The following is a 72,089-nucleotide window of genomic DNA, read 5'->3' on the forward strand; positions in this document are numbered from 1 at the left end:
AGCAAGGGGGAAAGGCCGGCCGGCCCTGTAGGGCGCGCCAGGAGGAGGAGTCCTCCTCCTAGTAGGAGTAGGACTCCCCTCTTTCCTACTCCTACTAGGAGGGGGAAAGGAAGGGGAGAAGGAGAAGGAAAGGCCCCCCCTTCCTAGTCCAATTCGGACCAGAGGGGGAGGGGCGTGCGTCCTGCCATGGCCGGCCCCTCTCTCTCTCTACTAGGGCCAAACAAGGCCCATTAACCCCCGGGGGTTCCGGTAACCCCTCCGGCACTCCGGTAAAATCCCAATTTCACCCGGAACTCTTCCGATGTCCAGATGTAGGCTTCTAATATATCAATCTTTATGTCTCGACCATTTCGAGACTCCTCGTCATGTCAGTGATCATATCCGTGGCTCCGAACTACCTTAGGTACATCAAAAAACATAAACTCATAATATCGATCGTCACAGAACTTTAAGCGTGCGGACCCTACGAGTTCGAGAACTATGTAGACATGACTGAGACATGTCTTTGGTCAATAACCAATAGCAGAACCTGGATGCTCATATTGGTTCCTACATATTCTACGAAGATCTTTATCGATCAAACCGTATAACAACATATGGTGTTCCCTTTGTCATCGGTATGTTACTTGCCCGAGATTCGATCGTCGGTATCTCAATACCTAGTTCAGTCTCGTTACCGGCAAGTCTCTTTACTCGTTCTGTAATGCATCATCCCGCAACTAACACATTAGTCACATTGCTTGCAAGGCTTATAATGATGTGCATTACCGAGAGGGCCCAGAGATACCTCTCCGACAATCGGAGTGACAAATCCTATTCTCGATCTATGCCAACTCAATGATCACCATAGGAGACACCTTTAGAGCACCTTTATAATCACCCAGTTACGTTGTGACGTTTGGTAGCACACAAAGTGTTCTTCTGGTAATCGGGAGTTGCATAATCTCATAGTCGTAGGAACATGTATAAGTCATGAAGAAAGCAATAACAGTAAACTAAACGATCAAGTGCTAAGCTAACGGAATGGGTCATGTCAATCACATCATTCTACTAATGATGTGATCCCGTTGATCAAATGACAACTCGTGTCTATGGCTAGGAAACTCAACCATCTTTGATCAACGAGCTAGTCAAATAGAGGCATACTAGTGACACTATGTTTGTCTATGTATTCACACATGTATTATGTTTCCGGTTAATACAATTCTAGCATGAATAATAAACATTTATCATGATATGAGGAAATAAATAATAACTTTATTATTGCCTCTAGGGCATATTTCCTTCAGTCTCCCACTTGCACTAGAGTCAATAATCTATATTACACAGTAATGATTCTAACACCCATGGAGTCTTGGTGCTGATCATGTTTTGCTCGTGGAAGAGGCTTAGTCAACGGGTCTGCAACATTCAGATCCGTATGTATCTTTCAAATCTCTATATCTCACACCTGGACTTGATCCCAGATGGAATTGAAGCGTCTCTTCATGTGGTCGGTTCTTTTGTGAAATCTGGATTCCTTTGCCAAGGCAATTGCACCACTATTGTAACAAAAGATTTTCATTGGACCCGATGCACTAGGTATGACACCTAGATCAGATATGAACTCCTTCGTCCAGACTCCTTCATTTCATGCTTCCGAAGCAGCTATGTATTCCGCTTCACACGTAGATCCCGCCACGACGCTTTGTTTAGAACTGTTCCAACTTACAACTCCACCGTTCAATATAAACACGTATCCGTTTTGCGATTTAGAATCATCCGGATCAGTGTCAAAGCTTGCATCGACCTAACCATTTATGACGAGCTCTTTGTCACCTCCATAAACGAGAAACATATCCTTAGTCCTTTTCAGGTATTTCCGGATGTTCTTGACTGTTGTCCAGTGATCCACTCCTGGATTACTTTGGTAACTCCCTGCTAATTTAATAGCAAGGCACACATCAGGTCTGGTACACAGCATTGCATACATGATAGAGCTTATGGTTGAAGCATAGGGAACACTTTTCATTTTCTCTCTATCTTCTACAGCGGTCGGGCATTGAGTCTTACTCAACTTCACACCTTGTAACACAGGCACGAACCCTTTCTTTGCTTGATCCATTTTGAACTTCTTCAAAACTTTATCAAGGTATGTGCTTTGTGACAGTCCAATTAAGCGTCTTGATCTATCTCTATAGATCTTGATGCCCAATATATAAGCAGCTTCTCCGAGGTCTTTCATTGAAAAACTTTTATTGAAGTATCCTTTTATGCTATCCAGAAATTCTACATCATTTCCAATCAACAATATGTCATCCACATATAATATTAGAAATGCTACATAGCTCCCACTCACTTTCTTGTAAATACAGGCTTCTCCAAAAGTCTGTATAAAACCATATGCTTTGATCACACTATCAAAACGTTTATTCCAACTCTGAGAGGTTTCCACCAATCCATAAATGGATCGCTGGAGCTTGCACACTTAGTTAGCACCCTTTGGATTGACAAAACCTTCTGGTTGCATCATATACAACTCTTCTTCCAGAAATCTATTCAGGAATGCGGTTTTGACATCCATTTGCCAAATTTCATAATCATAAAATGCGGCAATTGCTAACATGATCCGGACAGACTTAAGCATCGCTGTGGGTGAGAAAGTCTCATCATAGTCAACTCCTTGAACTTGTCGAAAACCTTTCGCAACAAGTCGAGCTTTGTAGACAGTAACATTACTGTCAGCATTAGTCTTCTTCTTGAAGATTCATTTATTCTCGATGGCTTGCCGATCATCGGGCAAGTCAACCAAAGTCCACACTTTGTTCTCATACATGGATCCCATCTCAAATTTCATGGCCTCAAGCCATTTTGCGGAATCTGGGCTCACCATCGCTTCTTCATAGTTCGTAGGTTCGTCATGGTAAAGTAACATGACTTCCAGAACAGGATTACCGTACCACTCTGGTGCGGATCTTACTCTGTTGACCTACGAGGTTCGGTAGTAACTTGATCTGAAGTTTCATGATCTTCATCATTTGCTTCCTCACTAATTGGCGTAGGTGTCACAGGAACCGGTTTCTGTGATGAACTACTTTCCAATAAGGGAGCAGGTATAGTTACCTCATCAAGTTCTACTTTCCTCCCACTCACTTCTTTCAAGAGAAACTGCTTATCTAGAAAGGATCCATTTTTAGCAACAAATGTCTTGCCTTCGGATCTGTGATAGAAGGTGTGCCCAATAGTTTCCTTTGGGTATCCTATGAAGACACATTTCTCCGATATGGGTTCGAGCTTATCAGGTTGAAGCTTTTTCACATAAGCATCGCAGCCCCAAACTTTAAGAAATGACAACTTTGGTTTCTTGCCAAACCACAGTTCATAAGGCGTCGTCTCAATGGATTTTGATGGTGCCCTATTTAACGTGAATGCAGCCGTCTCTAAAGCATAACCCCAAAACGATAGCGGTAAATCTGTAAGAGACATCATAGATCGCACCATATCTAGTAAAGTACGATTATGACGTTCGGACACACCATTACGGTGTGGTGTTCCGGGTGGCGTGAGTTGCAAAACTATTCCGCATTGTTTCAAATGTAGACCAAACTCGTAACTCAAATATTCTCCTCCATGATCAGATCGTAGAAACTTTATTTTCTTGTTACGATGATTTTCCATTTCACTCTGAAATTCTTTGAACTTTTCAAATGTTTCAGACTTATGTTTCATTAAGTAGATATACCCATATCTGCTCAAATCATCTGTGAAGGTGAGAAAATAATGGTACCCGCCACGAGCCTCAATATTCATTGGACCATATACATCAGTATGTATGATTTCCAACAAATTTGTTGCTCGCTCCATAGTTCCAGAGAACGACGTTTTAGTCATCTTGCCCATGAGGCATGGTTCGCAAGTACCAAGTGATTCATAATCAAGTGATTCCAAAAGTCCATCAGAATGGAGTTTCTTCATGCGCTTTATACCAATATGACCTAAACGGCGGTGCCACAAATAAGTTGCACTATCATTATCAACTCTGCATCTTTTGGCTTCAACATTATGAATATGTGTATTACTACTATCGAGATTTAACACAAATAGACCACTCTTCAAGGGTGCATGACCATAAAAGATATTATTCATATAAATAAAACAACCATTATTCTCATATTTAAATGAATAACCGTCTCGCATCAAACAAAATCCAGATATAATGTTCATGTTTAACGCTGGCACCAAATAACAATTATTCAGGTCTAAAATTAATCCCGAATGTAGATGTAGAGGTAGCGTGCCGACGGCGATCACATCGACATTGGAACCATTTCCCACGCGCATCGTCACCTCGTCCTTAACCAATCTTCGCTCAATCTGTAGTCCCTGTTTCGAGTTGCAAATATTAGCAATAGAACCAGTATCAAATACTCAGGTGCTACTGTGAGCTCTAGTAAGGTATACATCAATAACATGTATATCACATATACCTTTGTTCACCTTTCCATCCTTCTTATCCGCCAAATACTTGGGGCAGTTCTGCTTCCAGTGACCAGTCTGTTTGCAGTAGAAGCACTCAGTCTTAGGCTTAGGTCCAGACTTGGGTTTCTTCTCCTAAGCAGCAACTTGTTTGCCGTTCTTTTTGAAGTTCCCCTTCTTCTTCTTCCCTTTACCCTTTTTCTTGAAACTGGTGGTCTTGTTGACCATCAACACTTGATGCTCCTTCTTGATTTCTACCTCTGCATCCTTTAGCATTGCGAAGAGCTCGGGAATTGTCTTATCCATCCCTTGCATATTATAGTTCATCACGAAGCTCTTATAGCTTGGTGGCAGTGATTGAAGAACTGTGTCAATGACACTATCAACGGGAAGATTAACTCCCAGTTGAGTCAAATGATTATTGTCCCCAGACATTCTGAGTATATGTTCACTTACAGAACTATTCTCCTCCATCTTGCAGCTGTAGAACTTATTAGAGACTTCATATCTCTCAATCCGGGCATTTGCTTGAAACATTAACTTCAACTCATGTAACATCTCATATGCCCCATGACGTTCAAAACATCGTTGAAGTCCCGGTTCTAACCCGTAAAGCATGGCACAGTGAACTATCGAGTAGTCATCAGCTTTGCTCTGCCAGATGTTCTTAACGTCATCAGCAGCATCTGCAGCAGGCCTGGCACCCTGCGGTGCTTCCAGGACGTAATTCTTCTGTGCAGCAATGAGGATAATCCTCAAATTACGGACCCAGTCCGTGTAATTGCTACCATCGTCTTTTAACTTTGCTTTCTCAAGGAACGCATTAAAATTTAATGGAACAACAACACGGGCCATCTATCTACAACAACATAGACAAGCAAAATACTGTTAGGTACTAAGTTCATGATAAATTTAAGTTCAATTAATTATATTACTTAAGAACTCCCACTTAGATAGATATCCCTCTAATCATCTAAGTGATCACGTGATCCAAATCAACTAAACCATAACCGATCATCACGTGAAATGGAGTAGTTTTCGATGGTGAACATCACTATGTTGATCATATCTGCTATATGATTCACGCTTGACCTTTCGGTCTCAGTGTTCCGAGGCCATATCTGCATATGCTAGGCTCGTCAAGTTTAACCCGAGTATTCTGTGTGTGCAAAACTGGCTTGCACCCATCATATAAGAACGTTGAGCTTATCACACCCGATCATCACGTGGTGTCTCGGCACGATGATCTTTTGCAGCAGTGCATACTCAGGAAGAACACTTGTACCTTGAAATTTTTAGTGAGAGATCATCTTATAATGCTACCGTCAATCAAAGCAGAATAAGATGCATAAAGGATAAACATAGCATGCAATCAATATACGTGATATGATATGGCCATCATCATCTTGTGCCTTTGATCTCCATCTCCAAAGCACCGTCATGATCACCATCATCACCGGCGCGACACCTTGATCTCCATCGTAGCATCGTTGTCGTCTCGCCAACTATTGCTTCTACGACTATTGCTACCGCTTAGTGATAAAGTAAAGCAATTACATGGCGATTGCATTTGATACAATAAAGCGACAACCATATGGCTCCTGCCAGTTGCCGATAACTCTGTTACAAAACATGATCATCTCATATAATAAAATATAGCATCATGCTTTGACCATATCACATCACAACATGCCCTGCAAAAACAAGTTAGACGTCCTCTACTTTGTTGTTGCAAGTGTTACGTGGCTGCTACGGGCTGAGCAAGAACCGTTCTTACCTATGCATCAAACCACAATGATAGTTCGTCAAGTTAGTGCTGTTTTAACCTTCAACAAGGACTGGGCGTAGTCACACTCGGTTCAACTAAAGTTGGAGAAACTGACACCCGCCAACCACCTGTGTGCAAATCACGTCGGTAGAACCAGTCTCGCGTAAGCGTACGCGTAATGTCAGTCCGGGCTGCTTCATCCAACAATACCACTGAACCAAAGTATGACATGCTGGTAAGCAATATGACTTGTACCGCCCACAACTCACTTGTGTTCTACTCGTGCATATAACATCTACGCATAAACCTGGCTCAGATGCCACTGTTGGGGAACATAGTAATTTCAAAATTTTCCTACGCACACGCAAGATCATGGTGATGCGTAGCAACGAGAGAGGAGAGTGTTGTCCACGTACCCTCGTAGACCGTTAAGCGGAAGCGTTATGACAACGCGGTTGATGTAGTCATACATCTTCACGATCGACCGATCCTCAGTACCGAACGTACGGCACCTCCGCGTTCAGCACACGTTCAGCTCGGTGACGTCCCGTGAACTCACGATCTAGTAGAGCTCATGGGAGAGTTTCATCAACACAACTGTGTGGTGACGATGTTGATGAAGCTACCGACGCAGGGCTTCGCCTAAGCACCGCTACGATATGACCGAGGTGGATTATGGTGGAGGGGGCACCGCACATGGCTAGGAGAGATCAATGATCAACTTGTGTGTTCTAGGGTGCCCCCCTACCCCCGTATATAAAGGAAGGTCGGCCGGCCCTGTAGGGCACGCCAGGAGGAGGAGTCCTCCTCCTCGTAGGAGTAGGACTCCCCTCTTTCCTACTCCTACTAGGAGGGGGAAAGGAAGGGGGAGAAGGAGAAGGAAAGGGGGGCACCCCCCCTTCCTAGTCCAATTCGGACTAGAGGGGGAGGGGGCGCGCGGCCGGTCCCTCTCTCTCTCTACTAGGGCCCAACAAGGCCCATTAACCCCCGGGGGGTTCCGGTAACCCCTCCGGCACTCCGGTAAAATTCCGATTTCACCCGAAACTCTTCCGATGTCCAAATGTAGGCTTCCAATATATCAATCTTTATGTCTCGACCATTTCGAGACTCCTCGTCATGTCCGTGATCATATTCGGGACCCCGAACTACCTTTGGTACATCAAAACATATAAACTCATAATACCGATCGTCACAGAACTTTAAGTGTGCAGACCCTACGGGTTCGAGAACTATGTAGACATGACCGAGACATGTCTTCGGTCAATAACCAATAGCGGAACCTGGATGCTCATATTGGTTCCTACATATTCTACGAAGATCTTTATCGGTCAAACCGCATAACAACATACGTTGTTCCCTTTGTCATCGGTATGTTACTTGCCCGAGATTCGATCGTCGGTATCTCAATACATAATTTAATCTCGTTACCGGCAAGTCTCTTTAATCATTCTGTAATGCATCATCCCCGCAACTAACTCATTAGTCACATTGCTTGCAAGGCTTATAATGATGTGCATTACCGAGAGGGCCCAGAGATACCTCTCCGGCAATCGGAGCGACAAATCCTATTCTCGATCTATGCCAACTCAACGATCACCATCGGAGAGACCTATAGAGCAACTTTATAATCACCAAGTTACATTGTGACGTTTGGTAGCATACAAAGTGTTCTTCCGGTAATCGGGAGTTGCATAATCTCATAGTCATAGGAACATGTATAAGTCATGAAGAAAGCAATAGTTGTAAACTAAACGATCAAGTGCTAAGCTAACTGAATGGGTCATGTCAATCACATCATTCTACTAATGATGTGATCCCGTTGATCAAATGACAACTCATGTCTATGGCTAGGAAACTTAATCATCTTTGATCAACGAGCTAGTCAAGTAGAGGCATACTAGTGACACTATGTTTGTCTATGTATTCACACATGTATTATGTTTCCGGTTAATACAATTCTAGCATGAATAATAAACATTTATCATGATATGAGGAAATAAATAATAACTTTATTATTGCCTCTAGGGCATATTTCCTTCACTCGCCTGGGCGTAGGGCGAGGCCGAAACCACGGCGAGGCGAGCCGGCGAAGGGGGGTGGCCGGTGGCCAGGTGCGGTGGTGGCTGGGGCGAAGGGGCGGAGCCGCAAGCTATGGCGGCGGGTGCCGAGCAGCGGCAGAAGGAGGAGCTGGTAGTATGCGAGGAGGGGGCAACGACTGCGACAGCGGGTGGACGGGGCTGGCGTGGGCAACAACAGCAATAGGCGAAGGGGGCAAGCGGAGCATGTACGGGCGCAGGCGGACGCTGCTGCAGGCGGTCGCCACGGCGGACAGCGGATACGGCCGGGCGAGCGCGTGCGCGCAAGGTGCGCGGGTACTGGTGCGATTGCGAGCCGAGGCGCACGCGGGGCATGGTTGTGGTGGTGCGGGGCAGTGCAAAGCCCGGCGACGACGAGTGCTGGGCTGGCGAGCAAGGCCGAGCGGGGCTATGCGGGCGACGCCGAAGCGCGAGTGGGATGATGGTCGGGCGCGCGAGCGCGCGGTGTGCGCACGGGGATGGGGGAAGAAGCAAGTGGCAGCGAGAGGGCTCACCCCCGTTTGTAGATGAACAGGGGGTCGGCGAGGCGCGAGGTAGCGACGCGGGGAGGAGGATGAGGATGATGTTCCGGCGACGGCGATCCGGGGAAGGGAACGGCTCGATCCGCGCGAGGCAGGGGTCCCTAGCTCCGATGCGTCCACATACTCAACGAACACGGCGGAGGCGGTGCTCCCGGCGCAGTCTAAGGCGGCGGGAAGGGCAATGGACACGAGGATGAGGTCGTCCATGGCGACGTGGTTCAGCTACGGGCGAGGTGGAAGAAGCGGCGCAAGGGAAGGGGAAATGGCGCTAGGGTTTCGCCTGGGACTCGGGGGACGATGCCCTTATCCCCTCTGCGACGCCTTGTAGCACCGCCGTGGTGAGCAAGGCGCGGTCGCAACGGCGATGATGGCGTGCGATGGTGACACACACGGGGAGAGAGAGGGGTTAAGGATGAGGGGGTTTAGGTGGGCTGGGCGCACTGTGTAACTTAGGCCCAGTTGCATAGTAGCTTGTAGGTATTTTCCATTTCTCCTTTTTTTTCTTTTATGTTTATTTAATTTTCCTATGTCTTGTCTTTAGTTTAGGTAGCAAATGAAATTTTGGTGAACATGTAACTTGGCACATAAGTCTTGGGTCATACAATTGAGTTGCACACAAAGCTTCAAGTTATTTTGAAAAGGATTGATATTTGTTTACTTTTAAAAGATGAATTTAAATGTTGTGTGTTCCTATTTTAATTATCTTAGAGGCATATAAACATTCCCAAAATGTTGTTTGATGTTTGTTAATTTGTTAGTGAATATTTACAACCTTTTGAACATTTTTAATTCACTGTTTTATGAAATTATAATTTGACTTGTTTTTTTAATTTGAACTTGATCTCAATTTGAAACAAGTGAGGTTTAGAAAAAGTTTAATGATGATGACATGGCATGATTAGCAAGGGTTTACTATAGCTTAACTATCGGGGTGTCAGAAATCTCCTTCACTACAAGAAATCTCGTCCCGAGATTTAAGAGGTGTGGTAAGGATGAATGTCTGGTTACGAAATTCTAACGGGTCTTTACGGTCTTGGTTGCTCTTCTCGAAGAGGTAGATCCACTATGTTGATGCCTTCATTCCTCTACTTAAGGTCATCAAGATGAAGTCGGCATCCTTTCTTTGGGAACTCCATCGTACTTACGAAAGAATAAAGGGTTGGTATTTCGAGAGAACATGCCTTTGCAAGGTTGACTATCTGGTCGATAACATCGGGGAAGGTGGCGGAAAGTAACTCCCGAATTGAAACATAATAAATTATCGAGAGCAAAGTAAGGAGGTATCATGGAAAGTTTCGAGCGGGTAGGCAAGCGTTCGATGCCTGAAGCAGAGTGTGAAAGGAGTCCAAAGCAATGTGAATAAGTATTGAGTCTGATACCATAATTGATGATCTCTCGGAAGGTGGTTCGTGAATTACATACGAGGCCATGTGCGAGGAATAGTTTTGGGAACAAGGGGGTGTACAAGAGAGTCGAGTCTTGAACCTGTGGAGCTGTGGGTTATGGGCCCACCATGTGGGTTAAAAGCAGGGAGGGCATTGTCATCTTGCACGATCATGAGAGCAAGGCATGTCAGAGAAGAGACTATCTGTTATGTCTGCAACAATATCAGTACCAAGGGCGGGGGATGAAGAGAACCATTTTCCTGCTCGTTGAACGAGGCAGACCAATAGGCAAAGTTCTCGTCCATCGGTGGTTACCAGAATGACATCAACAAAAGCAACAGGGTCTTACCGACACAGTTGTACACCAAGGTGTTTACATAAGCAGAAGAATATTACTGCTTAGATCATATAGATCACAAGAAAGGTTAAACAAAACAATGGGAAGGAAAATATGTTTAAACACATACTTCAGGGGGTATATCCTTCCCAAGGACAAGCAGTGTATTGCAATCCTACCACAAGATTCTTGATTTCTACCCTTCCCCAAGTTGTTTTTCACTCAAATCATCTTTCCACCAAATCCAAATCTGTGTAAGAGAGTTGAGTGTTGGGGAGACTATCATTTGAAGCACAAGAGCAAGGAGTTCATCATCAACACACCATCCATTACCTTTTAGAGAGTGGTGTCTCCTAAAGGTTAGGTGTCGCTTGGGAGCCTCCGACAAGATTGTGGAGTTGAACCAAGAAGTTTGTAAGGGCAAGGAGATCGCCTACTTCGTAAAGATCTACCCGAGTGAGGCAAGTCCTTCATGGGCGATGGCCATGGTGGGATAGCCAAGGTTGCTTCTTCGTGGACCCTTCGTGGGTGGAGCCCTCTGTGCACTCGCGCAACCGTTACCCTTCGTGGGTTGAATTCTCCATCAACGTGTATGTACGATAGCATCACCTATCGGAACCACACCAAAAATCTTCGTGTCTTCATTGCGTTTGCACACTCCAATCTTATCCATTTACTTTCTTGCAATTAGCATGCTTTACTCTTTCCGTTGTTCATACTCTTGTCATGCTTGCTTGAAATGTATTGTGAATGCTTAAACTTGTGCTAAAACTCCACCTCAATTTGAACTTAAAAACTGCCACATTTACTTGTTGAGGGTCTAACCACCCCCCCCCCCCCCTCCAGGTCCTTCTTCTCGATCCTTTCATTGCGATTGTACCCCAAACCCACAATTGGTCCCCGGTGAGAAGATTATTCTTAATGTGGAGGCGATGTCCTGCCCGATAGCGAGACATCATTGATGGCTTCATCAATTTTTGAAACTCCCACGGCAACTGTCTTCGTAAGTTGAGTGTGTGCGCATGTGCGTGTGCGTGCGCGTGCGTGTGACGTTTCGGTGAGTCATTTGGCCTACCAAAACGTCTTATATTTTGATATGGAGGAAGTATATACTCGGTGTTTCAAAAAGACATTAGTGAGCGGTTGTGGTTGTCATTTCATTAAAAAAACAACTAATTCACTTTTTTTATGTACTTCTTAAGTCATACTAAAAACAATGAGATGCATATGCCTTCACTCACATTAATGAGTTAGTATTACCGGTGTGCAAACCTTGGCCCAAATTAGGTTGACAAACAAATCATTGAGCCGCATACCATAAGTTTCTTTTTTGACATTCCATAGGCTCCTTCCATTTCTACGACAAGCTAAAAATGAAATAAGCCCCTTCCATTAAGTGCAAAACGTTCACACAAGCCTAAAGTACACATCTGCAGACAGGATTAACTTTGTGAATCCAAAGAATGTACGTAACCCAAGTCAAATACGAATACGTCTTGGCAACCAGTCATACGACTGCTAGATTTTGTGATCCGGGCGAGATGCACCGCCGAGGATCGAAGTGTATTCATCACCCCGAAAAAAATGGTCCATTCACCAGGTGTGTGTGTGTGTGTGTGCATACGAGCCCTTTTCGGCCGAAATCGTAGTGGATGGCGTGCTGGGCCCCGCATTCGGTCCCGGGCCACTAGGCTGTAATGTGGGATTTGATGTGGACCTGTCGGGCATATCCGGCGACAAGCCGGGCCCTCCAAAGCGCTCACAACCTCCTTGTTGGGCTTCCCTCCTGCGCAGCCGCCCTCTACTCCCCCCATAATTCATTTCCGGCAGGATTCTCCCTCCTAATCCTGCTCCTAAACAACTCATACTACCCTAACCCTCGATTGTTTAACGCCAGAAATGCAACGTGTCTCTTAGAGTCGGTATATTGTCACACGGACATGAGTCAAACAATCCCAAGTATAATAATGCTCCCTTTCCGGCCCTATGTACGATCACCTATACATACATGTATAGTACTCCAAATATGACATAGCACGACATGCAGCACCAATAATTCTTCCTGGTACTACCTTTTTTTTTCTTTTTTGCGAAATTGGTACCGTTGGTACAACAGGACCGTTGTGCCAACCAATAGAGCACGTCTATGCTGGATCCGACCGCATATTTTTTTTCAGTTTTTCACGTATCATAGCCGTCGCATTTGGCGTTTATTAAGGTCGACGCACCAATTAGCAGAACTGGGCCGCAGCAAAGCCATGGAGCCTGTCGTCTGCCGGCAGGAGGAGACATGTATAATGCCTGAATGCCGCACCAACGGACCGGCCTAATCATGCTCACGAATACTCCATCCATCCATCCATCCAAAAGAGAGAAGGGAAAGCACGCGGACGCAATGATTTATCATGAGAAGGGCAAAAGCTTAGCACTCGCAAAGTCGTCAGTGGCGAAAGCGCCCGCGGTGAGCAGAAAACGCCGTTTTTCTCCACGGAGATGTCAAAAGGTTTCGTTGATCGATCCGTGTAGTACGTAAAAAGGCTTCGGTTCGGCGCGGGCGACGCGACCTGCGAGATATATCTGCCTGCCTCTCCTTGCTCGCTAGCCGGGAATGTTTGGCAGTGTAGTGGTAGTATGTATGTCTTACAAAATTGAGTCGCTTATTTTGGGACGTAGGTAGTACCACGCACGCGGAGGGAGCGAGATTTGAGTCGAGGCGTGTAATTCAACAGATTGGTAGAGTAGTATACACAAAGAGACACTGACATTTTTCGGTCAGAGCCTCAGAGGTGAGATTGTGAACAGTAGCAGATCAAGCTGGCAACCCGTGTAACATGAAGTTGCTTGCTTGCACTTGCACAAGGACTATGGTGGTTAGCCAGCCCGGGCCGGTGCGGTGCGGGTTAAATTAAACAAACCCGGGTGGCTGCTTTGGACTTTGCAGCCAGCGCGCGGCATGCATCGCGATCGCGGTGCAGTGCGAGGGAGGGAGGGAAAGGCGAGGGGCGGGCATGATGGTGCGCCCGCGCGGAGGGACACGCCGAGATGGGCGCGCTCGCTCGCCCACGCCCATCATCACGGCCACGGGGAGCCCGAAAACCCAGCGCGCGCACGCAGCGAGAACCCGGAGCTCTTTCTTTCACCAGCGCGCGGTCCGTTTCCCTGCTCGCGATCGCGCGACGCACTCCACGTACGTTTGGGATGCGCTGCACGGCCTTGAGTCTTTCACTTGGCACCGGCTTTTGCCCCCTCGCTTTGCCCGGCGCGGTGGCTGCTCCTGCTCTGCCGGGGTGTCCCTGGCCGGCAGGAGGGAGGCGTGCGGTCGCGCGGCCCCGGATGGTTCCAAAGCCGGCGTACAGGCCGGGCGTGTCCCGTGTCGCGCCACCGTGCCAGGGTTCTGCTAGGAGCTCCGGAGATGTATGTGCTCATCATGCATGCACGGACGCACGGGCCTTTTTCTTTCCGGTCGGGTCGGTCGACGAATCCATCGATGGCGTCTCAGGACCAAAACCGCGCCGGCGTACGTGTACTCCACCGCGTAGTACGCGCACGTACCGGTCGCGCTCGCTCGTCGTACCTCGACAGCATGAGAGCACCTTTGATCGACCCGAGCCCGACACTTCCGTGTGGCCGCTGACGCATCGAAACTGGGCCTTTGTTGGATATGTATGTACACTCGCTAACTGGTTTATCTGTGGCCTGTAGCCTGTAGGACAGGACCACGGTTATAGGGAGGGACTAGCTTGGGTTGGAATGCATCGCCATCATGCGTCCTGCACCACCATCTGTTTCGTGTTGTAATTCTCAAAAAAAAAAAATGTTTCGTGTTGTAGCTAGACTGCTACTAGAGGATAGCTCGACACTCGACAGGGCCGATGGTGAAGTGAGAAGAGTTGCCAATGTCTTCGGAGGGTTGGGCGGCTCATTGCCAAGCAGATTCTAACAAAACCAGTGAGCCGAGAGGGAAGTGCCTGGTGGCGTCCTAATAGTACACGTTTTAGTCGCGTAACAATCGCCGCTTCTCGTAAGTTCAGAGGGTAGGAATGGCAATGGATGCTAAAGTGAAGATCCTTCCATGAAGCCGCGGGAGGCTCGATGATCCAAAGAGCGTGGTTGTTCCACACTCGAACACATTATACCCACAACGAACAGTAAATCTGAAGAAGCAAAATTGGCTTAGATTATGAACAGAAGTTGTAGGTGCTTGCAAAATTTAGTGGCCCTGGTGATGGTGGATGCCCTCTACGTGACACCCCGGAAGACTCGGACCATATATTCTTCACCTGTGTTACAACACAATTCCTTTGAAGCTGTTTTAGAGAAGTCTACGGCGGCACATGGTGCCACGCCAACTTCCTAGACCTGTTTGTAGAACTCCAAACCATGCCCGTGGGCTCTCGTCACATTAGGTGGCTTGGGATTGGAATTCTAGCATGGACACTTTGGACGATCCGTAACAAGTTGGTGATTGCACATACGCCTTTACGACGGTCCACTGATGCGTTGTACAAGCTTTGTGGTTTCCTGCAGCTCTGGAGCTGCTTAGTCGTCGACCGGAGCACGCCTGCATCGACTCCATCACCGCCAGCCTACGCTCCGTCGCACTTCGCCTGTCGCCGCCTCTCCCGCCGCCGCCGTCGCCCAAGCCTGATTAGTCGCCCCTCGCATGGGTGCGGCATGTATGATGCCTTTTTTCTCTCTGGGTTTGTTGAGCTGTGTCCTCAGCAAAACCTTACATGCTTTGTGCATACTCCTATGTCGTGTTGGGTGGTGTGTGTTGTGTCCTATTGTTGCACTAGACCTTGTTGTTGGCAGATTGCTTTATCTATAGAGCGGGACGAAAGCCTATTTTGGTAAAAAAAAATAGTGGCCAAATGACATCCCGTGAGCTCCATACCGAAAATAACAATATTGATGATCAATATATTTTGCACTGTTGAGCAGAATTTTTTGTTTCGTTTGCATGGAGCTCATTGGATGCTATTTGGCCACGAAATTTTGCAAGCACGTACAACATCATAACCGAAGCCAGAAAGTTTCAGATTTTCTTTTACTGTGGCGAAGTGTGCTGGAGGTGGAAGAAATGCTGCAAACCAATGGATTCCGATCCGACGGTCTGGCGCAAACAAGACTGATTCTGGATTTAGGCGGTCCCTTCTTCCCTCCTATGAGAATGCGCCTATGTTTTCAAGGCCGTTCTCGAGAGCATGAACAAGTTGGACGCAACGAGCCAGTCGCATCAATCAAACCAATGGCGACGACGCTACGTGCAGGATCTGCGCTTTCCACCACTTGGCAAAGGGGTTCCACTTTCCCACCACCACCGCCGCATCTCTTCCACGAACTCGTGCAGGCCACCAGCTAGCGGGCAATCGAGCACCTGGCGGACTCGCTGAATCTCCCCCCACTTTGCCCGGAACACGAGAATATACACACGCGACGCGAATCGAATCACAGTCGATCGCGCTTTATTCTCTCGTGTGTGGCCATGCCACCGGCACCGGGCAAAGCATGCCATTGCCATGGCCATGCACGCACGTACGGGGCCGAGAAAAGCCACCCGCCCGGCCGGCATGGCATGGCCGGCCGGCCGTCGATCGGAACGATTATTCCTCTGGGATTCCCTCCGGGCGCCGACCCGTCCATGTCGTACCGTAAAAACCTCTGAAACCTTGTCACCTGTCGGCTTTTCATGCCGTTTGGAGAGATTTGACGCTACGACGGCGGGCCTGGCTCCGGCCACCCTGGGAGATGCTGTTCTGCTGGGTGTGCCATGGCCGTTGGTTTGTCCACTCACCTAGACTTTCGGCGCTCCCTCGGATACGCAAGGCTTTGGTTTCCCGCCGTCGACATTATAGGAAGGCCGGCATTGCATTTTTACGTATCCATTCCATCCACGGGTGTGTGAGTTCCGTGGCATGGTTTGGATCTCTCTTTTTTCTTTGGGAATCTCATATCTGATATTCCTTGAGCAAAAAGTAGTCAGCATATATGCAACTAAAGCATTCGTGGTTGTCTTCTTCGTTCGACTGTCCAGTGTCCGCTGGAATTTGGCAAGGAGAAGAGACACCTATAGACGCTTTTGTCATGCTAGGCTTTGAATACCGTAATAGTCACACACCAGGAAATGAGATCTAGTTAACAACTGAAGGAATATTAGCGGAGGATTCATCCCAAAGCAATGCTGGTTTGCAATCCTTCACGATCAATTAAGAGAGCTGGAGAAACCGGAGTTTGCCGTGGAACGAACCAAAGGAAGGTATCCAAGTCGCCGCACCAAAAGCCATTCAAATGCTTTCCCTGATTGACATATCAATTGCCAAGATCTAAAGAGAGCCAATAGATCCAGCAGCGCCTATCCCTGCATGCCCTTCGTTGGCGCCTGATCAGACGTCGCCGAAGTGGGGGTAAACTTAAAAGACCTTTATTCAATGCGGGTGTGTCACCGTACCTCGCCAATACCATCAAAAACCAGAACGTAAGGGAAACAAGGACCTAGTAGAACTAAGATTAATGAAATGAGTGAGTACCCACTCCTCTAGCTACCAATGAGGCCACGGGATGGGAAGGAGGAGAAGTACAGAGGCAACGACCTAGAAGAGACCATGGGTGTCGGCTAGGGTTGATGAATGATGCGTCCTCGTTTCCTTGGTTTACCGTTTGTAACTTTGATAGTTTGGATCGTTAATAGAGGTGGTTCTACTCGGTTTCCACCTATAATCCAAATGTAAAAAACTCCATAATATAATGTAATGAAAAATATATATCAAAGAGACACTGAGTACAATGTACTATTCATGAGGATATAGGGGCACCCGAGAGCTGTTACTCCTTTCTATAGCCCCTCGAATATCAAATCTCAAATATAGCATCAACGATTTTGGAATTTAAGGGAAGCTACATTTATACGAGTTTGAATATTGTTCTAGTTCCACCAAGCCCCTCGAACATTATATATTTACCTCCCAATATAGACAGTCATGTAATACGGAAGGAAGTCATCTTTCACAGCTGAAAAACTCGCTCCGTACGTGATTGTAGTTGAGATGGGGAGAGTGATGACCAACTGCAACCATCAAATGCATATAAACTTTAGCTACTTTGACTAGACAAATAACAAGCGATGACAAATATTTTAGGCATGGATGGTCGAAAATATCCAATTAGAGAAATGGGAAGTTCACACTTTGTGCTCGTTCTTGACTAGAAAAAACACTAGGATAGAATTACCACCCGAGTGGTTATAATCAAGATGCCAAATGGATTGTGTATTGGATGTAATGATGCATAGGATATTAAAAGCTATGTACAATAACACATCTACTTTATGGTGGTGAATTGTGGTGTTATCATACTTGTTTGGAGACTTAGTCACGCCAACATACCTATATTCAAACCCCTTGATTCAAGTCTTCTAGGAGCATTAGAGCATGGTTAATAATGTAGCCAGCTGCTGGTTGTAAGATGTTGTCATGTCATTTATAGCCAGTATAATAGCCAACAAATATACTACTCCCTTCGTTCCGAATTACTTGTCGCGGGTATGGATGTATCTAGATGTATTTTAGTTCTAGATACATTCATTTCTGCGACGAGTAATTTGAAATGGAGGGAGTAGTAGTTAGCTATAAGGAAGTACCACTTTATTAACATATGGCCCATCTTACACTGTTATAAAGTTTCTAGGAGCATGCGTTGCAGCTAGCTGTTAATCTATAGTCCGCTTCTCTTCTCCCTCCTCTTCTCTTTCTTCCAGCTCAATAAAAATAAAGAAATGAAAACAAAATCATCTATGGAAAGCCAAAATTTATGGAAGGGAGAATTCGTTCATCAAGGCCGCTCGGAAATCTCAATGCTCCACCTTATACCGATGCTAGGCCACATTGCGTAGGCCAAAAGACTGATACAGTAGGGTAACTAAGAGGACCATAGATGATTAGAAAAACATATTGTGTAGTTTCGTCCCTCACGCACAAGCATTTGCTCTAGGCACCGTGCATCGAGAGGGGCCTGATGGTGACTCCGCACACAATCTCAAGAGATAGAGAATTAAAATATCACATGCATGCATGCAGCTGGATATCCATCGTCCATGCATGATCGCTCACTGATAACGTCCCGGGGCAATGCGCGCACGCTCCCATGTCGAGCAACTGCCGGTTTTCCCTTGTCAACGTCCACCCTGCCAGCGCCATCACACTGTAGCTGCAGTGAGAACACAGGCGGTCTGTCTGCCCATGGCGGCCTCACGGCCATGCATGAGCCGGGACGGAGCTGCGAGGCATGGACACGCGCTGGCATCTGACACCGGCGCTAGCAGGCAAGCAAGTACGCGCCCGATCGCCCATCTTGCCCATAAACCTGCCCGGCACAAAGAAACGAAGCACGAGCTATAGAGCTAGTGATCGGTCGTCCGGCTAGCCGGTCGCGCCACCCGAGTCGCTGTCCCCTCTACTTATAGGCGGGGTGTAGCGACCAGCGCCCATGCATGCATGCACAGATGCACGCACTGCACCGCGGCATCTCGATCGGAGAAGCTTCTCTTGGTTGGCTGGTGTTGGTTCCACGTGCCCACGGCCGGCCGTCGGCGGCGTGGAAAGCAGCGGGGATCGACCGGTCGCCATGCTGCGCGGCAGTGGCCTGACGCGATGCGCCGTCACGACGCGCTCGGCGTCTCGCGCCGGCGATCTCCCGTGACGCCGACGGGGGCTCTGGACGTAGACGTGCGGTGGCTGGTTGATGATGTGATCTCCTCCCGGCGGTGATCGCGCGGGGTCGTACGGGGTGGGCGTCCGTTGCGCGCGGCCGGATCGAGGGAGCCGGTGGCGGTTTCTTCCCGGACGACACGGCGGTACGGGCCGCCGGGAGCCCGACAGGCGCACGGCGACAACGTCGCGGTGGCGGGGAAACGACGCGGCCGGCCAGCTTGTGGGCAGGGCGGCGGGCCCGATTCGGCGGTATCATGCACTATCACTGCACGCATTGCGTCCTGCGTCCCCACGTCTCTTTTATCCATTTCTTCCATCAGTACGTACGATGCTAGCATCTTGCTATATGTCTTTCACGGAACAGCGGCGCCACCACGGACGAGAGGCAAGCGTCCGTGAGGCTGGTCACAGCCGATGCCGATGGATGCCGCTGTGCATGGCGATGGCGTCGACGTAGTACGTGACGATGGCAGGGCCGGGCAGCGCATGGGCGCCGGGCGCGACCTAAAGCTCGGGACCGAAGAGGGGCAGACGATCCAAGGGGTTACTGGTGCTAGGACTTACGAGAAAGGTGCAACAGCTTCCCTACACCATCATGAACAGTAAATTCATAAAAAAATTGAAAAAAAAACTTTCAGGGATCAAAGACGATTGGAGCCCTCACCAAAAAAGCAAAATCACTGCTCAAAAGTGCACATAAACTTTTGAACAGTGATTTTGTTATTTTTAGGTAAGGACTCCTCGAATGTTATTTGTAGTAGAAACTTTGCATGATCATCAAATGTTTGATCATGTTTGATGTCCCAAAGTTTCAGATTTCTTTGTTTTGTTTTCATTTCTTTATGAATTTACTATTTATGGAGGGTGTAGGGGCACCCGGGTGCTGAAAGTCCTGTCTCAAGACTTAGGCTTCGGCTCTTTCTCTTTGCCTTCTTATTGGACAGGGACTCTAGTTTGTTATTCTCATATGCAGGCCAAGTAGGCTGATAGCTGATTTAGGAAAGAGAAATGGAAAAGTTCTTTTGAAATTGTATGCAAATTAGTTCAAAGTAATAATAATTCCTGTAGCATCTAATGGACACATCTTCGATTCCAGGATTTCAAATCTTTCAGGAGATTTCAAGTTCACAAAATTTGCTTCAAGTTGTGTTTTTTCGAATAAGAAGCTACAAACGCAGAGAAAATAGGGTAGACCTACAACTTTCCACTAATAGGTTTTACATCAACAATATGGTGCAAGAGATAACCAAGTTCATTCTAATCTGAATCATGTACTACTCAAGGCGGAGAACATGAACTCCTTTCAAGGAATAATCATCAGGACCTGTTGGTGCTGCTCCCTCTGCCCGAAGTGCATGCACATTTTCGGAATAACAAAAGGTTCCTTGGCTCTTCTAGTCACCATACAAAGAACTATAAGGCTAAATACAAACTCAACGGAAATCTCAAGCCACATGCATCATACCGGCATTACAAAACCTAAGTTTGATAAACATTTTTCTTTCAAATGTAGATGCCATAGCATGCCAACAAGAGTGTCATACCCCCATGACATCTGGCCAATATGTGTCAACAATTTCCATTACTTAAGAGCAAAGATAAAATATCACCAAACTACCACCAAGACAAAATGGGAAGATTTTAACAATCATTGTGCACAATACACTAATTGTTGGTTCAGGATGGGTGCCATCCGTGTATTCCCTTTGTATCCCGGTTCAACTCGTACCCTACTCAACTATAGAGATACCATCAGAATGGTGTTCATATCAAAACCCATGATGCCAACTAAGAGAAGCATCTTCTCTTAGCAAACAAGGCAAGTAAATATTTAACGAAGTCCCCTTTTTATCGCCAGGATTGTACTACACATAACTCGTAGCACATGTTGCATATAATGTAAATTTCCATACTGTCGATTCATTCTAAACTTGGCCTGATCATCCTGGTCATCCCGGCATAGGGATGATGCGAAATATTATTAGCAATTTTGTTTCTCTGATTTAAAATGATGATAAGTTCCACAATTTTCGGATTTCACGTGCTCTGCGTATGCTACATGGAAAGCTTATTTTGAGGCCATTGTACCTTGAAATCCAAACAGAACCACTCCATTTCCTTGAACGCGTGCAAGGCAATATTTGTTGTCTGATCAAAATATTGACTAGACCTCTCTTATTCACACGTGAAACAATGCATTTGCCAAAATAATGAGAGAAATTAAGCTCGTTGCCGGGTGAGAATAAATACATTTGAAACGACAATGTCGTAGAAGGTGGCCTGTGGCTACCACTTGTAAGACGGTTCTGCTTCTTTCTTTCTTTTTTGCCGCAACCTGTTGCATTAGTAGTTTTTGCTTTTCGGAGACCTGGTTTTGACCACTTGAAGTGTATTTGAGTTTCGTTTTCAACATGAAAATGGAGCTGGGGGTGCCCCTTTTTATCAAAGAAAAACAATGCCGGAGAATTCACACCTCAGTTTGAATGATTATTGTATGGTTCTGAGGACTGATATTCGGCACTTCGTCTCGTATGTTCACACACAACATAGTTTGGTTTCATAGCCTGGCACCCAGAAAAGCATAGTAGCTTCTCACGAATGTGGATCACCTAGCTGTTTCAGAGCACTCCAGGAACATGCCAGCAAGGCGTCGAGCACCCATAGGGTGGCAAAGCAATGTGGAAATGTGTGTAATGATCCTTCATTCAGATTCGGCCATTTTTTTTTGAAACAAGGCAAAAGATTTGCCATTTCATTAAATAAGAGAGAATGTTTGTGACAGAGCCCAACAAAGGGCGAAAAAGAAAGAGGCCGTTACTCTCGCGGCATTACAGAACCCAGATGCTTAGCACCCGCTAACACCCACAATCTAATCTCTTCTCTGATGTCACGCACGATCACCGTGGAGGGGGTCGCGTCATTGCAGAAGACCCTCGCATTACGTTCCTTCCAGAGCCCCAAGAAATCAACATTAGCATGGATGTGATGGCCTTTCTCAAGTGGCCTCTAGCTTGGGTGACTCCAATCCACCACTCGCTGACCGAACCCGTCACGGTCCAAGCCCGGGGGGTGACATCCAGGAGGCCAAGCCAGGCAACGATGTCACACCAAACTCTGACCGAGAAGTTGAGTACGTTATGTATCAATGACATGGAACAGATAAAAGATGGTCACCTTTCCAAAGAGATGAAGTGATTAATGTGATTCCACATGATTATGCTCAAGAAAATTAATCCTAACCTTAACACGGTTCCACTTAGGTTAGCAATTCATTGTAGCCCCGGGGGGCTGGCGTTAAGAACCAGGATTTGTTTCAGATGTTGGGATTGCTGACTGTAACTCCTTCCATGAGTAATAAAAAATTCGCTTTTTTACCTTAAAAAAAGCCCTATGACATGTGTGGCATAGCATAGAAACAGTGTACTACTCCCTCCGTTCCAAAATAGATGACCCAACTTTGTATTAACTTTGTACAAAGTTAATACAAAGTTGGGTCATCTATTTTGTACAAAGTTAGTACAAAGTTGGGTCATCTATTTTGGAACGGAGGGAGTACTATGGATCACATTCCGTTCCAAGTCTCAAACGCTAGCCAGGACAAAATGAAAAGACACAGTATCTGAGCAACTCTTCAAACATTAACAGTGCATACATTTAAAGATCTTACATTTCTTTACAGAGGGAGTACAGTATAACGAGAGTAACAAAATCATTAGTCTTCCGCAGTGCTTGCACTAACGTATCGGTGCATTGCAACCCAGTACCATACATAGAATAGTTAGTAGCAAGATGCAGTCGTGAGGAGACAAAATAATGCGGAGACAGTTGGAACATTTTTTAAACACAGTGCAGTGTTACGGTGCCCTCCACAATGGGGGCATATCCACGTACATCCTTGAACAAGACATATATGACTTCAAAAAATTATAGCAAGACTAAAGTGATGTGTTGTGTGTATTCAACAAAGATATTGATATTAAATCATGGGATCCAACGAAAGAAGCATCCCAGTGTGGTTGAAACTGACCCAAGTTATGCTTCATGTTTCTCAGGACTGCAAAACGGCTAGTGGACACTATCTCAATGATGGCTGCCACTACCCTGTGCAGAACTGTGACAGCTGACGACTAATTCAGGCCTACGAGAAAGAACAAACTGACCAATCTTCTCGAGATTTTATCTTACCTACTATGAGTACTCCTTTTGTCGGTAGATTTGAAGGTTCGAGTTGAAAGAAAACCAAAGTGCTTACATGTAATCCATAACTGGTCCCTTCGATGTCAGTTCAGTGTAAATGTAAGGCATAAGAGATGTTAAATATCTCGCTTTTAGAAAAGGAAAAGTAAAATCAGATCACAGAGATTTGACAATCCATGGCAGCATGACCTTGTGCTGATGCACTTTCAGACTGGCGTATTATAAGACACGTTACCTACCACAGGCATAAGATAAGAGCGATTTGAACCGGATTTCCAAGTTAAGCATTAGTGCTTAGTGCAACTTCCTTCTCAATCAGTGGGTTTAGCGTCAAAGTGTGACAGGACACATGGGGAAAAAGAACAGTAACCAAAATGTGGCCTCAGGTTCATGCCAGAGTGATCGTTCATCAAAACCAAAGCTTGGATAGATATACTTGGAAGTTAATAACTTGAACCCGGCAGGAGTATCTCACAATTGTGGGACCTAGCTTAGGATAACGATGGATAAATTATTACATGATTGGTTCATACAATCACTGATTCTGCAACAAACTCAAATCACATGGAAGAATACTTACTATTTACAATTTACATTTTACAACAAAATGGACCAGCTAATCTGTTGATCTTTCATCAACTTCCCAAAAGCTTGGACCGTATCACAGCTTATATATTTTGGCGAGTAAGGTTTTAAATAAACAAGGCAACAATGGAGACAGCCATGTCTCTTTATTTATACATTTAACAAAACAAGGTTCCATGACAAATTATAATTCCATAACATTTATATTGACACTTTCCATTTGATACTGAGAGCAAAAGAAAAAAGATCTGACAGAATTACCTTCAAAGCTTTACACTGAAATTCTTCAGTAAATATCTGCAGGACTGCAGCTCATACACATAACTTGGAAACCTCCTCACCCTTTATCACCCGATAGCCTCATCTCTCCTATAACAAGAAAGAAATGTAGCACCACATGATAAGTCGTTAAGTATAAGCAATTTAGAACAGCGTGATTTTAAGCAAAGAGCTAAAGAGTGAAAGCACATATCTTAAATGCAAATAGTTTGAATGGAAGATTCGCACTCCCCTTACAAACATACACTATCAGCTAAAATGGGGTATCAACTGGTCAGGTCGGTTGAGGAATACACAGAAGATTGTACTGTGGCGGCAGGTGCAGAAAAAATATCAGCAATTGAGCTGCAGACATTTACTGAATATAGATCAAATCCTATCAATATATACTTGCATGTTTTAACCAGCACGTAATCACTTTAACAGCAAGTAGGTAGTGCATCTGTAAATCAAAGCAGCTAAGGATCATGTAGTCTGGCTGCACCATTGTTCCGAGTAAAATCCAACAAACTTCTATAAATATTATGTTTTATAGAACTATAGATTTACTGATCAACTGTATCACAAACTACAGATTAGTGTGCTGTGCACTGAAGTCTCCACCCAGATCACGTCATACTCACAAGATCCTCAAACGGTTTCACGGCAAGCCAAATCACCAGTTACGTAATGCATCAATTATCAACATGAAACATGTCTAGGATTTTGCAACCCAGGTCTACAGTCAAAGTGGAGATCCAGGTAACCCAAAAATCAATAGTTTTGGGACAGCTTGTCATCAAACCTATAGGCCTGCAAAATTTACTCGTAATACTGTTATGCGTTATTATCAAAGTAGCTCAATATCGTAACACTATTGTCTTGTATTTCCCTTTTAGATAGAACTCCTCCTAATGTTTTAAAAAAAAGGTACGGAGGTCTACTGGCTTCTGGACTTTGACAAACAATTTCACATAGCTTCCTGCCTACACATTCCAGACTTACCAAAGAGTAAAGCTGCACTTGGCAATGCAGTTGATTATCATAATCATGTTTGTCCCACCCAATTTTGCCAATTTTAGTGTTTGTTTGACCTGCTTGAGCCTATTTTTGTGGCTAATTTCCAACATCGGATTATAAAATAAGCACAGTTCAGCAACCGCAAACTGAGCCTAATCCAGTACAAACTCTCTAACACTCAAGTAGAGGAAAATAACTCTTAACACTATGTGCTAACTTCCCCTTCTATTATAACCAATCATCTTGGAACAATAATAGCTGAACGATTGATTCAGCAGTTGTCATTCTACAGTTTTACTTTTGAGCCCCACTCGCATCCAGTTTTATGCAACCAATCAGAATTTGGTGGTTTGTCTGTTATTTCAACGGAACATGAAATCTGCTGGTCATTCAGGATGCAAATGCCATAAGCTTTGTGGAAATACCAAAACCATCTGGAGATGGTTACAGGCAAGGCAGTGGTTTTGAGATTGTACAGATCATCGGTTCAGAACCTAGTTTCCATGCCTCCATCGCCAAAGCAGTTGTCTTCAAAGCAATAATACCTACTACCTCCGTTCATAAATGTAAGATGTCTTACATTTAGGAACAGAGGATGTATTTTACAGCAGAGGAATGTGTTATTCAGACTGCAATTGTGTTCATTTTCCTGAGATGTGATACTTGTTATGGAGGTAGGCAGAAACCAGAAGTCTTCACAAATAATTCTTTAGTGCTTCTTATGGGTAGGGGTGATATACAGAAACAGAACTTTCATGTGGATCATCAAATGCAGCAGGTAGAGAAAAAGATGATGTACTGACAGTAAAAGGTACACATTCAGTATCTGTTGGAATGGCACGTCAGGTCGCACGCCCCAAAGATCAGCTCGGCTTCCTGGAACGGGCCAGGTGCAGCCCACGCCCACGTCTGCCGCCTCTTATGCGTGATGACCGTGTCTGTCACAGCTGCACGCACAGCTCCCTGAATCCCCGCCTGAATATGATCTCATTTGGAAAAAGGAATGATCCAATTTATAAGGAAAACTGGGTCCCTAAGGGGCAATACATCTTGCCTAGGCAAGAAACACAACAAACACCAAGTGCATCGATACAAGTACAACATAGGGCAAAGATCAACTGCCTAACGATCCAATGAATCTAGGTGGTTGTTGTGGTGCAGCACAGGATGTGACATAAGCACATACAGGGTAGCATTAGAAGCAGAGAGGAGGCTATCAAGGCAGCACATCATGCCAGTCGACAGCAGAGGCAAACTTCAAAGAACACCCGTGAGAGCTCCACCAAGGCAACACCGTAGCTAACAAAAGGGGGAGACCGCCGGTAGTTACGTCAAGGAGTTGTGCCATTACCAACCCCGAGCCATCCAGCACTCAAAGGAAGGGTGGTCATTGCCACATGGCAGACTGAGAGTGAAGACAGGGAAGCTCTGGCTCGACGAGCATGCACAAGGGAGAAGCACCATTTTGCCGCCAGAAAGGGCGGGAGGTGGTGAGAAAAGCCGCTGATGAAAAAGTGATATGTTCGTAGAGAATGCCGCTAGTGAAAATGTCTCCGGGGGAGGGTGTTAGTTGCCCAGAGTGAAGTGTAAATGAAGAGCGCTGATAACAACGAGAGCGACAACAACAATGGTCATCCAATGGCGGCTTGGTGGAGAAAATTGGAGGGAGCTCGTGGAGAATGCACAGAAATTCACCGGCGTATGGGAAGAAGATGAAGACAGCACCACCTACTTGGGACACAGCATGGATGCGCCGCCACTGTCGTGTCGGGCGAGCTGGCAAGGGATTTCTCCTCATCCCCACACATGCCGCAAAGAGGGCGGATGAGGAGGCCTGACATGCCACCAGGGTGGGATGCAGCGCCCGCGGGCGTTGCCGTAGTCAACCGGCGGCCGCCGGGTAGATTTCTCTGGCCTCCTCGCACACTCCAACCACCTCCACACCCCAGGCCCAACAAAACCGGTGGGCAGGCAGCAGATGGACACAGACCCGGGCACTGAGGGGCAAAGCCAAATCGACAAAGGCGAATAGTTGTCACTAGCAAAGGTTCAAGCACCTTGTCAAGGCCTAGGTATGGACCATGTGTCACAGATGCGTGGCCGCCACCGGGGAACCAGCAGGCGCAGTCTAGCACGAGGCTGATGGATCCGGGCCAGAGGATGATTTAGTCCTCTGGGAGTTCAAGGCTCAATCGCTTTACAGGATTTCCAAATCAAAGGAATATGAAAAGTAAAGGATTGGGATGCCCTCCCCACTCCAATCCATCGGAATTTTCCATGAGGTCTCACCTAATGCTAATAATCCTCATGAATTAGGCCAATATGGACACAATCCTAAGGAATCTAGTATCTCCATTCCTATGAAACGAATAACATATACATGAAAAAAACGAGGGTCAAAATCCTATGGGAATCCCCCAAAAATCCTGCAAACCGAATGAGCCCTCAACATGCAGAATCATGTGGAGGAGGCCTTCGAACCCCTTCCCGAGAGAGCCAAATGAAGGAAGAACAACATCAACATTGCTCTGCAGATGTATTCCACGATCAATCGATCACCGACGAGCTTTACGACTTCGTGTGGTTGACGATCAACACCGCCTACACCTTGTGGACTTGGCTCTAGACCTTCTTCTGCGACAACCAGCTAGGTTGCACCATTAACATCAGTTTGAAGTTCTACGCCGCCATCCAAGGCAACCCAACAACTGCCGCTTACTACCGCAAGCTCAAGAGCCTGACATCGCTAGCCCGTCTCCAACAGATCGCTCACGCTCCATATGATTTGCGGTCTCAGCCGCCGCTTCTAGATCATGGCCACTAGTTTGCCCATGTAGGTCCCATTCCCTACGTTTGTCCAGCCACGATTCCGGTCCTTCTCTAAGAGGTTGCCCTGGCCGAGAGTGAGCGCGCCTTTCGCAATGGATCTTCTTCAAACACTGATCATGCCAACAAGTGTCAGCCACCGTTCGAAGGTGGCTGCAGAGGTGGCCATCACAACACCGGACACATACAACAAGCATCAGCATCTAGATGGGGTACTTTGCACCATGGGGGACAACTCTCCCACAGCAAGTGCAGGCACCATGGGTACCACCCAATGTCGCGGGCATTCTCAGCCCACGCCCAACACCAGACCTACCCCATCGTCTCGCCTAGCAGTCTCCGCAAGCATGGGACCAATACTCCATGTTGAGTTTCGCCCTCAATGACATCGCGTTGCAAACTCCGGCACGGACTGGTTCATGGACACCGGCGCTTCCTCCCACGTCATAGGCAGTATGGCTAAGCTCTCCAAGTTCTCTTCCTCTTTAATAGATTCTCCTCATTAAATGATCATAGGTAATTGTACTAAGATACCCACCATAGCTACCGATTTGGCTTTCCTCGTCTCTCGACCATTTTCTCTTCAAAATGTCCCCGTTTTTCTTTTGAGAACCTAATTTCTATTCATTGTTTCACCCGTTATAACTTATGCAGTGTTGAATTTGATCCTCTCGGTTTCTCTATGAAGGACCTAGCCACCAGGAGAATGCTGATGAGATAGCAGCAACTGGCTGTACCCGATCTTCCCAAGGAATAACGCCACCCATGCCGCTCTGTCACTAGCGCCAATGATTTATGGCACCGCCACCTCGGCTACCCAGTGCAACCAATTTTTTAATTCATGCGATAGGCCACTTAAAAATTCAATAGTTTGGGTGGCCAAGGCGGTGATGCCATAAATTTCCAATGCTGGTGACAAATAGAGCAACATGGGTCGCGTGATTCCTCGAGGAGAATGGGTACAAATCACCGTCCCCATTGGGTCTTATCAGCATTTTCTTGGTGGCTCAGTCCTTCATAGAGAAACCGAGGGTGTCAAATTCAATAGTGCATAAGTTATCTTGAGTGAAACGAGGAACAAGTATTAGGTTCTTAACGATCGAAGGTGAAACAAGAACATTACGAAAAAAATGGTCGAGAGGTGAGGAAAGCCAACTAGTAGCTACGATGGGCATCTTAGTGTCGTTACATAGGACGATGTAATGAGGAGAATGCGCTCAAGAGATAGAGAACCTGGGGAGGTCATCTGCATTACCCGCGAAGTGGAAAGACTGGTATCCAAGAACTGGTCATGTCGAAGTTCCATTGAGGGTGACACTCAGCATAGAGTATTGGTCCCATGCCTAAAGAGACTGCATGGTAGGTGACACAATCGGGGAGGCCAGCTGTTAGGTGCCAAGGCGGGAGTCAAGAATGCCAGCGGTACCAAGTGGTACCTATGGCGCACTCACCTGTGGCGGGAGAGCTGTCCCCATGATGTGAAGTACCCCCCATCCAAGGTTGATTGCCGGTGACAAGCACCAGCTAGCCCTCGGTGCACTCACACTCAGCGAAGGCTACTCTTCAAGGAGTCAAATCGCGCCTAAACAAACGCCAGGAGGTGGAAAGGAGGTGGACATGCATGGCAAGAGAGCGGCCATGATCTAGAAGTGGTGGTTGAGACCACAAAACATCTGAAGCGTGAGCTATCTGTCGGAGACGGGCTTGCCGATGTCGACGAGGCTCTTGAGCTTGCAGCAGTAGGCGGCAATCGCCATGTCACCTTGGACATTGGCGCAAAAATGCGCACTAGTGTGAATGGCGCAACTTGACTGGTTGTCATGGAAGGTGCTTAGCCGAGTCCACGGGGTGTAGGCAGTGTTAGCCCGTCGACCACACAACGTCATAGAGCTCATGGGTGATCGTGGCATAGATCCACATAACAATGGTGATCTCATCATCCCTCCATTCGGCACTATCGTGACGGGGTTTGAAGATCTACATGTTATCTTGCATGTTGAACTTGCAATGGATAAAGTGGAAGTGTCACGCCACTTGGAGTAGTTGCCCACCACTGGATCAAGCTTGAAGTTGATGTAGTGCATGATGATGATGTGGTGCATCGACGGCACCCTCGGCACGGCAGAAATTGTAGCATGATTGTTGCTGGCGATGACTATAGTGTTGGGCCCCCGTAAGCACGGCTGCGAGAGTACCAAGTAGAGAAGTAGGCATAGGGGTGAGAATGTTAGTCATGGCTTCAATGATGTCACCAAGGGGGCGGCTACAAAGAGCTTTGATCCCAAGAACAATGGAAACACTTTGTACCTTGTATCGGTTCAATAGGGCGTGTGTATATACACGTACATGATAGAGATACAAGGGAAGAAATCTAGTCTGCACAAACCAGGCGCACGTGGCCGAGGGAGCAGTGTGTATAGTCGTGGGGTACACGGTCATCGCACACAAGAGGCAACAGACGTGGGCATGTGCTATGCCTAACCCATTCCAAGAAGCTGAGCTAGACATTGCGGCGTGTGGCCTAAAGTTCCATTCCAACATGGTAAGGTATCCTTCATATTTTCAAGACCCCGCAAATAGCTTTTGGAATCAAGTTAAGGGTAAGTGGTAGACTGGTTTCAAGGTTTCAATTTCGACAGCAAGAAAATTTCGCTGACCCTCGAAACCATAAAAAATTCCAGAATTACGTAAATATCCAAATTTATTTCGAACAAATCAACAAAATTTATGTTCAAATTTGAATAAATTTGAATTTAAACAATTGGATATATTTCTGTTGTAGCAGCTCTATCACACAAAAGCTGATATATCCCGTTGTTCCTAACATGGACTTACGGAGACCCAGGATCGATTCTCGGCAACCTCAAGTTTTTGGACAAATTTTCCTATAGCACGCATAAATTGAAATAGAATTTAAAAATATGGACTCATGGGTTCCGAAAACCAGAGACCTATGGGATGAGAGCAGAACCTGCCACTGGGTTATGCAAGGGTTATGTAAGAAAAAGAATTCCACCGTTCTTTATAAGAACAATTTTAAAATAACGAATGTTTTAAACGAAACACAATATTTCACTCACTGTTGAAACGATCAAAATTTCATGAAATTTCAGAAATTCCATCGATTTTGTTTCCTTGGCTGGTTTGTTAGAGGCAAGTCCCGAATATAATTGGTAGCCACAATGATTCTATCCCAACTGTGTTGCCCTCTTGACCTCACAGTTGATCACCTACATGGGCCACATATACGTAAGCAGGCTACCTCTCAGGACCATTCCCTATACTCTAATCCACCCTAGAACTACCTACCACAACATTATCGCACCAGACACTACTAAAATACTCAGTTCAAGTGAAGTGACAAGCATACTCAGTCTAGAATCACCTAAAATTGCCATGCAAGGCACAAATAAATACATCGTTTGTGGAATTAGACATGAAAGTAACTAAAATGGTGAAATTAACTCTTCATTAAGAATAGTTCTCATGCTCTAATGTTCTTTTACATCACTAAGTTCAGTATTACTACGAAGTTTTGCTCACAGTTTTAATGTTCTTTTACATCACTAAGTTCAGTATTACTACGAAGTTTTGCTCACAGTTTTAATGTTCTTTTACAGCACTAAGTTCAGTATTACTATCAAGTTTGCTCACAGTTTTTTTTTTTTTTGAAAATTCTTGTTTTGCCACAAATTTTTGTCTAGTTCTGGATATGGCATTGGAATTCCACCCTCTAGACATGCCACTAAAAATTTGTTGTGGTTATGGATTTACCAATTCAATTACTCGCATCAACCAGCGACAATTAATATGTATCGAAGGGAGTAGTTGACTATGTAATGACCCTTAAGTTTGATAGCTGAAAAGACCATTTTGCCCCTTGTTTTTTGTGCTTGTTAACTAGAAGAGGCGTGTTTCAGCAATTACTATTGATTGTCCATAGTGTTTGTTTTGAAGCTGCCAAGGCCAGGGGAAGCATATCCATTTTTCTCATTAACAGATTCAAGATGGTCATTATCGTATTTGACTTAACGGTCTGATAGGAAGTGGCAAATCAAAATTCCATTCTGGATTATAGTCTCAGTAAAGGCAACCTGTTGTTAGGAGAAAATCGACGCTGACCAGGGAACAACCAATCTGCAAAATGCATTAGCCAGGATACCAGAGGAAGAACACAAGCGCACAAAAAAAAGGCCAAATGATGAAGTCAAAGGGGATCCAACAAGCAAAGAAACCCACTAAAGAAGAGCACCAAGCCCATTGTCGACCACGAGCGTAGAACAAATTAGACTAAAAATACTCCCACCTTATCCTTCCACCTTAGTTCATCACTCATTTGACAAAGAGTTCTCCGTTCCTAAGTTTTTTTTGTAGGTCATCCTTCTTGTACCAAGGGCTCTCCATCGGCTAAAGAGGAAGCACCCCTAATAAAAAAGTTTACACTGTTGCCCACAGGCCCTCCATTAGCACGGAGCCGACCATCCCGATTGTGCTCAAGGTCACACCCATTAATGGGTTTACCCCCCCCCCCCCCCCTTCTTCGTAGGGTGCGCAAACCCAGTTAATATCATTGTGCCCTTTGCAGTCGTGTTCAATGCCAAACATCACGGTCATCGAGCAGACCCTTTTACTTAATCGATGATCCTATCCGGAGCTTGATAGGAAATCCTTCTCTATTGTCAGTTTTTTACTGCGACAACATATCCCAAATCAGTTAAGAAAGTAAACATCTAGCATTATAGAATACCAAGAGTCACCTCCACCTTAATTAGTTCACCAACATATGACGTGACCAACTAGCATAACAAAGACAGTATTCCTCAAAATGTATTCTGCAGACTGTCCTTGCCTTATGTCTATCTTCGTAGTTAGAGAAGAAATGTTGCATATAAGTCAACAAGTGTATGTACTCCATTTTCTTAGACCTATCTTTTGTAGCTTACAGACCATAATTTCGTTGAGTTGATGTGAACAGCAAGCACTACATCTTGTGATCTCTCGGCTTAATTTAAGTGAGGCACTTTCTTCCACTAAATCTCGTATTAGTACTGTCACCTCCGACAAAAATGCACTAAGTTCACATATTATTTTTACATATGAGTAGTATTGCCAGTTCATTAACCATGTATCCTATCATAATCGCCATCATTCAAACAAAGGCCAGGTAACAGCAAAGGGTGGTCTCTTATTGCTTCTAAAAGGAGTGCACATACAGCTTATCTGGATGTCTTACTTTACTATGGGGACTTAACCCATGACTTTTGAGCGCCATCCAGCAATGACGTCCTCTGGCAGGCCCCGAGTATTGACAAATGAATCCATTGAGAAAATAGTCTGCAACAAAAAATTCAAATGTTACAGTTAAGATAGGATGTTCAAGATCCACACTCCTGAATAGTATGCCCAAAAAACATAAGATATTAACAGTCAGATAGCTGACGTAATACAATAATAATCTATGTTAAAAATATTAATACAATAATATTCCGGTTTCTCTAAGGGAAACTTGCACCATGTAGTCAGCATAAAAATAGGCCATCATGACTTCTAAATAAGTAGGCCACGTGTATTATATTAAACTCATAATTAAGCATGGCCAGTCGTTCATATAAATGCCGGAATGATCTAAATAACATTCAGACATTCAGTTTCCGTCTGCTTAGTCATGATTTGTACTAAATAGTGAAGGGCAGAGCACACGTGCCATAAAAATACTCAGGAACTAGTATTTTCTGCTTATGCAACAGATAGAAAGATAAAAAAGCAAATGTGAATTTCTTGTACAAGATAAAAACATACCAAAGCCAGTTACACCTTTGATAACTAGTTAACTACCAATGACACATGTACCTTTGATTGTTACACTAGGTGAAAGATGGCATTAAACTCCACTCATTCATATCATTAAGTACCAACTACCAAAAGAACAAATGTAAATTCTTGTACAAGAAGAAAAAACATACCTTCATGTATGTTTTCACATGTGCAAGTGCATCTGGGACAGACCAATTCTTATAGTGACCAAGAGCAATCTCCATGTGATATAATTTCGGAGCAAGAGAGAGATCAGCAGCAGAAATTGTTCCACCATTGATAAATGGACCCTGCATTAAACAGCATCCAAGATCAATATCTAGCAATTTTAATCTATACAGGCAAAGGCAAGTAAATACTAAATGTCAACAACAAAACTAATGATTATAAAAACTACTAACATGACTATATATCGTTACTGCAATAGGTCAGCATAAGGTATCTGAAGAACTATGAATATCAAACTCGAGTATGCCTTCATGAATGTGCACACTGGCAATAATTTCTAGTACGAGGAGAAACAGTAGAAATAACCTTAGGTATATACGGAATTAAGGCCTGGGGGGTACCTTTAACAAGAAAGAAAAAAGAATCTAGTAATGGGCACATTAGAGCCACAAACCTGCTAGTGGTAACAAAAATGCCTAACATGAAGTACCCATACACGCTCGCACTGTTGACCTAGAACCATGTGTACTCCCATTTTTACATGATTCGGCTACAAACCGAAAGACTTTTATGCAAGCAGATATCAAAGCGAGAGAAAGAACCAAGCTTATTCCTTGATTTTTTGTTCAATTAGCTCAATAAGTTTAATTCACATTCGTGTGTATTACACATATGATATATAAACCTAAGTACAATTTTAATGTGAGTTTGCAGTTCCCCTATTCATTCCTATAAATGCAATAATATACAGCCTTCCAGGGGAGACGTTTGCTCAGGCTCATATGCTCTGTATTAACAGCAAATAGGAAAAGATAGTAAAAAAGAAATCTGAAATCATATGCTTCTGATTTTTATTTTTATTTTATTTTGCCCAGACCACCACAAATGTCTTTTATTCAAAAAAAAAAGCATGCAGTTAGAAGACACATCCATGTTCATTGTAAAAAAAAAGGATTTTCTCCTCTTTTTTTAATTTTTTTCGATTTTAGTGTTCACTCGGGAGCATATGAGCCTCAACCCGTTTTGATTTACCATACTTTTTCCCAACTATTGTAGGAAGTACTTATTTTGCATTTGTTTTCGTGTTTGCAAAACCGATGGCATGTAAGGCATACAGATGGATAAGATTGTGACACTCCACATATTTAAATCACTGTACAAATATGGAAAGCAGATAGGGCTACAGCATTGCAGAAGTAGCTATTCTCATCAAACCAATACTGGTTAGACTATCTCCTGAGACATTGATATTACCACTAAGCACACTTACATTGTCTTTTAGATAACTATCGAATGAAGTCAGCTCACTAAGTAGTGTCTGTTCTGTTCCATCATTGGTATCTTTGCTCTTGAGAAAGCCAACGAATGTGGAGAATATTTTTGATCCTCTGCAAAAAAAAAATTGTGCAAAATTGTTAGGATGGCAGTACTAACTATGAAATCCCGGCTTAATAGGAATGATAGACTACTCATATCAACAAGGTGCACGTTCTTTTCTAGGAGCCCATGTGAAAGGAACTTCAAAATTAAGCACGCTCGGCTTGGAGCAATTTGAGGATGGTGTGACCGACCGGGAAGTTGATCCCAGGCTAGTGATTGTATGTGGGGCTAGTATAGATCCCAGGCGCAACGGCCAGGAACCGGTGGGTTTAGGGCGTTACAATTGGTATCAAAGCCGACCCTCATGGTTACATGGGTGTGCGCAGGTCAGTGATGCATACATGGGGCACATGTGGATGCTGACACTGGCGTGCACAGACGTGTCACGTGTGCCAAGAGGGAATGTTCCTGCTGGGCCGACGGGGACATCGGTTCCTTTGAGGGGGTGTATGTGACATCTCGGCTTAATAGGAATGATAGACTACTCATATCAACAAGGTGCACCTTCTTCTCCGGGAGCCCAACCGAAAGGAACCTCAAAGTTAAGCTTGCTCGGCCTGTAGCAATTTGAGGATGGGTGACCGACCCGGAAGTTGATCCCAGGTGCGCACGTGTGGACAGGAAAGACTGTTGTTGGTATGTGGGTCCAGTTTAGATCCCAGTCGCAAGGGCCAAGAATTGGTGGGTGAACCAGTGGGTTTGGTCGGGGCGTTACACCAACACAAACGCCTTATAGTAAAAAAAAATCCAGAACCAAAAGTAACAAAAAAGGGCCATAGGCTATAACTGTGGACAGCATAGAGATATAATCATGTAAGAGATGTGCATGCTACAATTACTAATTTCATGTAATACTATTGATAAAGGCACCAGAAATACGACTTACATTGAAGCCTTTTCTGGTGGAGTTGCCAAGGATGGTTGAGGATACTTTTCTTCTAACACTTGTGTTATAACATCAGAATCAGCAATCCATTTGTCCTCGAGCTTTACAATAGGCACCTTACCTTCTGGGTTAATTGTAAACAACCTGGTGAAGTGCCAAAAAAAGATGACTGGCAATGGAACTATCAACAAAGGTAACAGCCACTAATAATATGAAATTCAAGAGGTTAGTTTTCTCATCCAGATGCGTACCAATCTGGTTTGTTAGCAAGATCAACTAGTTTTAATTCATAAGGCAGGTTTTTCTCCTCTATCGTCAACAAAACTCTCTGCGTGAAAGGACCTGCGAGCAACATGTAAACTTAACACAGAATAAAGATGTTTAAACAATAGATTATTAAAGTGATAGAATATGCAATGCAGCCAAATTTATCAGTTAGGGCATTGCACTCCTAATATCACAGAAGACGGTAGTTCATGCTCTTGGATTCTAGGAATACACTGCTGCCCACATGTTGTTGTTCTTTTGTAAAAATTCAGACGCCAATATAGATGGCCATCACTGACTTGCAGGATGAATACTTTTATTTTTTTTAAATGATTACTGACAAAAAAATAACAGTGTGGTATGTCTTATTACTCTAATCAAGTGAAATGTGTAGTTATTACACCCACCCACAATAAAGCATTTATGTAGTGATGTAGACAGAGTTTGCTTGGTCTCTAGTCCATTATGAAACCCGATCATTTCAAATGACATAGGCTGACAAATTACTTGAAAAAAGGTGCTACGGTTAGTCTGCATAATAGAATCTTAAATATCTATAACTTATTAGTATGCAGCCAGACCCCGGTAACTTTTGGTAAACCCAAAAAACAAATCATAGGAGTGTTAGCATATTTTGTAGTCCGGCGAATACCTAATATGAAAGGGTGGCGGTTCCACTGAGGAATAAACTGAAAGGACTCAACAAAATTCTTAGCCTGACAAACTAGCAATATAGTACCAGAGTCATCATCAACATTCTCGAAAAATTCAAGACAACTAGTGAAGATGAAGAATTACCAAGAAAAAACGAATCAATTTCCTATAGTGCATTGGGTAAACCAATTATGTTTACATATATAGATCTTATGGACAAGTACTTGACACCCAAAAACACAGGGATGGTAACTCAGAGAATCACACAAACCCGAATGCCGTTTGTCAAATCTGGTTCAGCCCCAACTATGCGCTGTAACAACTAGAGTACAACCACTTCGCTGACTCTGATATCTCCTTTGTTCCATGCGTTCCATCACATGGATATGGGAACAAAATATGCTAACCACTGTGCCACTAAACTTCAAACCATCAAATATCCTATTGCAGTTTTCCCCAATTCTTTTGCACAGCTGAGTATACTTCTGCCCAAACCAAAAGCAGAGCAAAAACAACGGAGATGCCATCTACAATTCTACACTACCAATACGTCCAGTCCCTTGCATTTTCAATGCATATGCCATAAACAAATCGAGCGAGCGGGCACACAGATGGAGAGAGAGCTCACAGTCGCCGAGGCGGTCGGGGACGGTGATGGAGGCCTTGGCGCAGACCTCCAGCGGCTCGGCCGAGGCGCGGGCAGTGAAGGCGCGGCGCGGCGGCGAAGCGCGGGCCGGGAGGAGGCGGCGGCCGCGGCGGAAGGTTGTGGCGAGGAGGGTCGAGGAGGAGCCGGCGGTGGTGGCGGTGGCGCAGGTGGTGGTGCGGAGCAGGACAGCCATGACTAGAAGCTGGTCCCCGGTGTCAGGCGGCGGCGAGCTGTGGGAGGAGAGGTGGAGGCGGAAGGAGGGCTTATCTCGGCGGGCGTGATACGTGCGCTTCCTTCGGATTCCCCGTGCGTCTCCGTCTCCAGAGGCTTCTCGTCGCGGGTTTTCCGTGTGAGGCGTGAAGCATTTGGAGCCCATTAGGCCTTCTTGGATCCATTTAAGTTTTTTCAGTCACCATTTAAGCCTTCTTACCTTCTTGGTTTTCCCTCAAAAAAAAAAACCTTCTTGGTTTATCCGAAATCACAGGTAAGGGTACCTTTTGCAAAAGTCACTCTCCCCTTCTCTTGTGGTAACAATTAACTCATTTTGCAGGTGTGATACTTGTCGTAACTTAGGAGTTTTGTGTTTTTTCGTTCAGTTTTTCTCTTGTCATGTGTCCAAATCACGAGTTGCTTTCGCCGTTGCATTTATCGCGTCGAGCTATTTGAATCTAGATCCCATGTTAATAGCTTGAACGAATTTTTTCTTTCGAAAAGCCGAAAATCGAAAGAACAAAAAAAGAGAAACCAAACCAACGACAAATCAGAAGAAAACAAACCGGAAACCCGAAAAAACAAACATGAACCGAATAAAACAGAAATAGAAAGCACAATTGTGCTTTTCACCTTTTCTTTAAGCACAATTGTGCTCCCCTTTCATTTTTCAAGAAACAAAGCTTTCTTTTCGTGGAGGCACAACTGACATTTTCACTTTTGAAAAGGACAGTTGTACTTCTCAACAAAGCACGATTGTGTTTTTCGCTTTTCAAAAACAAAAACACAGATGTGATTCACACCAAAGCACAGTTGTGCTTTTCCGTGAAGCACAACTTGTTGAAAAAATAATATGCGATTTCAAATATTATTAAAATTCAAAATAAATATATTATTTTGAAAAAAAATCATCTTTAAAAAAATCACAAATTCGAAAAACTGAAATAAAAAATGTTTTCAAAAATGTTCATGATAGAGAAATCATGCTCGAATTTCATAAAAACGTTTCTAATTGTAAAAATTATTTTTTGTTTTCCACTAAAAGTTCCATATTTTTTAAATGTTTGGAGTTTCAAAAATTCATGTTTTTTGAAAAATATTTTCGCTTTTAGAAAATATTTTAAATTTCACAATTTGTTCTCAAATTTTCTTTTTAGAAATATCTGCTACAGTAACATAGGCCGATTCCCTCCAATGCTTCATCGTTGCATATGCAAGCTCTTCACTCGTGCGCCAATGGGCCAGCCCAGTCGGGCGGCCGCCTCTTCACTTCCGAACAATCTGCCGCTTACTGCCGCACATAGGAGCTACAGCAAACCGGTGCACTGTAACTAGCCAGTTCACTACAGTGAACATTTTTAAAATCTGAGAACACTTCTTGATAAAAGCAAACACTATTTTAAAAATTGTCATTTTTTGAAAAGCCCCCGAAAAATCAAAACAAGAACAGTTTTGAAAACACGTACAATTTTTTAATTCCAATTTTCTTAAAACGAAGATTTTTAGAAAAACATAACTTTTTTAAAAAATCCGAATATTTTAAGAAAAGATCGAACATTTTTATTAAAAAGGAAGCATTTTGTGCACAAAAAATCAAAATATTTTATTACGAAATAATCATTTTTCGAAATGTATGAACACTAAAATAAAAATCAAAAATTGTAACAGAACCTTCTAGAAGGTCCCTAAACACGTAAAACCCAGACAAGAACCTTTTGGAATATTCCTAAACTGAGATTGGCCCTTTTCTCATTCACTTGTCGTTCCTCTCAATGAAGTGCCAACTGTTAGAGACACAATGCGTCAAATAGGGATTTGTGAATTTTGCCACCCGCTCGATGAGGCAAGCACGCCTTGTACTCCCTCTGTTCCGAATTACTTGTCGCAGGTATGGATGTATCTATAGATACATCCATTACTGCGACGAGTAATTTGGAACGGAGGGAGTAGGTGCCTTATCTGTTTGGCATTTTGTCTGTGGGCTTTTCGGCGACGTGATCTTTTCGCGGGGGGAGGGGGGCAGCATGGGCTGATCCGCGTAACAAATAATATGAGCGGGTGCGGCTATACGGGCGCTCCTAACTGGCGCCTTCAGCGCCGGCTGGAGTTTCTGGCGCCCACGCTCTTCCTAATATGGGCCGGCCCATGACGTGGCAAAAACCGAAGCGCTCGCTGCTCACAACCAAAACGCTCGAAAAAGAAGCTGAGCGAGGGAATCGAACCCGCATGTTAGATTCCTCTATGCATCTTGCAAACCACTTGACTATCCACATACTCGTGATTTAATTCACCGCAAACATTATAATAATAACAGTAGCCGCGCTATTTGTGTATCAATTCTATTTTGGGAATTAATTGACAAGAATTTGGATAAACGTGATTTTCTTTCAAAAAAAGGAAAGTCAATTTGGATAAACATGATTTTCTTTAAGAAAAAGGAAAGTTCACAGATTTCAAAAGGAGTTTCATGAACAAGCAAAGGAACATTGGTCTATTCAAAAAAAGTTCACGAATTAGAAAAATGTTCACATATTCACAAAGTTCATAAACATGGAAAAAAGTTCACTAATTTGAGAAACAATTTCAAGAATTCAAAAAATGATCGTGAGTTTGAAAACATTCATCGTTTTGAAAAATAGTTCATTGAATTTGGAAAAAATCTTCGAATTTGAGAATAGTTCATCGAATTGGAGAAAAGTTCATCGACTCTAAAAAAAGTTCATAGAACGAGAAAAAAGTTCATCGAATTTCAAAAAAAGTTCACCAAATTTGAGAAAAGTTTGTATAATTTGAAAAAACGTTCATCGACTTTGAAAAAAGTTCATCAAATGTGAGAAAAGTTGATCAAATTTCAAAAAATGTTCCTCAATTTTGAAAAAATGTTCCTCAATTTGGAAAAAATGTTCGTCGATTCTAAAAAAAGTTCATCGATTCTGAAAAAAGTTCATCTTATTCATCTTTGTGAACCTTTTTCAAAACCGATGAACTTTCAGAAAAGTTCATCGGTTTTGAAAAAGGTTCACAAACTTCAAAAAAAATTTATCAAACTTGAGAAAAAGTTCATCGAATTTCAACAAATACCACCGAATTTGAAAAAAGGTCATCTTATTTGAAAAGATTTCATTGAATTTGAAAATAGTTCACATATTTGGAAAAATAAAAGTTCATCAAATTTGAAAAAGTTCATCGAATTGGAAAAACAGTGCATGAATTTTGAAAAAAGTTCATCAAATTTGAAAAATAGTTCACATATTTGGAAAAAGAAAAGTTCATCAAATTTTAAAAAAGTTCATGAATTTTGAGAAAAGTTCATCAAATTTGAAAAAACGTTCATAAAATTCCGTGAATTTTTTATATCGAATTAGAAAAATAAAAATAATAAAGAAAATGGAAAAAGGAAACGAGTAAATAAATGAAGAAAGAAGAAATAAAAAAGAAAAAAAGAAAAGGAGAAGCAAAAAGAATAGGAAAAGGAAAAACGACAAAGAATAGCACAAAGAAGAAGCTGCAGATTATCAAAGAGCTCCACTTGCTGGGGTGGTTAGCTAGTGTTGCGCGGGATCGAATCCTTGTCAGCGCCTATTTTTTGCAGTTGTATACGTATGAAGGAGAAGAAATGAACATGGGCTGGCCCATCGGGGACGGGGGGGTGTGCGCCATGTACCATTAACACTATAACGCTTACAGTGAGGGAACCTTCCGACTCAATGAAGTGCGTACAGCATGGCCCAGCCCAGTTCATGGGAGGCCACGGCCTCATTTTTTCTTCTTTCTTTCATGTTCCTGTTTTAGTTTTTTATCATGTTTCTTTTGTTTATACTTCCACATATTCAAAATAACTATAAAATAAAAACCAATTTGCGCAATACATTTGAAAAATCCTAAATTTAATTAAAAATATTAATCCAAGCATTTGAAAAAATGTGGAACAGGTATTTGAAAAAAATTATATTAGTAGGTTGCGACCTTGTTAAAGAAAAATAATCTGTTTTCAAATATTTTCCCAGTTTTTTTTTTAATTTTTACCAGTTTTCTTTGTTCCTTTCTATAAAAAGTTATTTCTTTTCCGTTACTCACTAGTTTTTTCCTCTTCTTTCATTTCTCTTTGTTTTTTTCGTTTTTCATTGTGTTTTCTTTTGTTTTATCTCGGGTACTTATTGGTTTTGTATAAACATTTTTGGTACAAATCTAATACATTTTTCTAATCCATGTTTACCATTTTTGAAATAAAACATTAACATTTATTAATACATAGTCAACAAGTTTTCTCTATACATATAACGTTTTTCAAATGTTAGATTATAATTTTTTAATACATATCCAACATTTTTTGTATACACATTTAAGCTTTTTCCAAAACCTAGATTTAAAATTTTAAATACAAGTTTAAGAACTTTTCAATATATGGACAACATTTTTGCATACATTTAACATATTTTCAGATAATTGATTAACCTTTTTCAAATATAAGATTAATATTTTTTGAATACATGGTAAACATTTCTTTAACACACATTTTACTATTTTTAAATGCTTCATTAAATAATTTAAAAGGTAAATTTAACATTTTTTAATACATGTTCACTTTTTTTTTATTTACAATTTAACATTTTCCAAACGCTATATTAACATTTTTTCACAAACAAGTTTAATTTTTTTTAATACATGCTCAACATTTTTTATACACATTAAAAAATTTCAAATGCTTGATTATCATTTGTCAAATAATTTCTAGATCTTTTTAAAATGCTTCGGTTAACATTTTTTAAATACACGGTCATTTTTTCACACACATTATATATTGTTTGTATAGATAAAACATTTTCTCTGTGTTCATTTAACATTTTAAAGTGCTTGGTTAACATATTTTTTGCAAATGTTTTATGTAAAGTGTTTGGTTTAATATATTTATTTATAATATTTAGAAGTACAAAAATATAAGAGAAAAAAACAAAAAACGTCGAAAAATAGGTTGTGGCCTCCTGTGCACTGGCCGGCCCATACGCTCGCGCGACTGCAAGGTGCTTCAGCGAGTCGGAAGGTTGCCTCGCTAGAAGCGAGGTATAGCCGACTTCGGTTCCACGAGCTTGTCATTCATTTTGGAAACTTCTGAACAATTATTATTTTTTCTCTTTCTGATTTCTAATATCTCATTCAGTCCGCACACGCCACCTGATAAGCAACGGGCTGGCCCGTGTAGGTGAGTGCTTTTTGTTTCGAGAAACTTGTCCTTCGTTTTATGGGGTCGACTTCCTTTGTTTTTTGCTGGTGTGTTTTCCATGAGATCTTTTACTACTATTGTTTGCATTGTTAGTTTTTCAGGGAAAATCATGAAAAAATTATAAATGTATGGAAATTTATTTTTATTTATTTATGAACCTTATCTTTTTAATTTCTGAATAATTTTTCATATTCGCGAACTTTTTCTATTAATTAGTGAAAATTCTTTAAAATTTACAAACACTATTTAAATTCATGATTTTGTTTATAATTATTGAATGTATTTCCAATTCATGAAAAATTGTAAAATGTGGCAAACAATTTTTTATTGTTAACATTCTATTTTTAGCTTGAACGAGTAGCGGAGACTAAGGGAGCGGGGAAAGCGATCGAATGAGAGGAGGGAGAGGTCCAGTCCAAACCTAGATTTTTTTTTTGGTAAGCCCAAGCCTAGCTAGCGAGCTAGCAAGGCGCTCATGGTCGTTGTTAGAGGACGCCCCGTTCTTTCCCACAAGTTTGCTACCCTAGCAAGCTGTTGGGTTACCATTGCTTGCATGGCTACAGCATACCGCACGCGTTGCTGGTGTAATTGGTTGATGACATTTTTGGTTCCGATAATATGAGAATCAAAATTAAACATACATATGACTTATTATATCTTATTATGTATAGTTGTAAAATATTTATTGAATATGAGTAAAATATTTGAATGGAAAAAAAATTCCCATGCATGGTGGCATGTTAAGGTGGGGTTATCTCATCAGAATTGTAGTATGAGATTGCATGCTTCCCTATTGAGATAAATAATTTAGTGGGAATTAGTGTCTCAGGTAAATAGGATTTCGGTTTGGGAAGGTTCTAATTCTAATGATTCCGATTTTGAGAAGCTTGTAGAAGGTTCCGGTTTAATTTTCTTAATATATGTTCAGTTTTTTCGTCTGTAGATTTTAATCTTTTTAAGTTTTGTTTTTCCTTGTCGATTTTTTGTTTTACTTTTATTTTCAAAAAGTTCATAGTTTGTTAAAAATGTTCCCAAAATTTAAAATTCTTTATGCAATGTACAAAATCTTCACAAACATTTTATGAAAATGTTCACAACTTTGTGGTAACAAAATTTGAAAACTAAAATATGCATTTAAAGAAACTGAAAGGCGGAATAAACCAAGAATGCCAAATGAAACAGGAAAATCATGAATAAAGTACTACTCTCTGGCAACAAACATAGCAAACGCCAGACCGACGTTTTAACACTTGTGCGGCACCTCTTCAATTTGGCGACCTCCTACTTAGCGCTTTACGCACATTTGGAATGAATTGGTGCTCACGCGCTCGTTGCATGCGACAACTCATCAACACGCCAAACATGCACGATCGCTTGGTCGTCACCCCTTGCTTCGTTCGCTTAGTAATGGTTGACCAGTTGACTACAGACTTTCAAAAAAGTCCCAAATTTTTAAAAAATATTCACGAAATAGAAAAAAGTGTTCGCGGATTTGAAAAATGTTCATCAAGTTGAAAAAAGTTCATGAAATTGGAACATGTTTCTGAATTTGGAGAAGTTTATGAATTTGAGAAAGGTTCCCAAATTTCAAAAATTTCATGTATTTGAAAAAGTGAATTGGAGAAAAGTTCAAAGATTTGGTACAAGTTTGCATTCAAAAAAGTTCAAGAATTTTAAAAACGTTAATGCATTTAAATAAATGTGCAGGAATTTAGAAAACATTCAAAAAATTGAAACAATTCAATAAATCTGGAAAAAAGTTCACAAATTTGAAAACATAATCACAAATTTGACAAAAGTTCACGGATTTGATGAAGTTCACAAATCATTAGTGTGATAATGTCAAAAAATATATTGTAAACAAAAATAAAATAGGAAACAGGAAAAATACGAAGAACAAAAAAAGAGCAAAAAAAGAGCAAAAACCAATGGAAAACCCACCGAAAAAAACATAGAAAGAAACAGTATTGTACCCGATGAGTTGGCCCACTTAGGAAACCCTGCGTACGCTGGGTGTGTGCATTATTTACAATTTTGCCTACAAGTGGTGCAAGAATCACTAAATAGGTTTCCTGTCCAATTTGATGCTTATAGTCCCTTCGGTTTGGGGAGCACTTGTTCCGCGCGTAAAATGGTTGATGGGGCTACAAATCTGCATTACGGATTTTAAACTGTTCATCAAATTAAATTTTCAAAAAAGTGCTTTTAAATTGATTTGTGTTTTTTCTAGAATTTCAATATATTTTTTTAAAAGTAAGTTTACAAAATATTCCTAAATTTTAAAATTAAAAATATTCAAAAGTATGCGTGCTTTTTTAAACATGTAATCATAAAAACGTCCATAATTTAAAAATTAGTGATGAATTTTAGAAAACATGATTTTAAAAAGGAAAAGCAACAAAACAAAAGAAGAAGAGAAGTATAAGAAAAAATGAACACGGAAAGACAAACTGAAGAAATGAAATAAAACTCGTAAAACCAGCAGTGGAAACACAAATAAAAAGGAAAATCATGTGTAGAACCTTCTAGAACCATCCTAAAAACGGGGTTGCAAAAAGGAAAGAACCTTGTACTATGCCGGCCCAATAATGTGCACGAGAGTGCATGTTTGGTCTCCACGCACCATGTTATGCACCAAATAGGATTCCGGTGTGGCATGTTGTTCATGGTTTTCTTGGTCCATTCCTATCTCTTCATTTGTTTGTCATGCTTAGATTTTGTAACTACTTTATGAAATATAAACCAAATCGTTGAACTACAACATTGAATAAATATGCATCCATACACCATTCATCAATGCACTCACCACCAATCTCGTGAGGTCTTCGCACCTAATGTAGATCATGGAAAGGGTTGTAGAGCGAAACGCCACTGGGTAAAGACCAAGTTTTGGCGAAAGGCTAACACACCTTATCTTCGGTGCACAATCACATGAACCGGCTCCACTAAAACATATCGTAAAAAAGGAAATTAAAACATGAGCACTGCTATATGGATGACACTATGCACACGATTTACAAACGAGAGTCAAATCAGTCCGTTGATGCATGTCAACAGCCGGCAACACAGCCACAGATGGGCGGTCGTGCACTGGTTGTGCATGGTGTTTGACGTGTGTACAACAGTTTCATTAAAACATATCAACATATGTTCTTGTTTGTAATTTGAACATAATCGAAGAAGCCATTGCATTTCAGTTTTTATGTAAAAGGGATTAAAAAAACGAAGGACCATGTCGCTCTTACAAAAGCCGGCAATTCTCCACAAAAACGTCCCTCGAGCTACCACGCAAGGAATGCGGGAACAACTGATGTGACGATCAAAGAGGGATCACAAGTTAAACATCATGAAGCTTAGGGCTAGCCCAGTGCATTATATCTTAAGCAATGTCATACATATTAATTGTATGTATAGACACAACTTCTCTAATGGCTTGTATATAGTATTGTATGCAAAAGTGTGTATATTCAGTATGTTTTGTGAGGCAGAAAAACATTACTTGTCTCAACTTCGATCATAAAGAGCTATGTATAGATTAAGATGTGGCAAAACTCCATTTCCTCGTCAAATAGACTGATACATGAGATTTTTACCTCAATATCATGCTTTAGATATAGTACACATTGCAGCACTATGAGTGCCTTAGTTTTTTCATACGATTCACAAGTTTGGATAGACAAGCCGTTCACTAGCAATGTAGTTGCTACATCGGAGGTGTAGTGGAACTTATGAAGTTATGTGAAGAAAATAGTCATGTAGCAAACATCAAGTATTAATGTGGCTTACATTGGGTGCTACTTTAGCCAAAACAATTTTGGAGTACATAAGTTAAATACTTATTATGGCTCCTCGACAAAATTCTTTGTAAGGGATTGTATGTAAGCAACATTTTAAGTTGAACTTTAATTTTGTTCGCAAGAGAATGGAAAGGTAATTACATCTAGTTTCACTATCGTTGGGTCAATACTTCGAAGGAGGAAGACGATGCTAGGTTGGATGAGCAAATTGCGGAAACCACCAAATATTGGGGCCAATTTTGTAAGAAACACTTACTATACGGGTTTATTACACAAAACATCACCTATTTGTTCTATTGCCTTGCACTGAGTTCTAAGTTCTAACACATTTTTTGTCTCAGATGACATGATTCATGTGGGGTGGATCTCGCTTGTAAGTGCACTCGTAAAAAAAGATACCGGTCAATGTCCAATAGATATCACTCCCTCTAATCTAAATTAATCATTCAACTTGAGATCAGAGGGAGTAAGATCTATTGGACATGTGGTCCAAATGAGCTCAAATTTACATGAATCAGTATCGACTATATGTATGATTTACTGGATTGTTTTTTGTTTCCGAAAATGTTGAATTTTGAACCAAAGAAATTTGAATGAGCAACTAAAATTGTCAATCTCCCAAACATGCGGTCCAAATGAGTTGAAAATTTCCAAGATTAGTATTGGGTAGGTGTATAATTTATTTATTTTAATTCTTTTGAAAATGTTAAATTTTGAACAAAATATTAATTGAAACAACTAAAAATACCAATATGTCGCAAATTATGGTTGAGAGAAAATTTTTTCGATCAGTACTTGCTACATTTGCTAGTATAATTTACTGGATTCTTTATGCATCATTTTAAAAACTTGATTTTTCATATATTTTCTGAAAATATTGAATTATTGTCTTATTGAGCTGCAAAATAATGTGATTAACTAAAACTAGATGCAGCAAATTACTCTGATATTGATGTCCTGTACTCCTTCCGGTTCATATTAGTTATCGCAGTCTTAGTACAACATTTGTTATGGCTCCGAGGGAGTACAAAAAATTTGTGGGGAAATTGCACAAACCACCTACTTTTGGTGATAGTTTTGCACAGAACACCTACTTTACGAGTTTGTTGCATAAAACACCACATAATGGGGTAATTCGTTGCAGCTAGGTCTAATCCGCCATTTGGGTGTGTTAACATAATTTCTGATAAGTGGGTCCAATTTGTAAGTGCACCGTGGCAAAAAAAATGCATCAGCACCCAACTAGAACTGTCCATATCTCACAATTCTTTGCTTCAATTGAGCTGAATTTTTCCCAGAATATTAGTGAGTGCATGTATGATTTATTGGCTTTTTACATTTTTTGAAAATGCTAAATTTGAACAAAAATTAATTGAACGAGTCAACTAACATTGCAAATACCTCACAAACTGTTGGTCCAAATGAGCTGCCTTTTCTCCCAGAATAGTATTGGATACATGTATGATTTACAGGATTGTTCTGCATAATTTTTTTTGGAAAATTTTGAATTTTGAGTAAAAACACTGTATGAGCCAATGTAAACTGCGAATATCTTATTATAATGTGATCCAAACTAGCTGAAACTTTCCAGATTCATACTGGTTACATCTAGCTTAGCACACCACAAACTTTCATGCGAAAAACATAAGATTACTATACAAATCTAAAACGATTCATATATAGGCACAATATTCATAAAACAAATTTAGTAGCACCAAGATATGAGAGATATTGTCGTTGTGAGGCTTTAGCATGCAAGTGGTTGACATAAAGTCATTATTGACATCATCAAGTCTGACGCACCAAAATATTACGGCCATGAGGTTTTAGCATCCAAGTAGCTGTCATGTGACCATTACAGACATCATCAAGTCGCACACACCAAAAGATTATCGCCATTAGGTTTTAACATCCAAATACTGGGCGGTTTTGCAATGTTAATTGGCTCGTTCAATATTTTTGTTCAAATTTACATTTTCAAAAAATGCAAAAAAAACGTGTGCACGCGCTAATGTTCTAGAAAAAAAATCATCTCAATTGGAGCAAAGAATTGTGAGATATTGACAGTTCTATTTAGTTGCTGATGTGGTCGTTTTTTTATCACCGATGCACTTACAAACCGGATCCACTTGTCAAGAATCATGTTTAACACACACAAATGGTTGATTAGACCTAGCTGCAACGAATTACCCCAGAATATGTTATTTTGTGCAACAAACCTGTAACGTGAGTGTTCGGTGCAAAACTAGCACAAAAAATAGGTGGTTTGTGCAATTTCCTAGAAAAATCGTAGAGTAGGTGTTATGTGAAAACTGGATAGTGTTGAAGGTATTTTTTTAAAACTAGTAATAATGTACGTACAACACACGTTTATATTAGGTAAGTTATTAGTTACACGTTATATTAGATAAGATATATCTGTTGCACGTTGGTATTTGGTAAGATATCAATTTCTTTTTCGCGGGAATGGTAGGATATTAATTACATGACAGATTTCATGGGATAGCGTTGAGTCAAAATGTGTTTATAACCAATAACAGTGGTGGGTAATTAGAGCATTAAACGTGTTTGGTGCTCAACATTGGAGCGATTTCAACCGCTAGATAATATGATTTGACGGTCGTGATGGTTTGGATCTGCCCCTTTGGGTCTTTTTATATTGGTATAGATTAGTTTTTAATAGAGTCAATTACACCGGTGGTGCTAGAACCTGACGTAAATAATCACTTTGATGCTAGAAGTTGCGGTGTACATCGAAGTCGTGCAAAAACTTGGCTTGGGCGTGCAAATACAGTGCACATCCCCTTTTGTATACATAATCTGTGCTGACTAGGCGTGTGGGGTCCGCTGTCAGCCAGTGAACCAGGAAGCATTTTTTTTTCTAAAACCCCCTCAATTTTTTGACAAAAAAACCATATGGATGTGGCGTTTTACTTCTCTATGACCAATGGGTCCCGCCTGTAAATATTAATAGAAAAAGATTGCGGGCAGGTTTCGAACCCGCGACCACAGGCTACCAAAACAACCGGCTAACCACTTCACCCTTCACGTGGATTAGCAAGCAAAATGATAACGACAGGATAAATATTTAGCAATGACACTTATGGAGCTTAAATGGGCTGTAGATATTGCAACCCATTTTGCACAAGCGATATTTATAAGATATTTTAAAACGTAAGTAATAAAAATAATGTTCCAATATTTGTGTGTTATCAATACAATGTAAATAAAAACAATGAAATATATACCCATGTATATATAAAATATTTAGTTTAGTTAATATGGATTTTAAAATGTATATTAGATACACTGTTTAATGAATACAAAAAAAGTATACACTCATGGCTTATATTTAAATTTTAAAATGATGAATACAAACATTTCTTAATATCTATAATTATTCACATGTCTATATTTTTTACTCATGACTTATATTCGAAAACAGTATATATTTTGAATATTATACACGATTGAATATCCATATCAAAAGTTTAAAATTAAAATTATGAATACTTTTAATTATAAAAATTGAAATATAGAAATGTTCTTATAATTATTGAAATGTTTTTATAATAAAAATAATTTTTTTAAATGTAATTTTAAAAGAAATCGTATCATTTTAGAAAAGTTATACATTTTTAAAATTCATAAATATTTTCAATATACCAGTGTCTATTGAAATAATACACGACTTTTTTTAAAATAAGGTATTTCGTTCGTATGCTTGGTAGTTTTTAAACTAAATGTACCAATGTTTTAAAAATAACACATGAACATATTTATTTATAATAAATTTTAATTTCTGTATTAACTAAATATTTTATATAGTACATGGGTGTATATTTAAATGTTTTTATTTACTAGTCATGGTTTGTTTGTATAAAATTTATAGCACACATACATTTAAACATAATTTTGATAACTTACATTTTATAAATATATCTTTAGAAAACAGCGCGTGCAAAATGGGTCGCAATATCTGTAGCCCATTTAAACTTCAGATGCGTACCTGTTAAATTCATGTTGCTAAAAAACCTTGGTGAATACATATAGGGTAGTTATCCTTTGTGAACGTCGTGACCGCCCCAGCGTACTGGTTGTACAGGTTAGCACTCTATCTTTTGTTTACATGTTCGAGTCCTGAGCTTGCCTTTTTCATGTTTATTTTGACCAGCGGGCCCGTTGATTAAAGATGTAAAATGACATGTCGATATATACTTTTTTGCAAAAATATATATTCTGAGGTTCTTTTTAAAAAAATCAGGGCACACGTCCCCTCTTCCAGGCCCAGTGGCTGACAGCGGGACCCACACACCTAGTCAGCGCAGATTCCATATACCAACGTGATGAGCACTGTATTTGCACGTCCGAGCCGAGTTTTGGCTCCACTTCGATATACAACGCAACTTCTAGCATCAAAGTGATCGTTTGCGCCAAGTTTTAACACCATCAACGTAATTGACTCTTTTTAATAAGGTAGCACTCCCTCCGTTCCAAATTACTCGTCGTAGAAATAGATGTATCTAGAGTTAAAATACATCTAGATACATTCATACCCGTGACAAGTAATTCGGAACGGAGGGAGTAATACCTAATAAACCCTTTTTCCTTGCGCGTGCTCTCACATGGATGGTACCCTCGCGTACGGCACAAGAGTACACGCGTACTATCTCTTTTTTCTTTTGCGAGAGAGTACACGCGTACTATCGGCTAGCTCGCGCTACACGCCCACAAACAGTGAACTGGCGCGTGACAAGTGACAACACGAGCGGTCAGCGGGCCAGTACTACGAAACAGGCTCGCACCGTGCAGTGAGTTCGTCGTCGTCGTGTGTACATGCATGCCTCCCTCCCTGCCTCCCAGTGCTGCGAGCGGGGATGCCGCCGCAGGCCGCAGGCCGCAGGGGACTCTTGCACATGAACTTCCAACAAACGCAAGGGCGCTCGTCGCCATCGCGCGCACTCACGTGCCTGCCATGGCCCATGGGTACCCCCGCCGGCCCGGCGGTTTCCCGGTGGTCCGGCCCGGCCCCCGTGCCGCTGCCCACTGGACAGGTCAGAGGACGAAACTTTTTCCCTCGCGCGGCGCCGGTACGGCTGCTCGCATAGTCGCACTCGCCACTGCGGCCTGGTGGTCGCCTTTTCCTGCATCGATCGAGCCACGGTAACTTTCGCTCGGCCTCGTGCTTCGAGCTCCCCGACCAGCGCAGGGGGGTCAAAGTTGACCGTACACGCACAGCGGCCGAGATTCCGATACGCGGTGGGCCGCAGATCAGCCGAACGGCTGTTGGTCAAACAGTTTTGGCCTGAAATGACCTGCGTGGGCATGGCATTGGTCTCCCGACTTTTGTCCGTGGCTTGAGCATATTTGTTCATTATTTTTTCTGCTGAAAAGATGGTTATTTTGAAAGGAGTGGAGTTATGCTGCTCCAGACTTCAGCCGTGTTCGGAATCCATCCTCTCCGCTCCGACTCCGCGGAGTTGTGGAGCTTAGACCAACTTCACCGCGCGACCCTATCCTGTCTGCCCCTATCTGTTTGGGGTAAAAGGGACAAACGAGACGGCCCAGCGCGCGGGCGCAAACGGACAAATGTCCGGATTCCGTCCGCTTTCGATCCATCCCCGGTCCAAACTTGCGCTCCATTTGGGGTGAAACAGACGCGCGCGGACGGCCTCGACGCACGCCCTTGTCTCCCCCGTGGCCCGCCTGTCGGGGACACTAACAGTCCCTCCGCTCCCAACGCTTCACCCTCTCTCCCCGCCCCGCCCCGCCGCCGGCGCCGCCGCTATTCTCCGGCCGCCTCCTCACCGCGCAGCCCCCCCGCCGTCCATACCAAACCACGTCTCGACATGGCCGCCACCACGCCCGCGCTTCCGCCGTAGTTTTGGTCGTCGATCGGAGGAGGTTTGGCCGTCGCCGTCCTTGTCAGTGGCAGAGGGGACACGACTGCCGGCGACGTACCACGACGGCCGATGCAGATTCCGACGAGAGCTTCAGAGCGGCCTATAGCCGGCCGGCAACCACCCTGCTGCGTCGAGGTGATCATCGCGGCCTCTTCGCCACCACGACCGCAAGGTGTTCGACCTTTTGCCAACAAAGGTATGGACAGTGGAGACGAGTTTTTCTTCCATCACTTCCTTTGTTCATCAGACGATTCGTCGTCGGATGATGACGATCATGTGGTGGCTGCACTGGTCGTTCACGACCATATTCAACGGCAGCTTCCTCGGTACAGGGGGTCAGTCCCTGGCCGTGCTCCCAACCTGAACCGCGACAGGGAGAGAGGCCACGCCCTGCTCTATGCCGATTACTTTGCCAACACCCCGCTCTTCAGGCCGGATAAATTTCGTCGCCGTTTTTGTATGGCAAGGCATGTGTTCAATCGTATCCGAGAGGGAGTGGTTGCTCATGACCCATACTTCGAGTGCAAGACGGATGCCCTTGGCAAGCTTGGATTCTCCTCCTACCAGAAATGCACCGCGGCCATCCGCATGCTTGCATATGGAATTTCAGGCGATTTGGTGGATGAGTATGTGCGTATGAGTGAGACAACATGTCTGATGTCAATGTACAAGTTTTGCCAGGCTGTGATCGAGGTCTTTGGCCCAGAGTACTTGAGGCAGCCAACTGCCGCTGATACAGAGAGATTGTTGGCGACCAACGCAGCTAGAGGCTTTCCAGGTATGCTTGGCAGCATAGATTGTATGCACTGGGAGTGGAAGAACTGTCCATTTGCTTGGCAGGGCCAGTACAAGGGGCATGTTAACGGGTGCACTGTCATATTAGAAGCGGTGGCATCACAAGATCTTTGGATATGGCATTCTTTCTTCGGCATGGCAGGTTCTCACAATGATATCAACGTGCTGCAGCGTTCTCCAGTCTTCGCGAGGCTTGCAGAAGGCCACTCCCCACCTGTCAACTTTGAGATCAACGGCCACCATTACAACAAGGGATACTATCTAGCAGATGGTATATATCCTCAGTGGTCAACTTTTGTGAAGACAATCTCGAAACCCCAAGGTGAGAAGAGAAAGAGATTTGCCCAAATGCAAGAGAGTGTTAGAAAGGATGTGGAACGTGCTTTTGGTGTGCTTCAATCCCGGTGGGGTATCGTTCGAAACCCTGCACTGTCATGGGATGAAGGGAAGCTTTGGGAGGTGATGACTGCTTGTGTGATCATGCACAACATGATCGTCGAGGACGAGCGTGATGAGAGTATCTTCGACCAAGGATTTGATTATCAAGGTGAAAATATTGAGCCCCTGCACCAAGACCCGGCCACATTTGAACAGTTTGCCCAATTCCACCGTGAGATGCGTGATTGGCACACTCATGTGAATCTTCAAAATGACTTGGTTGAGCACGTGTGGGATCACATTGGCAACCAATAGATGTATTTGTCCATTTTATGTTCAGTCAAGACAATTTCGATTTGGTTGTAAAACTATTTTATTAAAGACAATTTCAATTGGGTTGTAAAACTATTTTAATTTTCAGACAAAAATTTGGGTTCGAAACTAGTTTTAATGCAAATTGGGCATTTCTTGGCCCTGACGGACAGGATGGGGCAAAAAGATGCGGCAGCGCACTGGGCGCATGTCCACCGCATCCCAGGACAGGCCCGGACACGACCCCAAATCCCTACCCAAAGGGACAAAAACAGGACAAAACGGGCGTCCGTTTGGGGTCGCGCGGTGGAGTTGGCCTTAGTTTAGGCCGCTCAAGGCTCGTCCGCTCCGGAGCGGAGTGGAAGGAGCGGAGAGGAGCCGTGTCACACAGCCAACCTAAAATTACGCTCGTGCTCGAGTTGATCACATAAATGAAAAACAGACTAAGACTTGGTTAAATCTTAGTCGGCTGAGACCTAATCATATATTTTTTCTATATATAAAAAAATCTAAGGATTTCAAGTACATAACAAATAAAAATCGTAGGAAAAAACTTCAGCACGCAACACATGGAAAACAAAGAAAAGTGTCTCGATCACATACACACCTGAGTGAAAAAAGGGGTTGAATTATTTTATTTGCGAGAGTAAAAGGTATTTTATTTCAGGATTATAGATTACAGTCTAGAGACAAGAATTCCTCAATACATGGGGCCATCTGTGTAGCCACACAGCTGTGCTACGCTCGGTACGGCTATATCTCATCAAACAATCTGCTACTCCATTGTCACTACAATGAAGATTTTGTGGAACACCCGATTCTCTCTTAGGGACTTGACCTCCAATACTATATAATCATACAGAGAGCAAACGTGCAATTCATCTCTGAATATTGATAGCCCCAGATGAATCGGACTGCACGATAACTTAAAGCTCAATGTGTTGCATGGCCAAGGTTATGCCCGTAATCAAAGCTTATATATCTATGCTTCCAGTGCGTCATTACGAAGGAACGGGAATCTATAAACAGTAAAGATGATCGTCCTATCATGACGTCGTAGTATCATAGCAACCGCCGCCGTACCATCACTCTTCGAGAAATGATTGTCCCATCACTCTCCGTTCAAAAAAAATAAAATGAACAGCTGCTGGTCAAACAGTTTTTTTCCTGCAAAAAAGAAAAGAAAAGATGGTCTTTTTGAACACAATACAGACGCAAGCGCGCATATACACGTGCATACACTCACCCTATAACGCACGCACGCATACCCTACTCTTATGAGCACCTCTGAAAGACAGAGCCAACATATCATCTTGAAATTTACGAAGTCACCGTAGGCATCTCGTCATCGACAAGAAGGCCTCCTCCCACTGAATGCGCATCACCAGAAATTCTGAAATAAATTCAGAAATAAATGCGAGCACCATGATTTGAACCTTGATGGGCTGAGAATATCATAGTTCCTCTAACAATCCAACCACAGATTAGTTCGTGAAAACATGGTTTTTGAAAGGTGTCGAGCTATGTTGCTCCAATCAGCGTGACACAGCCAATCCAAAACTAGGCTCGTGCTCGAGTTGATCACACGAATGGAAAACATAGAGCATTTCAAGTGCATAACAAAGAAAAATCCTACGAAGAAACTTCGGCACGTAAGGACATCTCCAATACCCCTAAATCGGACACCGCATTTTTTCACGGACAGAATGGACCAATCTACAGACACGGATGCGGAAGGAGACCATCTAAAACTGTCCACATATGTCCGGTTACATTTTGAATTTCTTAACAAAAATGAACAAATTTGATGCATATTTGAACGCACCAGACAATATTCATTTATACTTGGATGGTTTTTACATAAAACCAGATGCTTTTCATCTAAACTGAAGCAAATTCATTGCGGTTAGGCATATTTCAACTAGACCGGACTCTAAACTAGACTAAAATGACCGCCGGAGTTTGTGCCCCATCTCGGGCCAGCCATGAGCCTCGAAAAATGAAGCCCCGCCTCCTCCGCGGCCCTCCGCAACCACGAGCCCCGAGAACTGGAGATATCCACCTCCACGTTGCCGCCAAGCAGCTAATGGCTGACTATGTTGAGCCCACCAAGCTTGACTTCAATGGGAGGGGGGCGGTGACCTTCATGGGATACAAGCGCCAGCGACCTCCCATGCGCTACTCTTTCTCGTTGTCGGTGGCGCTCGCAGACGTGCCAGCTTCGTGGTCGCGGCCGTGGCGGAGCTGGCGATGTCCTCCTCCTCGTCGCTCTTGCCGAACACCTCATTCGCCGCCTCGTCCATCTCCTGGTAGGCGGATTGTAAATCCGTCTGATACTGAATGTACCGCCAGCGGTCGTAGCTGATTTTGTGGGTGGTGCAATAAGAGTCAACCAACGCCTCCTGCTCGGCCACATTCACATCCGACACCATGGTAGTGCTGGCGGTGAGTAGCTCCTCCGTGTGCCCGTGCTCGTGGAGGAGGCGGAGGTTGTAGGCCTGGTGAGCCTGCGCCTACCAGAACACGGCCTCCCGCTCCTCCCGCACCATGTCGGTGTAGTGAGCATGGTCCTTGCCCATGGTGATGCCGGCATGGACCGGCGAGGAGGGTGGCGCTAACTTTTCCTCGGCCACTTCCTCCACTGGGACGTCCGCAATGCCGCCCTCCGTTTGCCTGTCGGCCTGTCAGTCGGTGATACGTCTCCAACGTATCTATAATTTTTAATTGTTCCATGTTGTTTTATTATCAATCTTGGATGCTTTATAATCATTTTATATCATTTTTTGGTACTAACCTATTGACATAGTGCCCAGTGCCAGTTCCTGTTTTCCCATGTTTTTTACATCGCAGGAAATCAATATCAAACGGAGTCCAACTGGCATGAAACTTTATGATGATTTTTTATGAGCCAAAAAGAAGCAGATGGGCCCTGGTTGCACCTGGGGGTGGCCCGAGGGGGCACAACCCACCAGGGCGCGCCAAGAGGCCTGTCGCGCCCCGGTGGGTTGTGCCCACCTCGGGTGCCCCCCGGACCGCCTCTTTGCTCTATAAATACCCAAATATTCCCAAAATCCTAGGGGAGTCGATGAAATATTCATCCAACCGCCGCAGAGTCCAGAAACACCAGATCCAATCTAAACACCATCACGGAGGGGTTCACCACTTCCATTGGTGCCTCTCCGATGATGCTTGAGTAGTTCTTTGTAGACCTTCGGGTCCGTAGTTAGTAGCTAGATGGCTTCATCTCTCTCTCTCTCTCTCTCTTGATCCTCAATACAATGGTCTCTTGGAGATCCATATGATGTAACTCTTTTGCGATGTGTTTGTTGGATTGATGAACTTCGAGTTTATGATCAGATCTATGTTTTTATATCCAAGAAAGTATTTGAGTTTCTTTGATCTCTTTTATGAGTGATCTCTTATAGCCTCGTATTTCTTCTCCGATATTTGGGTTCTGTCTGGCCAACTCGATCTATTTATCTTGCAATGGGAAGATGTGCCCAGTAGTGGGTTCGATCTTACGGTGCTTGATCCCAGTGACAGAAAGGGAACCGACATGTATGTATCTTTGCTACTAAGGATATGAGACGAGATCTATATCAACCGCCATTAGGGATGGCAATGGGTACCCATTACCCGCGTACCCTGCGGGTAAAAACCCTATTAGGGTAAGGGTATGGGATAATATTTTTCCCATGGGTACTTAAATGGGAAAATATCATACCCATCGGGGAGAGAGGGTACGGGTAGGGAATCGTATAACCCAAGCCCGCGTACCCATGTACCCATCTAAAATGCTGACGAGTGGGTTTCCGTTAATACCCTAATGTATTGATTTTCCCCTCCTAATCACGCTAGGTAAAAACTCTAATGTGTAGTCAAATCATCTCTATAATTTATCATGATTTTGTGAACTTAAAGTGTATGCCTATGTGTTGTTATTTATGATTATGTGTTCTTATTTAACATTTTTATGTGTCACTTTATAGGCAAGTTTTTTTTTATGAGAATGTGTTGTTGTTACAATATGTTGTTGCACATTGTTGTTTAAAATGTGTTGCTATTAATAATTTATGACTAAATGTTGCTTTTTACAACTATTTTGTACTCAATTGATGTGTTGTAAACGTGGGTATTTTTACCCGTGAGTACCCATATACCCTGTCGGGTGACAGGTATGGGAAAAAATTGTACCCTTGACAGGTATGGGTATGGGTGATGGGCAAGTTCAAGGTGGACGGGTAAGGGTATGGGGAAGCTCCACCCATACCAATACCCTGCGGGTGCCATCCTGATGACCCACAAGTATAGGGGATCTATCGTAGTCCTTTCGATAAGTAAGAGTGTCGAACCCAACGAGGAGCAGAAGGAAATGATAAGCGGTTTTCAACAAGGTATTCTCTGCAAGTACTGAAATAAGTGGTAACAGATAGTTTTGTGATAAGATAATTTGTAACGAACAACAAGTAACAAAAGTAAATAAAGTGCAGCAAGGTGGCCCAATCCTTTTTGTAGCAAAGGACAAGCCTGGACAACTCTTATATAAGGAAAAGCGCTCCCGAGGACACATGGGAATATCGTCAAGCTAGTTTTCATCATGTTCATATGATTCGCGTTCGGTACTTTGATAATTTGGCATGTGGGTGGACCAGTCCTTGGGTGCTGTTCTTACTTGAACAAGCACCCCACTTATGATTAACCTCTATTGCAAGCATCCGCAACTATAACAAAAGTATTAAGGTAAACCTAACCATAGCATGAAACATATGGATCCAAATCAGCCCCTTACGAAGCAACACATAAACTAGGGTTTAAGCTTTTGTCACTCTAGCAACCCATCATCTACTTATTACTTCCCAATGCCTTCCTCTAGGCCCAAATAATGGTGACGTGTTATGTAGTCGACGTTCACATAACACCACTAGAGGCTAGACAACATACATCTCATCAAAATATCGAACGAATACCAAATTCACATGATTACTAATAGCAAGACTTCTCCCTTGTCCTCAGGAACAAACGTAACTACTCACAAAGCATATTCATGTTCATAATCATAGGGGTAATAATATGCATAAAGGATCTGAACATATGATCTTCCACCAATTAAACCAACTAGCATCAACTACAAGGAGTAATTAACACTACTAGCAACCTACTAGCATCAATCTCAGACTTGGAGACAAGAATTGGATACAAGAGATGAACTAGGGTTTTGAGATGAGATGGTGTTGATGAAGATGTTGATGGAGATTGCCCTCTCCCGATGAGAGGAGCGTTAGTGATGATGATGGCAATGATTTCCCCCTCCGGGAGGGAAGTTTCCCCGGCAGAACAGCTCTGCCGGAGCCCTAGATTGGATCCGCCAAGGTTTCGCCTCGTGGCGGCGGAGTTTCGTCCCGAAAGGTTGCTTCTTTTTTTTCTCGACGAAAGACTTCATATAGGAGAAGATGGTCATCGGAGAGTCACCAGGGGGCCCACGAGGTAGGGAGCCGCGCCCTAGAGGGGGGGGGGCTCCCCCACCCTCATGGACAGGGTGTGGCCCCCCATGGAGTTTCAGGACTTTTGGAGTTTGTGCAGAATAGGTCTCTAATATTTGCTCCTTTTCCATCCCAGAATTCCAGCTGCCGGCATTCTCCCTCCTTATGTAAACCTTGTAAAATAAGAGAGAATAGCCATAAGTATTGTGACATAATGTGAAATAACAGCCCATAATGCAATAAATATCGATATAAAAGCATGATGCAAAATGGACGTATCAACTCCCCCAAGCTTAGACCTCGCTTGTCCTCAAGCGAAAGCCGATAACAATAAATATGTCCCCATGTTTAGAGGTAGAGGCGTCGATAAAAATAAAATACGGACATGAAGGCATCATGATTATTCTCATAACAGCAACATATATAGATATTGTCATATGATTACTTATGTTCAAGTGATGATCTATTCACAATGCAAAACTATGAATCAAAAACCTTATTGAGAACCAACAAACTATAACCTCAGTCATTGAAGCAATTGCAATTTATCATAACATCGGTAAGAGTCTATGTTAGAGCTAAAAAGCAAGTCCACATACTCAACTATCATCTAGTCCTTCATAATTGCTAACACTCACGCAATACTTGTGGTTACGGAGTTTTAATCGGACACAGAGAAAGATAGGGGCTTATAGTTTCGCCCCACAACCTTTTACCTCGAGGGTAATGTCAACAATAATAACTCATGCCCCCCTATATATCAGGTTCTTTCCAACATGCTGGGCTTGCCAAAGGATAAAATTAAAAGGAAAGGTGAAGATCACCATGATACTTGCATAAGGTAGAAGATAACAATAAAAGATAGGCCCTTCACAGAGGGAAGCAGAGGTTGCCATGCGCTTTTATGGTTGGATGCACAAAATCTTAATGCGAAAGTACATCACTTTATATTGCCCCTTGTGATATGAACCTTTATTATGCAGTCCGTCGCTTTTATTACTTCCACATCACAAGATCGTATAAAGCTTATTTCTCCCACACTAACCATACATATTTATAGCAATTTTTATTGCTTTGCACCGATGACAACTTACTTGAAGGATCTTATTCAATCCATAGGTAGATATGGTGGACTCTCATGGCAAAACTGGTTTAAGGGTATTTGGAAGCACAAGTAGTATCTCTACTTGGTGCTGAGAATTTGGCTAGCAAGAGGGGGAAAGGCAAGCTCAACATGTTGGATGATCCATGACAACATACTTTATCTCATATATAAGAAAACATAACCCATTACGTTGTCTTCCTTGTCCAACATCAACTCTTTAGCATGCCATATTTTGATGAGTGCTCCCAATCATAAAAGATGTCAATAATAGTATATTTATATGTGAAACCTCTCTTTCCTTATTACTTCCTATTAATTGCAACGGTGACCAAAGCTATGTCTGCCAACTCCCAACAACTTTTAATCATCACACTCTTTCTATGTGAAGTCATTACTATCAATAAGATCAATAAGAACTTTTGTTTCCTCTTATTCTTCTTATCTTTTCTTTTATTCACCCAAGATCATAGCAAGAAAATCAAGCCCTTGACTCAACACTAATCTTTATTATATAGCTCACGGACTCGATTACAAAGAGAGATCATAAGGCAAAACTCAAAACTAGATCATGCCATAAACTTTATTCTACTAGATCAAAATACTACTAATAGGATCGAACTAAGGAAAACGGTAAAGATAGGAGTTGTGATTGTGATACGATACTGGGGCACCTCCCCCAAGCTTGGCGGTTGCCAAGGGGAGTGCCCATACCCATGTTATTATATCTCCTTGGTTGGTGAAGATGGAGGTGTTGTTGACTTAGTTGATGGCATAGACTTCTCCCTTAATTTACGCTTGAGGACGACATTTTGATCCCTCAGATCATCAATCTCCTACTCCAGGGTTAATATCTTTTTGCATAGGTCCTTCTTATTTTCCTGCAAGAGACGAAAAGGGATAAACTCGAATTTTGGTTTCTTTACCCTATCAGGGAGACTTGACTTTTTGAACTCCACGTGCATATGCCCAGGTTGAGGTAATGGGGCTTCATCTTCATCTGAGCTCGTCTCCTCCTTCCCATTGGGTTCATAGTCCTCTTCTTCCTTCGTGGTCCAACCATCGTGCTCCACATCTCCATAGACCTTAGGATTAGCTAACTAATCATCCACATAGCTTTCTCCTTCTGAATCCTGGGAAGACATGTTGATCTAATTTGCAGCGGGACAACTCGAAACAAAAACAGAGGATAATTGTGTGATACGGGAGTCAAAACCTTTGGGAGAATACATAATGAATTTTTACCAAGAAAAATACGTATCGTGCAATAAAACGGAGTCCGGAAGGCACACGAGGTGCTCACGAGGTAGGGGGCGCGCCCTCCACCCTCCTGGGGCCCTCGTGTCCTTCCCGGACTGCTACTTAATTTTCTATTTTTCTAAATATTCCAAAACGGAGAAATATTGCCTTAAAAATTGTTTTGGAGTCGGTTTACTTACCGTACCACATACCTATTCCTTTTTGGAGTCTGAAACGTTCTGGAAAGTGTCCCTTATGTATTCCTCTGGTGTTACGGTTTCAATAATATTGGTTTCAATATTTATGGGATTACCTGAGATATAATGTTTAATTCTTTGACCGTTTACCACCTTCGGATTTGTGCCTTCGAAGTTGTTGATTTTTATGGCACCGGAACGATAGACCTCCTCGATAACATAGGGGCCTTCCCATTTAGAGAGAAGTTTCCCTGCAAAAAATCTTAAACAAGAGTTGTATAGCAATACATAATCACCTACATTAAACTCACGCTTTTGTATCCTTTTGTCATGCCATCTTTTAACCTTTTCTTTAAACAACTTGGCATTTTCATAAGCTTGGGTTCTCCATTCATCAAGTGAGCTAATATCAAATAACCTCTTTTCACCGGCAAGTTCGAAATCATAGTTGAGCTCTTTAATAGCCCAATATGCCTTATGTTCTAGTTCGAGAGGTAAGTGACATGCTTTTCCATATACCATTTTATACGGAGGCATACCCATAGGATTTTTATATGCAGTTCTATAGGCCCATAATGCATCATCAAGTTTCTTGAACCAATTCTTTCTAGACCTATCGTCAGTCTTTTGCAAAATTAATTTGAGTTCTCTATTACTCAATTCTACTTGACCACTAGACTGTGGGTGATACGGAGATGCAATTCTATGATTGACGTCATATTTAGCAAGCATTTTACGGAAAGCACCATGAATAAAATGTGAACCACCATCAGTCATTAAATATCTAGGGACTCCAAACCTCGAAAAAATAACTTCTTTAAGCATTTTAATAGAACTGTTATGATCAGCACTACTAGTTGGAATAGCTTCTACCCACTTAGTAACGTAATCAACAACAACTAAAATATGTGTATATCCATTAGAGGCAGGAAAAGGTCCCATATAATCAAAGCCCCAAACATCAAATGGTTCAATAACAAGTGAATAATTCATAGGCATTTCTTGACGTCTACTAATATTACCAATTCTTTGACATTCATCACAAGATAGGACAAACTTACGGGCATCTTTGAAGAGAGTAGGCCAATAAAAACCGGATTGCAATACCTTATGTGCAGTTCTATCTCCCGCGTGGTGTCCTCCATAAGTTTCGGAGTGGCACTTGCGTAGGATCTGCTCTTGTTCATGCTCAGGTACAGAACATCTAATAACACCATCTACTCCTTCTTTATAAAGATGTGGGTCATCCCAAAAGTAATGTCTCAAATCATAGAAGAACTTTTTCTTTTGTTGGTATGTGAAGCTAGATGGTATGAATTTAGCAACAATGTAATTAGCATAATCAGCATACCAAGGAGTACTATGAGAAGTACTTATGACATTTAATTGTTCATCAGGAAAGCTATCATCAATAGGTAGTGGGTCATCAAGAACATTCTCTAACCTAGATAAGTTGTTTGCAACGGGGTTCTCAGCTCCTCTTCTATCAACAATATGCAAATCAAATTCTTGTAGCAAGAGAACCCATCTAATAAGTCTAGGTTTAGCATCTTTATTCTCCATAAGATATTTAATAGCAGCATGATCAGTGTGGATAGTTACTTTATAATCAACAATATAAGGTCTGAACTTATCACAACCAAATACAACTGCTAAAAGTTCTTTTTCAGTAGTAGCATAATTTCTTTGAGCATTGTCTAGAGTCTTACTAGCATAATGGATAACATTTAATTTCTTATCAACTCTTTGCCCTAGAACAACACCTACAACATAATCGCTAGCATCACACATAATTTCAAAGGGTAAATTCCAATCAGGTGGCTGAACAATAGATGCAGAGACTAATGCTTTCTTAAGTATTTCAAATGCTTCTACACAATCCTCATCAAAGACAAATGGCATATCTTTTTGTAATAAATTAGTCAGAGGCCGAGAAATTTTTGAGAAGTTCTTAAAGAACCTCCTATAAAATCCGGCGTGACCAAGGAAACTTCTTATACCTTTGATGTCCTTGGGACATGGCATCTTTTCAATAGCATCAACCTTGGCTTTATCAACTTCAATACCTCTTTCAGAAACTTTATGCCCCAAGACAATACCCTCATTAACCATAAAGTGGCACTTTTCACAATTCAAGACAAGATTAGTTTCTTCACATCTCTACAAAACTTGATCAAGATTGCTCAAGCAATCATCAAAAGAAGATCCATAGATGGAAAAGTTGTCCATGAAAACCTCATAAATCTTTTCACAGAAGTTAGAGAATATAGCCATCATGCATCTTTGAAAGGTAGCAGGTGCATTACATAAACCAAAGGCATACGTCTATAAGAAGAAGTACCAAAAGGGCATGTAAAAGTAGTCTTTGGTTGATCTTTAGCAGACACGGGTATTTGAGAGAAACCAGAATAACCATGTAGAAAATAGTAATGTGTATGTTTGCATAATCTTTCTAGCATTTGATCGATAAAAGGTAAGGGGTAATGATCTTTCTTAGTAGCCTTATTTAATTTGCGGAAATCAATTACCATCGTGTAATAATTCTTTGTGGAATCAATTCATCTTTATCATTAGGAACAACAGTAATACCTCCCTTCTTAGGGACACAATGAACAGGACTTACCCACTGACTATCAGCAATGGGATAAATTATACCTGCCTCCAGAAGCTTTAGTATTTCTTTTCTTACCACTTCTTTCATTTTAGGATTCAGACGTCGTTGAGGATCATGAACTGGTTTGGCATCTGCTTCCAAATTTATTTTATGTTGACATAGAGTGGAACTAATGCCCTTAAGATCATCAAGAGTATATCCAATAGCAGCACGGTGCTTCTTCAGAGTTTTCAATAATCTTTCTTCTTCATGCTCTGAAAGGTTAGCACTAATAATAACATGATATATCTTTTTTTCATCAAGATAGGCATATTTAAGATTATTAGGCAACGGTTTAAGCTCAAACACGGGATCACCCTTAGGTGGAGGGGGATCCCCTAGGAATTCAACAGGCAAATTGTGTTTCAAAATAGGTTCTTATTAAAAGAATACTTTATCTATTTCCCTTCTTTCATTCATAAACATATCATTCTCATGGTCTAGCAAATATTGTTCTAAAGGATCACTAGGAGGTACGACAATAGAAGCAAGACCAATAATTTCATCCTTACTAGGCAATTCTTCTTCATGGTGTTGTTTACTAAATTTAGAGAAATTAAATTCATGAGTCATATCATCCAAGCCAATAGTAACAACATTCTTTTCGCAGTCTATCTTAGCATTAACAGTGTTCAAGAAGGGTCTACCAAATATAATGGGACAAAAGCTATCTTGTGGGGAACTAAGAACAAGAAAATCAGCAGGATATTTAGTTTTCCCGCACAAGACTTCAACATCTCTAACAATTACCATTGCTGAAATAGTATCTCTATTAGCAAGTTTAATTGTGACATCAATATCTTCTAACTCAGCAGGTGCAATTTCATGCTTGATTTCTTTATACAAGTCATAAGGTATAACACTAGCACTAGCACCCATATCACATAAGCCATGATAACAATGTTCTCCTATTTTAACAGAAATAACAGGCACGCCTACCACAGGTCTATGTTTATCTTTAGCACAAGGTTTAGCAATTCTAGCAGTTTCACCACAGAACTGAATAACATGCCCATCAATATTATCAGACAAGAGATCTTCAACAATAGCAACATTAGGTTCAACTTTAACTTGTTCAGGAGGTATATAAGTTCTAATATTTCTTTTACGAACCATAGTTGAAGCTTTAGCATGATCCTTTATTCTAACAGGGAAAGGTGGTTTCTCAACATAAGAAGTAGGAACAATCGGATCATTATAAGTGATAGTCTTTTCTTCAACTTTAATAGGTGCAGCTACTTTTGCTTCTATGGGAGGATAATATATAAACCACTTCTCCTTAGGGAGATCAACATAAGTAGCAAAAGATTCACAGAAAGAAGCTACTATCTCAGAATCAAGTCCATATTTAGTGCTAAATTTACGGAAAATATCGGTATCCATAAAAGATTTAACACAATCAAAACTAGGTGTCATACCTGACTCCTTACCTTTGTCAAGATCCCAATCTTCAGAGTTGCATTTAATTCTTTCCAATAAATCTCATTTGAATTCAATAGTCTTCATCATAAAAGAGCCAACACAAGAAGTATCAAGCATGGTGCGATTGTTATCAGAAAGCCGAGCATAATTTTTTTGAATAATCATTTCTCTTGAGAGCTCATGATTGGGGCATGAATATAACATTTATTTAAGCCCCCCCAAGCTTGAGCGATGCTTTCTCCTTCACGAGGCCAAAAATTATACATATAATTGCGATCACGATGAACAAGATGCATAGGGTAATACTTTTGATGAAATTCCAATTTCAATCTTCTATAGTTCCATGATCTCGTATCATCACATAGCCTATACCATATCAATGCGTCTCCCTTCAAAGATAAAGGGAAGACCTTCTTCTTAGCAACATCATCGGGTATACCTGCAAGCTTAAATAATCCACAAACTTCATCCACATATATTAGGTGTTCATCAGGATGCTTTGTTCCATCTCCTGTAAAAGGATTAACTAGCAGTTTTTCTATCATACCCGAAGGATACTCATAAGGAATTTCATTTTCAATAGGTTCAGTAGGTTGAGGAGCAACTCTTTGCTCTACTGGTCGGGGTGAAGATACCCCGAACAAGCCCCTCAGAGGATTACTTTCCATAGTAACAAGTGACAGTAAATTTCAGCACACTATATAAATTTTTCCTTACCAAATTCCACCTACCAAAGGCGCTTCACTCCCCGGCAACGGCGCCAGAAAAGAGTCTTGATGACCCACAAGTATAGGGGATCTATCGTAGTCCTTTCGATAAGTAAGAGTGTCGAACCCAACGAGGAGCAGAAGGAAATGATAAGCGGTTTTCAGCAAGGTATTCTCTGCAAGTACTGAAATAAATGGTAACAGATAGTTTTGGATAAGATAATTTGTAATGAGCAACAAGTAACAAAAGTAAATAAAGTGCAGCAAGATAGCCCAATCCTTTTTGTAGCAAAGGACAAGCCTGGACAAACTCTTATATAAGGAAAAGCGCCTCCGAGGACACATGGGAATATCGTCAAGCTAGTTTTCATCACGTTCATATGATTCGCGTTCGGTACTTTGATAATTTGACATGTGGGTGGACCGTTGCTTGGGTGCTGTTCTTACTTGAACAAGCATCCCACTTATGATTAACCTCTATTGCAAGCATCCGCAACTACAACAAAAGTATTAAGGTAAACCTAACCATAGCATGAAACATATGGATCCAAATCAACCCCTTACGAAGCAACGCATAAACTAGGGTTTAAGCTTCTGTCACTCTAGCAACCCACCATCTACTTATTACTTCCCAATGCCTTCCTCTAGGCCCAAATAATGGTGAAGTGTTATGTAGTCGACGTTCACATAACACCACTAGAGGCTAGACAACATACATCTCATCAAAATATTGAACGAATACCAAATTCACATGACTACTAATAGCAAGACTTCTCCCTTGTCCTTAGGAAAAAATGTAACTACTCACAAAGAATATTCATGTTCATAATCAGAGGGGTAATAATATGCATAAAGGATCTGAACATATGATATTCGACCAATTAAACCAACTAGCATCAACTACAAGGAGTAATTAACACTACTAGCAACCTACTAGCACCAATCCCGGACTTGGAGACAAGAATTGGATACAAGAGATGAACTAGGGTTTTGAGATGAGATGGTGCTGATGAAGATGTTGATGGAGATTGCCCTCTCCCGATGAGAGCAGCGTTGGTGATGACAATGGCGATGATTTCCCCCTCCGGGAGGGAAGTTTCCCCGGCAGAACAGCTCTGCCGGAGCCCTAGATTGGATCCGCCAAGGTTCCACCTCGTGGCGGCGGAGTTTCGTCCCGAAAGGTTGCTTCTTATTTTTTTCTCAATGAAAGAATTCATATAGGAGAAGATGGTCATCGGAGAGCCACCAGGGGGCCCACGAGGTAGGGGGGCGCGCCCTAGGGGGGCGCCCCCACCCTCGTGGACAGGGTGTGGGCCCCCTGGTCTTCATCTTTGGCGAGGATTTTTCATTATTTATTATAAGGTATTCCGTGGAGTTTCAGGACTTTTGGAGTTGTGCATAATAGGTCTCTAATATTTGCTCCTTTTCCAGCCCAGAATTCCAGCTGCCGACATTCTCCCTCCTTATGTAAACCTTGTAAAATAAGAGAGAATAGCCATAAGTATTGTGACATAATGTGAAATAACAGCCCATAATGCAATAAATATCGATATAAAAGCATGATGCAAAATGGACGTATCACATCCCTAACCGCCATATAGGTAAACAGATCTTGTCTACATCATGCCATCGTTCTTATTGCATTACTCCATTTTTCCATGAACTTAATACACTAAATGCATGTTGGATAGCGGTCGATGTGTGGAGTAATAGTAGTAGATGCAGGCAGGAGTCGGTCTATTATATTGGACGTGATGCCTATGTAATGATCATTGCTTGGATATGGTCATAATTATTTGATGTTCTATCAATTTCCCAACAGTAATTTGTTTACCCACCGTTTGCTATTTTTCTCGAGAGAAGCCACTAGTGAAACCCACGGCCCCCGGGTCTTATTTCTCATATATTTGCCTTTGCGGTCTACTTTTTCCTTGCTTTTATTTTCAGATCTATTAAACCAAAAATCCAAAAATACTTTGCTGCACTTTATTTGACAACCCCTTTAACTCGTCGGGTTGCGAGGTGTTGTTATTTATGTGCAGGGGTTGTTTATGTTGTGTTGCTTGGTTCTCCTACTAGTTCGATACCTTGGTTTCATAACTGAGGGAAATACTCTACCGTCGCTGTGCTACATCATCCCTCCCTCTCCGGGGAAATACCGATGTAGTTCCAGCTGCCATCAAGGAGAATTTCTGGCGCCGTGGCTGGGGAGGATCTTCATCATAACCAGGTTCCTAATCACAAATCTCATCTCCTTGCAATTTACATTATTTGCCATTTGCCTCTCGTTTTCCTCTCCCCCACTTCACAAAAATTTGCTGTTTTATTCGCCTCTCTTTTTCCGTTCGCCGTTCTCTTGCCGGATCTGTTTTTGAGTGCAATCTTGTTGTGTGGTCATCATGACTCAAGAGAACACTAAGCTATGTGATTTCTCAAATACCAACAACAATGATTTTATTGGCACTCCGCTTGCTCCTCTCGCCACTAGTGCGAAGACTTGTGATATTAATACTGTTTTGCTGAATCTTGTTATGAAAGACCAATTTTCTGGTACTCCTAATGAGGATGCCGCGTCCCATGTTAACACCTTCGTGGAATTATGCGATATGCAAAAGAAAAAATATGTGGACAATGATGTGGTCAAGATGAAATTATTTTTGTTTTCCTTGCGCGATTCTGCAAAAAATTGGTTCTCTTCTTTGCCTCGTAATAGTATCGATTCTTGGAACAAGTGCAAAGATGCTTTTATCACTAAGTATTTTCCTCCCGCAAAAATTATTTCCCTTAGAACCCAGATCATGAATTTCAAGCAACTTGAACATGATCATGTTGCACAATCTTGGGCAAGGATGAAAATGATGCTAAGGAATTGCCCAACTCATGGGTTAAATCTTTGGATGATCATATAAATATTTTATGCGGGATTGAATTTTGTTTCTCGTAATCTTTTAGATTCCGCCGTGGGTGGTACTTTTATGGAAATTACTTTGGGTAAAGCCACCAAATTGCTTGATAATATTATAGCAAATTATTCTCAATGGCATACCGAAAGACCTCCTACTAGTAAAAAAGTTAATTTGGTTAAATAAATTTCTTCTTTGAGTGATAAATTTGATGCTCTTATGAAATTGGTTGCTAGTAAAAGTGCTCCTATTGATTTTAATGATATGCCTTTGTCTACTTTGATTGAGAAAAATAGTGATGCCATTGATGTGGATTTTATCTCTACAAATAATTTCAACAACAATGCTTATAGAGGTAATTTTAATCCTAGGCCTTTTCCTAGTAATTCCTCTAATAATTATGGTAATTTCTATGGAAATCAATCTTATAATAATAATAGTAACACCTCTAATCTTGAGAATAATATTAAGGAATTTATCAACACACAAAAAGTTTTCAACACTTCCATAGAAGAAAAGTTGAACAAAATTGATGATTTGTCTAGAAATGTTGATAGAATTGCTCATGATGTGGAAAATCTCAAGATGATTTTTTGCCTAAAGTAGATGAATCAATTAAAGCTATTTATGTTTCTATGGATGAAAGTAAGAAAAGAACTGCTATGCTTAGAGCTAAAAGAGAATTTTTGGAAAAAGCTTTTTCTAGTGATTATTCTTGCAAAGATGATGAAGATCTTAAAATGATTGGTGTTTCTTCTATTGATTCCTTGTTTAGTAAAGTTAAGAATGATGAAAAACGGACTGGAGAAGAGTCAACTTTAGGTAGAAGGTGTCCCAATATTTCGGAGGGTGAAAATCTTGTTTAGAAAATTGATGAAAGTGGGTTTGGAGAGGTCAAAACTTTAGCTAGTGATGCACCCACTATTTTGGATTACAAAGACTTTAATTATGATAGTTTCTATTTTATTTATTGTATTTATTTGTTTCAATCCATGATAAATTCACCCCATGCTTATGAAAAAAACAAAGCCTTTACTAAGCACATTGTTGATGCTATGATGAAAGCTCTTGAAGAAAAATTGGAATTAGAAGTTTCAATTCCTAGAAAATTACATGATGAATGGGAACCTACTATCAAAGTCAAGATTAAAAATTATGAGTGTTATGCTTTGTGTGACTTGGGTGCTAGTGTTTCCACAATTCCGAAATCTTTATGTGATGTGCTTGGTCTTACCAATCTTGAAGAATGTTCCTTGAATTGCACTTGGTGGATTCTACTATTAAAAACCCTATGGGAAGAATTAATGATGTTCTTATTCTTGCAAATAGGAATTATGTGCCCATAGATTTTATTATTCTTGGTATTGATTGCAATCCTTCTTGTCCAATTATTCTTGGTAGACCGTTTTTACGCACTATCGGTGCCGTGATTGATATGAAAGAAGGCAATATTAAGTTACAATTTCCTTTGAGGAAAGGTATGGAACACTTTCCTAGAACTAGAATTAAGCCACCCTATCAATCAATCATGAGTTCATCTTATGGATCTCGAACCAAAGATGACAAAACTTAGATCCTTGCTTTATGCCTAGCTAAGGGTTTTAAACTATAGCGCTTGTTGGGAGGCAACCCAATGAATAAATTTATTTTTTGCTTTTTGCTTCCTATTCTTGAGTGTTAGCACAATTATGCTACTGTTATGATTGTGTTTTTATGTTTTAATTAGTGTTTGTGCCAAGTAAAGCCTTTAGGATCTTCTTGGGTGATAGTTGTTTGATCTTGCTGGAAAAAAATAGAAAGTT

At 42.1% G+C, this 72,089-nt stretch overlaps 1 protein-coding gene across 2 annotated transcripts; it reads right to left on the minus strand.

Moving 5' to 3' along the window:
* Nucleotides 1–24,161: 24,161 nt before the first annotated feature.
* Nucleotides 24,162–38,300, minus strand: LOC123149683 (probable glutathione S-transferase DHAR2, chloroplastic). 2 transcript variants are annotated; one of them, XM_044569392.1, is made up of 7 exons: nt 37,951–38,300; nt 36,653–36,743; nt 36,402–36,545; nt 35,406–35,523; nt 34,117–34,257; nt 33,367–33,487; nt 24,162–24,418 (listed from the first exon to the last, which is right to left on the minus strand). In XM_044569392.1, the coding sequence occupies exons 1-6, from the start codon at nt 38,159–38,161 to the stop codon at nt 33,401–33,403; spliced, it is 792 nt and encodes a 263-aa protein (XP_044425327.1). In that variant the 5' UTR covers nt 38,162–38,300; the 3' UTR covers nt 24,162–24,418; nt 33,367–33,400. The 2 variants fall into 2 exon arrangements, with proteins under 2 accessions (XP_044425327.1, XP_044425326.1); XM_044569391.1 differs by having other exon boundaries at nt 33,387–33,487; nt 37,951–38,296.
* Between the last annotated feature and the right edge of the window lie 33,789 nt (nt 38,301–72,089).

This window comes from Triticum aestivum, chromosome 7A (assembly GCF_018294505.1).
Source record: "Triticum aestivum cultivar Chinese Spring chromosome 7A, IWGSC CS RefSeq v2.1, whole genome shotgun sequence".
In the NCBI taxonomy this organism is placed as follows: Eukaryota; Viridiplantae; Streptophyta; class Magnoliopsida; order Poales; family Poaceae; genus Triticum; species Triticum aestivum.

What these genes read in the sequence shown, in the direction of transcription:
- LOC123149683 (XM_044569392.1), bottom strand. Translation starts at nt 38,161, where the DNA reads ATGGCTGTCCTGCTCCGCACCACCACCTGCGCCACCGCCACCACCGCC. An exon ending in CCACCAGAAAAGGCTTCAAT is followed by an intron (nt 35,524 to 36,401) that starts GTAAGTCGTATT and finishes TTTTTTTTGCAG; the next exon opens with AGGATCAAAAATATTCTCCA. An exon ending in ATAGTTATCTAAAAGACAAT is followed by an intron (nt 34,258 to 35,405) that starts GTAAGTGTGCTT and finishes TGTTTAATGCAG; the next exon opens with GGTCCATTTATCAATGGTGG.